This window comes from Mus musculus, chromosome 2, assembly GCF_000001635.26.
Source record: "Mus musculus strain C57BL/6J chromosome 2, GRCm38.p6 C57BL/6J".
Classification (NCBI taxonomy): Eukaryota; Metazoa; Chordata; class Mammalia; order Rodentia; family Muridae; genus Mus; species Mus musculus.
The window spans coordinates 27,570,833-27,642,249 of record NC_000068.7 but is presented as its reverse complement, the minus strand read 5'-3'; the positions used below and the strand labels follow the sequence as shown (position 1 = coordinate 27,642,249).

The 71,417-nt window shown below is 50.2% G+C and overlaps 2 long non-coding RNA genes across 4 annotated transcripts; both read right to left on the bottom strand.

Annotated features, from left to right (window-relative positions):
• Positions 1-57,596: 57,596 nt before the first annotated feature.
• On the bottom strand, positions 57,597-69,056 carry Gm52506. Of its 3 annotated transcripts, XR_003953780.1 has the most exons (3): positions 68,919-69,056; positions 60,799-60,858; positions 57,597-60,194 (listed from the first exon to the last, which is right to left on the bottom strand). It is a non-coding gene; the product is annotated as a predicted gene, 52506 (long non-coding RNA). The 3 variants fall into 3 exon arrangements; XR_003953778.1 differs by having other exon boundaries at positions 57,597-60,858; XR_003953779.1 differs by having other exon boundaries at positions 57,597-60,854.
• On the bottom strand, positions 63,353-64,596 carry Gm39776. Its single transcript, XR_866072.1, has 2 exons — positions 64,559-64,596; positions 63,353-63,520 (listed from the first exon to the last, which is right to left on the bottom strand). It is a non-coding gene; the product is annotated as a predicted gene, 39776 (long non-coding RNA).
• Positions 69,057-71,417: the final 2,361 nt, after the last annotated feature.

The window sequence follows — 71,417 nt, the reverse complement described above, 5'->3', positions numbered from 1 at the left end:
TAACCTGGAATCATGAAGGTCACCAAGCTTACCAAGTACCCAGGCCATACTCACGGAAGCAGTCACAGTTCATACCTGGGAAAATAGGAAGCAACCCCTTCACCCATTGTAGAGACACATCAGAATGTTAGATAGGAAAAGGGACCAAAGAAAGCCACTTTAAGCCAGGCAGTGAGTGGTACATGCCTTTAATCCCAGGATTCAGGAGGCAAAGGCAGGTGGCTCTCTTAGTTGGAAGCCAGCCTGGTCTGCAGAAAGAGTTCTAGGACAGCCAGGGCTACACAAAGAAATCCTGTCTCTGAAACACACACACACGCAGAGAGGCTAGAAATGAGTCAGTGGTTAAAAGCATTGGCTGCTCTTCCAGAGGACCAGGGTTCGAGTCCCATCATCTACGTGCCAGTCTGTAAGTACAGCTGCAGAGAATCTGATGCCCTCTTCCAGCTTTCACCTGGGACACAGACATATAGGCGAATGCTCTCACCTACAAAATAAAGAAATCATTTTTTAAGGAGAAAGGAGTGGGGGATTGTTAGACCTTTGTTCTCTGACAGGTCTGCTGGGCTGGGGGTGAGCTCTGGAGCTGCTCACCCCACTTCCTGGTCTGCTCCATTCCACAGGCCAACACCAAAAGGCCTTCTAGGTTCCAAACCCCTCCGAACCTAACACTGATGCCCCATGGCTGGCCAGGACAGTAGGCACACAGCTAGGGGGAAAGAGAAGTTTCGTCTCTGGGAGTCCGGCCAAAGCAAGTCTGCTGCTCTTGAGTTTCCTCCTGGGCCCAGACAGACCCATGTAACTGCTGCCTGCTCGCTCTGAGGACTCAGTCCCCCTGTGGAGAGGCAGGCCCCTTTGTACCTCCACCTGGCAGAGCGGGAGGGAACAGCTTGGGTCTTGCTCTGGGCAGGGGCAGGAGAGGTCTCTGCTTTATAAATCCCCTGGGGTAAGCTCCCCCATCCCTCTGCCTAAGCACAGCCTATCTCTGGCAGCCAGGGCCTTGATCCCAGGTGTGAGACTGTCACCAAGATAAAAGAGACATAATTAAATTCCAATCAGCTGAGTGATTTGTTATCATAATGTAATATTTCCCTCCAGCCCCTGACTCCCACAGATCAGTCTCCATCAGGCCTTCCAGGTGGGGGGTCCCTGCCTGTTACCCTGGGCCCAGCTGCTGGAGGAGCCCCTGGAGGGGGTGTCCACCCAGCCACACACATCCCTCCTCCAGTACCAGGCCCTGAAGGTGATAATGAAGTCATTTTTCTGAGGAATAGTCACCTGGCAGACAGCCTTATCTGGCTAATCGAGCTGGGAAGGCAGGCAGAAGGGAGGCTCAGAGAGGAGAGAAAGAAGGCCTGTCTTCCCGGGGGCATAGCGGGCAAGATAGGTGGGGTCAGATGGTGTGATCTGCCGCCAGCTTGCCCTGTGGCCACACGGGTTGACTTAGGCAGGATCTTCAGCAGGGGCCCTGGCCGACATAGCTGTGGGCAGCGATACTGCCTCAAGAAAAGAGCAAATAGAAACGGTGGTGAAATGCTGTCTTTGGGACTGTGATAACTTGCAGAACCACCATAGAAAGTCTTACAGGGGCGTGTGGCTCCTGACAGCATTCACTCATGGATCCTCTGAAGGACCTTTGAGGAGTGCTTGTCTGTTGGATTCATTTTCTTTTCCTTTTCCTTTTTATTTTTCTCTTTCTCTTTCTTTCTTTCTTTCTTTCTTTTTTTTTTTTTTTTTGGTTTTTTGTTTTGTTTTGTTTTTTCGAGACAGGGTTTCTCTGTATAGCCCTGGCTGTCCTGGAACTCACTTTGTAGACCAGGCGGGCCTCAAACTCAGAAATCTGCCTGTCTCTGCCTCCCAAGTGCTACGATTAAAGGCGTGTGCCACCACCACCCGGCCTCATTTTCTTTATATCTGTGTCTCACATACACAGAATTCTGGTGCCACTGGACACCCCAGGGTACAAACACAAGGGATTCTGTAGTTTCTTAACATGGAGACCCCTGCAGAGAGCTGGAGGCTGAGTTCCTTGTTGTTCACACACTCACTGGTCTAGCGCTTTGGTTTCCTCATGTCTGCCTGTTGGGGTCAGAGGTCATAGTACACTCTCTGCAACCCTAGGCCACTGGATCACCTCCCTGGGTCCTCAGTTTCTTCATCTATGAAATGACTGTCATCATCATAGGTTGTCTGAGGACAGAGGCCCTGGTGTGTCTGGTATAGAGCTGGCTTGTCGCAGCGCTCATTGATGGTGAACAGCATCAGTGAGAAGGAATGATCTGGAAGAGGCAGGGGTGGGAAGGGGCAGTTTGTTTATACCTTTCTGCCTCTGTGGCTTCCACATTTGCTAAAACGAGCCTGTTGACTTTCAGGGGTGGGAAGCACAGGCTGCGTGTGGCCAGCTTGGCAGACAGGAGGGGTGAGTGGGCAGCTACCAGGCAGTTGGCCCAGGCTCCCTTGTAGGCAAGTCTACTCAGGGCCTTGCACTCAACACATGGAGGGAGGAACTGATGGCAGAGGCCAGCAAACCCTGGGGCCCATCCCAGATTGGCATGTGCAGGGTGGCCAGTTTCACCTCAAGCTCCCCCTCTCAGAGTCAAACTGTTTCTACATGGAGGGGCACACTGATGAAGAATCCCCCAAATTCCAGGAAGGAAGGAGGTCCCAAGAAGTGTGGGAAGTTTCTGAACTTCCAGGGTCAAGATGAGGCTCAGACACATTGTATCAGCCAGAGGGGTCTCTCATAGTTAGGCGGCTTCTGTCTGGGCCAGGTCAGATCCCAGCACAGACCTCCAGCTGGTGCTGGTGCTGGGCTCTAGGGGCCAGGTCACTTCTGAAGAAAAAGAGAGAAAGATCCGTATTTGGAGTCATGATAGGACACAGAAGGACCTTTCCTTCGTCACCACCACCCCCTTTTTGAGACAGGGTCCCATGTGCCCCTAGGCTGGCCTGAAATTCACTATACAGCCAAGGACAACCTTGAATGAGTGCATCCTACTCCCTCCACCCCCAGAGGCTGGATGGCAAGCACACACTGCCATAGCTGGTTTGTTTGATTCTGGAAATGAACCCAGAGCTTCCTGCGTGTTTCTCACTGAGTTACATTCCCAGCCACAAATGTGACATTATTTAACACACACACAGCCCCAACCACATGCACTGGGGTGTATGTGTGTGTGTGGAATCTCAGTCTGGTAGGGCTTCCCCAAGAGTTCCTGAGGCCCAACCACTGGACAGGCAGCTGCCCAGAGGACTGGGCTATGACATACCCATTCTGGAACATATCTGAGAACCACTGAAGCTGTGAAATCAGATAGGGACACTCAATACAGATAGTGGGGCTTCTGGACCGTCTGTGGCCAGATCACCTCTCCAGGAGCTGCGTGCCTATGAAGGGCAGAAAACAACCCCCAGCAAGCCATACATACCAGAGCACCCAGAGCTGTGCCCCTAGACCCCATGCTGGTAAAAAGTCAATTCCAGCCCTGTGTAGAACACTGGAAGAAACCAGGCATGTTTGAGTCCCTCTACTGGTACATATAACCCCAGTGTGAGACCCAGATGTGGATGGGCCTCTGTACAAGCCTAGAGAAACTTGGGTCTCCAATAATAACAGCTAGGTTAGTGCTGTAGTGCAGCCCACATGGGCTACCTGCAATCTATTTCTCTTGGCTTACTGGGAGAGTTGGGAACCAGTTTCAGTGGGAGCATAACCCTGGTTGATTAGTCATGTCTGTCACAGGTACAGGAAAGGGCTTGACAGCCAGAGAACTATCTTCTGACTATCTCCCAACATTGTTCTCCCTACCTGCTGGTGTGGGCCCAAAGCATCTCTCCTTTCCCATTAGAAACACCTATGTCTCTCTCTGAAGCCTCTGTGACACAGGCTGTCACCCCTAAGCCAGCCATACATCTGTTGGCCTGCTTCTGTGTCTGGCTATCCATCTGTCCCTTCATCTGATGGCTTGGTCATTCAACAAGCCCAAGGAATGGTCTATTGGGTAAAGGTGTTAGAAGGTGACCAGTGACTTCCAGGCATATCCGCACTTGAGGATCTTCAGATCCTTGCTGTTGAGTATCCTTGGCTGTAAACATGATTCTAGAGCTGGTGGGATAGACTGAACCCACAGAATGTCCCAGATAACCAGATAGCTGGCTCTATGAGGACCCTGAGCTCTAGGTAGGAGCTTCAGTGGGAAGGGGTCTTCTTCCTTCCAGGGAGGGGCAGCAAGGAGACAGAGTATACACAGGAGGTACCTAGGAACGATATATGTGCAGAATGGCCCAGGAGATGATCTTGGTATAGAACCCTGACCTCCAATCAGCCTGGCCTAAGTCAAGTTCACCTCCCTTCTGCCACCCCAGGGCCACTGCTAAATATCTCTAGGCTTCATCGTCCTCATCTGAGAAATGGGGGGTCATCCTCACCTTGTGGAAGCAAGGAGGCACAGAGTGGGACACAGGCAGTAGGTAAGAAGGTTAGAGTCCCGGGCTGGAACAGTCTCATCATGGCAAAGACTAAAGCTGGTACATGGGCTGCTGCCAGCATTTCCCAAGAGTTGTCCTGCTAGCTCCTGCCTACAGATGAACGAGTCAGGAAAGGGCCCAAAGCCTCACAAGAGGGAAGGAACATTTTGGGGAGAGGGAAGAGGCAGCTCGCGCCAAGATGGTTATAACATCCTAGTTCACGCTGTGCAGAACTGGAAAGCACCCAGCCTCCCAACAATAATGTGTGGGGTGTGGGGAGCCAGTGGTCACAGAGACAGCTGCATGGACCCTGTGGGCACAGTGTTTGGCAGAATCTGCATCAGGGTGGGTGTTGGTAGGATGGATGGAGGGGGTGTACGCACACTAGAGAGGCCTCTGGTGACTTGGATCCACTCTGCTGCCCCTAAGACTTGCCGCCCTACTTACAGTCTAGGCAAGAAACTCCAGTATCTGGGGGTTGAGGACCAACTTCAGCCTGTCATTAATAAAAGTGTCATCCCCCTGCCTTCCCCTTGCTGTACCTCAGTCTTCTCCACTCCAAATTCAGTGGCCATAATTTCTCTTAGCCTGAGAATAGGAGCATGGCACCTGAGCATTCAGAAAGGATCAGCCACTGTTTCTCTGGATAGAACTTTCCAGAAGAAAGAGCTGCTGTGGACCCGGATAACTTCAGCACTGCACTCCCTCACCACATTCCTCCAGTGACATTCACTTGAGACTGAGCTCTGCAGGCACATTCCTCAGATAGGAACTGAGTCAGAACAGTGGATGAGAGGGAGGGGGGTCCACACTTCCCCAGCCCCAGAATGGTCAGAGCCCAGCATCACAGGACCTTGCTAGCTGTGTAGAGACTCCCCCAGCAGAGGCACAAGTCAGTGAGCAAAGACAGGAGCTAAAAGTGTAGACAGGGCTGGGACCTCAGGAGCCATGTGGCCAGGATGAAGAATAGCAGGGGTCTCTGTCCCAGCCTTGCCACTGGGGCCACTAGGGCAGCCTTGACCCTGGAGGAGCAGGCATGTGGGGGGAGGACAAGAGCTTTGGGCAGCCAATGGAGAGCCTCCAGAGTTGAAGGGTTCCATAGCTCCTAGGGAACCTAGGCAAGAGCTATGCATATGAAATTTAGAACTAGCTGGGCCTCAGCCCTTTTGTGGATCTTTCCTAGATCCTTCAAGGAATACCCAGATATGGCTAAGACCCAACATTTTACAAAGGCTTTTTGTTGTTGTTGTTTTGTTTTTTGGTTTTTGGTTTTTGTTTTTGTTTTGTTTTGTTTTTTGAGACAGGGTTTCTCTGTGTAGCCCTGGCTGTCCTGGAACTCACTTTGTAGACCAGGCTGGTCTCGAACTCAGAAATCCACCTGCCTCTGCCTCCCGAGTGCTGGGATTAAAGGCGTGTGCCACCATGCCCGGCTCTACAAAGGCTTTTCTTGTTATCATCTTATTTAACTCATAGCTGTCACTATTATTTCTATTGTTATATACAATTTATTTAATGTGTGTGCATGTGTGTACATGTGCAAGTGTGTGCGCGAGCATGCACGCATGTACATGCTATGGCATGCAAGTAGAGGTTAGAGGACAACCTGTGGGAGTCAGTTTTCTCTTCCCACTGTGTAGATGCAGGAGATGGAACTCAGGAGGTCAGGCTTGGCAGCAGACATCTTTACCTGCTGAGACATCTCTTCAAACCTATCACCACCATTTTATGAGTTAAGAATGGAGCCTCGGTGAATTCTCATACACAATGGCAGATTGAGAATACAAACAGTCCCAGGATGACCTGTATTCTCTTTCATTTAACCACTTTGCTCCTGCCTCCCAATAGGGAAGGGTCGTTGTCCTCTCTGTGTCCCTGTGCCTTGCTGTTCTGCACAGGGAGATCTCACACCCACCTACCCACGATCTCTGTGTCCTGCTATGGGTTGGTGGAGGCAGGGGGGGGAGGGGGGAGTCCTGGGAGGGGAAGGCACAGCAGCTGTGTCTCTCCCTCTCTCCTCTGGCCTGGTGGCTGGACCTGGGGCGGCTCCTCGGGAAGCCACAGGGGAGCTGAGCACGTACTAGCTATTTTCTCGGATGAGTTATAATTTTCCTTCATTTCCCCTTCAAAACACGCTAATTAAACGGACATTGTTGAAACAGCCGATTGAGATTCAAAAGCGAGTTCCTTTTCTAAAGCGCGTCCTTTTTCTAAAAAACATCCTCATTTCTGGGAGGCAATTGTATGCATTGTGTGAGCTGGGCAGGGACACACACGTGCACATACACGTGCACTTGTGTGCGTGCATACGCTCTCTCTCTCTCTCTCTCTCTCACACACACACACACACATACACATGGGAGCACATTTAAGCTTGATGCAGGTGCACTCAGGTTCACCCCACATCCTGGGCCTTTTTTATATTTGATTTAGTGTTGCCAGAATACATGTGCCCCTCCCCCTCTTTCAACACTTTGTAGCAGGATGGCCTCAAATTTGCAATCCTCCTGACTCATGGCCAGTGCTTCTAGAATGGTCTGCTTGTATTTCCCATCTTCCTTCTTTCCTCCCTTCCTCTCTCCCCTCCCCTCTCTTCCCTCCTCCTTTCTTTCCTATCTTACTCCCTTCCCACCCTGGCCCACCATCATCCCCATCTGTCTCTAAGAGTCCTGGCCTTGTATGTTGTAAGCCTAGGGAACAGACAGGCCTGCCCTCCACCCAGTGGTCTGTTTAGTCACTCCAATCATAGGCCTTCAACCCTCAAGTGCTGAAGACCTACTTGGTGGCATCTGTCCTTCCTTGGGACCGGACTGACGGATGGCCCAGGAATAACCAAGCTGACCTATCCTTTAGCTCATCAGCAGAATGAGCAAGAAGGCTGGTAGAGTTGAGTTGACTGCCAGGGGGCCATCGGAGGGTCTGTAATCTGGATCAGCCTTGGTCAGAAGCCCCTCCTATCAGAAGTCATCCAGCTGCGTTTCACACCTCTGGAGATGGGCATCTTATTTCCACTGAGGCAGTGGGTCGTGAAAGTTCTCATTTGACCCGAGCAGGGGCCTGGTGGTCCACAGGGCAGATCCTCAGCAAACCAAAGCAGAGCTGGGAGCACACATCTTAAGTACCTGCTGGATCCGTATGTGACTGATAGTCCACCACAGATAACTGCCCTGTTTCCCAACCCTGGATGCTCAGATGAGCCAGGCAGAACCCTGCCTTGGTGGTCCTGCCTAACCCGCCGAGTCAACAGCAAGGGATGCTACCCGGGGCCACTCCCATAGCTCCTTGTATCCTTGAGCCTGAGCCTGCCAGGGTGCTTTGCCCACACAATAGGTGCTTTGGTCAGGTGGGGAGATGGAGAGGCAGGGAAAGGAAAAGGAGATGAGAGACAGAGTGAGAGGGACCAGGGGACAGAGTCAGACATCAGAGTGAGAGGGGCCAGGGGACAGAGTCAGACATCGTCCTCCTTAGCAGCACTTAGCCCAACTGTTTAGAGATCAGAGGTGGCCAGGCTCAGGGGAAGCCATAAATCTCAATTAGCCATCAGCCCCACTTTGCAGGCCTCCTTGAGTCAACAGACAGAATTTCATTGGTTGGGCCCAGACTCCCAGAGGGCACACTGATAAAAAGCCACTTCTTCTAGTCATGAAACCCAGTTCCTCTGTGTCCCTCCCCCCTGCCACTACCTGGGGTCAGGTTTCTGAGAGAGTCAAGGGGCCTGTGTAGGAACAGCAAGGCACAACCTGGGAGGCCTTCTGAGCCCAGGAGAAGGTCAACAACATGCCTAAGGACCCTAAAGTCACTCTGTGGTCCCTTAGCCCATGACCTGACAGCTCTGAGAGAGGCTCTATGGGATCCCACTGTGCTGAGAGCCCCCTCCTTCTCCATGAGTGCTCTGGAGAGCCCCCCAAGAGCCCTGTTCTGCTGCCCAGAATACAAGAAAATGTAGCCAAGGTAGATTGAGCACAGGGCTACCTGGATTATGGGCCTGAGTTAGTGGAGCCATACTCCTCCACAAAGGCCTTCCCTGTGGAAGTAGAGGATGCTCGTCCTATCCCCTCCCCCCATGCAGTAAGCAGGAGCCACACACTGTACTTGGCCAAGTGTTCCTGCTTGTCCCTTGGTGACTCTGGGTCCAAGTAACCTTCGCCCTCCTTAACTTTGTGGTCTCCCCTGAAGTCCAACCAGTATAAAGAAAGCTCTTAGAAACTCCAGAGCAACTGGAGGCCTTCCCAGGGAGGGTGGGGACATCTGTGCTCTCTCCAGCCTCTGTGCCCACTGATAGATGACACTCTCAGTATCTCCACCCATCACTTTGGCCTCCCCCAGTAGTGACTGGCAGTACCTTTATATCCTCTGAGCCCTCTCTTCCATATGCTGAGACCTGGTAACTCCTTTTCAGAGGAGCCTTTCCTTGCTGCATTTCCCTTCAGCCACCTTATAGTCAGCTTCTTCTAAATGCCCTAGGCCTGTTCTGTCCTCTTCCTGCTAGCGTGCAAGTTTCGCCCAAGGCCCAGCCTTTTGGTCCAGCTGCTCCCAGTGCCCAATACAAGCATGGCTTACTAGTGATTAGGCTGGCAAAGGTGGGCACTTCATTCCAAGATTCCAATGGGCAGCTGTCTGGGATGCATTGTTGAAAATTATCTTGATATATACCCCAGTTCAGCAGAAAGCACACAGAACTGGAGACCAGCAGTGTGCTATTTCCACCTGTGGCCCCCACTCTGAAGCCATCATCTCCATATGCATAAAACCACAGCAGTGACAAATGGTTGAGAGCTGGCTTGACACAGGTGGGCTTGTCTTGTGCCTTTGCTCAGAGCCGTGTGTGGTAGTGTGCAGTCCAGGGAGACACAGCCCAAAGAGGTCTGCGTATGGCATACAAGAAATAACAGTATAAGCTCAGAACCTGAAACTTAAAAATCCCATGCTTGATTTCCCCTTCCTGCAGGTCAGGAGTCCATGAATGGCTTGGCTGGTCTTAGTTTTGTGTCTCCCATTACCCCCGGGGTGGCTGAAGGGTGGTTTCATCCTCAGCAGGAGACGCTCATCGGGAGGGAACCTTCCCATGCTCCGTAGTGGCGTAGAGAAGCCACTTCCTTAGGATTATAGAATTGATGGCTGTTGCTTCTTCGAAGTCCATGGGAAAGAGAAGGAGGGGAAGGAAGGGGTAGACAAGGAGGAAATTGTGGGGAAATGGGGGAAAGAAGGAAAGGGTGGGGGAGGGGGGAGAAGGAAGAGAGGAAGGATGGGGAAGGAGTGACGACAGCGTCTGCTGTTTTGAATCTGGTTTCTAGACTCTTTCCAAATGCTTTCCTGATTGGCAGTGGCAATGCACACCTTTAATCCTAGCACTCGGGACACTGAGACAGGCAGATCTCTGAGTTTGAGACTAACCTGGTCTACAGAGGCAGGACAGCCATGGCTACACAGAGAAACCCCGTCTCAAGAAAAGGAAAAAAAAAAAAAGTTTGCCTGATTGCAGGCCTACTTGTAATCTCCTTTGTGCTAATTTAAATTCAGTGGATTAGAAAGAAACTTTATCTGTTAATCAGAGATAAACCACCCTGGAAGAGAGGTCCTGTCCTGGAGGCCTTGCTTGCACAGCCCTGCTGTGGGAATGATGTCTATGAAATCTCTTTTCAATTCATTTATTTTATGACGAAGGTAGGGGCCCGAGAGTCACGTGTTGGTATCCCTGCTGACCTTCCAACCTGGAATCCCTTCCCAACTCACTCTTCCCAGTCCCAGAGAGTCTCTGGATTCCTTCCATACTTGACACCCTTTTCTGCCCCAGGGCCTTTGCACAAATTGTTCTTGCCTTTTGGAACACACCCTCAGCCTCACCTTGTCTTCTTTCAGGACTCAGCTTGAATGCCACTCTCCTGGTGATGACAGGCCTGTCAGACCAAGTGGGGGCTGTCCCCACCTGCTGCCATGGCTCCAGGCACCCCGCTCTTCACTTTATGTGCACGTATCCCTTTCTTCTCCCTGCTAGCTTTCACACCATGCCGTACAGTCTGTGTGATCTCTGTCTAGAGGAAATTTTCTATCCATCACCGCTGTAAAGTTCTGTGGATGCTACACAGAGGGCAAGGTTCCAAAGGCACACCCCACTCCATCCCCCAGATGTGGGAGTCTGTGAGAAGCCAGACAGGCCTCTCTAGACACGCAGGAGTGAGCGGATAGGACACAGGGCCTCTAAGAGCTAGCACGGAGCCAGTCTATGATGAGAGCACCATGCAGAGTGATTTAAGGAGCCATGGGGGGCAAAACAAGGGTGCCTTGGCATGAGCCGCAGCTGTGGGCAGAAGGCCCACAAGGAGGGGCCGCTGAGTCACACTGAAGCAAAGATGTCATCTTGTCACCTTGTGCTGGGAAGCAGCTCCCTCCCAACCTGAGCATCCAGGTGAGAGCCCAGCCCAACCAACACCCCTGAGGACACCTGATGAGACTCTGACTGAACCAGAGACTTCCAGAACTGAAGTGGTACAGTTGTTTTGTTTATTTTTGTTTTCTTTATAGAGATGCAGTCATACTCGGTGGCCTAAACTGGCCTGGAACTATCTAACTCAGGCTGGCTTCCAATTGACAGCAATCTCCTGCCTCAGCTTTTCAAATGGTAGGATTATAGGTATGAGCCACCACACCCCAGTGATGTGTTCTTTTAAGCCTCTGAATGTGTGGGAACTTGCAACCCAGCCACGCCCCCTCAACTCACCCTCACCCTGAGCTGGAATCCAATTCAGCTGAGTTAGAAATTTCCTCTTCACAAGTAAGGAGTTAAGCTCAGAGACATTGGTAAGCTGCCTATGGTCACACAGGCTGTAAGTGCATGTGCCACATCCTTAGCAACAACTGATTTACCCTACATGTAATGAATGTAACATAAAAACTAGGAGTAAATCAATTAAGTTTCTGTTTTTAAAACCACACCTTTAATCCCTGTAGAGGTAGGCAGATCCTATGACTTGGAGATTAGTCTGGACTACATACCTAGTTCAAGGCCAGCCAAAACTACACAGTGTGAGCCTAACTCAAAACAAACAACAAAGATAGAGGGTGTGGAGGTTTGAACAGGTTTGGCCCTCATAGATTCATGTGTGTAAATGCTTGGCCCGAAGGAAGTGGCACTATTAGGAGGTATGGTCTTATTAGAGGAAGTGTGTCACTGTGGAGGTGGGCTTTGGGGTCCCCTGGGATTAGGTTCCACCCAGTGTGGAAGATTGCCTCCTTCTGGCTGTCTTCAGCTCAAGATGTAGAACTCTCAGCTCCTTCTCCAGCACAATGTCTGCCTGCACGCTGCCATGCTTCCCACCACGGTGATAATGGACTGAACCTCTGAGACTGTAAGCCAGCCCCGATTAAATGTTTGCCTTTATTATAAGAGTGGCCTTGGTCATGGAATCGCTTCACAGCAATGAGGATGCTCAGTGGGTACAGTCTTTTCACCTACTGAGGTGAACTGAGTCCAGTCTCCGGGACCCACATGGTGAAGGAGAGAACCAACGTTCATAAGCAATCTTCTGACCTCCACACATTCACTGTGCCATATGTGCACACACACACAATAAATGCATGTATACGTAGGGGGGACCTATGGGACCTGTGCTCTCAGTCTAGGGCAGGGCAGGGTTGAGACTGTGGCTGGCCTAGCCCATTGGCCTCTTCCTGCCCCTCCAGTCCTAAGCAAACTGTGCTGACTCTGACCTCTCCTGGATTCCTGGATCCGAGGCTACACCAAGCTCGGGGTCGCACTGGATCACCAAGGTCTCAACTCCACATGGCCTCAGTACTAGAGGTGCTGTTCCCACCTGGATGCAGTGAAGAGCCTGGTGCCCCACACTGTAGGACCACCAGCCTCCCTTACTTCCTGTTCTTCTACCCATAGCCTCATTAGACCCTGGCCCAAAACTCTGTCCCTGTTGCTGTCTGAAGGACAGAGTCATCAAGAGGCTGGCTGCCATCTCTGCCCATTCTCCACCACCATTATTAGACCAGGACCAGCATGCCTCAAAGTTCCCTGAACCATTATTCACATTGTCTGAGGCTGACCTCTGGCTGTACATATGGTGCACTATAAGAACCAGCGTCATGGAATGGGTACAAGTGTTTACCACCAAGCCCGACCACCTGAGTTAAGTCCATCCCAGAGACCATGGGATGGAGGGAGAGAATTGACTCTTACAAGATGTCATGTGACCTTTGCACTCATGCCCATATATACAAGCATACACATACACAACATGAGACATCCCACAGCCTGCCTAGGGGGGCTGTACATCTCAGCTTCTGAGGAGGAGATGGGCCCCTGATATCTTCCTAGGGGCCATAGCACAGGGCAGGGAAGCCCCTGGCATTTGTCTAGCCTGATGTCAGTTGGAGAGCTTAAAAGCTATCTGCCCCAGAGGAATGGACACCAAGGGAGAGGAAGATCCTGGAACAAAGGAGGGAATGTCCTGTGAGACTGACAGGGTGGCTCACATCTGGGAAGAAACACATTACCAGGCCTCCACAAAGTGCCTGATGCCCAGGCTTGGTATACTCCTCCCTGGGCTGCAGGCTGTGGGCTAATGGTCTAGGCTCTCCACTTCTGGAAGGCTGCCTTCTCTTGGCCTCTAAAGTTCTACCAACAAAAACATGGGTGTTGGGTGCTGTTCTCTAAATATGGAAGGTAGGCACACCAGAGAATTGCTCCCTCTAGCCTGGAGCCTGAGGGATAATTCAAGCTGTTCTCTCTCTCTCTCTCTCATTTGTGTCTGTGTGTCTGTTTGTGTATGTATGTGTATGTAAATGTGTGTGTGTGTATGTGTCTCTCATGTGTTTGTGTGTGCCTATATGTCTGTGTCTGGTGTGTGTGTATGTATGTATGTATGTTCATGTATGTTCATGTATGTATGTGTGTGTTTGTATGTGTGTCATGTGTATGTCATCTGTGTGCATACATGTGTGTGTCTATCTCTCATGTGAATGTGTGTGTGCATTCTCATTCTCATGTGAATGTGTATGTGTTTATGTGCATTCATGCATGTGTGTGTATGTATTTTATATGTCTCTGTGTGTCTCTTATATGTGTCTGTATGTCTCATGTGTACATTTGGGTGTGTGCATGTGTATATGTGTGTGAATGTGTATTTCTCTTTCACATGTGTATATGTGTGTATGTGCATGTATGTGTCATGTATGTGTCTGTGTGTATGTGTGTCTCTGTGTATGTGTTTGTGTATCTGTATGTCTGTATCTGTGTGTGCTTCTGTGTGTATGTCTCTCTCTCTCTCTCGTGTATCTTTTTGTGTGTGTGTGCGTATGTGTGTATGTGTGTGTATATGTAGGCATGTGTACATGTTTGTGTATGGTGTATGTATATATATGTGTGCACATGTTTGTGTATGGTGTGTATGTATGTGTGTGTATGTGTTTCCCTTTTGTGTATATACATGCATGCATACATGTGTGTGCATGTGTATGTGTCTCTCTCTTGTATGTATGTATGTAGCTGTGTATGTGCTTGGGTACATGTGTGCATGCATGCATGTGTGTATATGAGTGTGTGTGAGAATGCATTCATGTGTATGTGTATATATGTGTGTCTCTTTCTTGTGGGTATATGCATGTGTGTGTAAGTGTGTAGGTGCATGGGTACATGTGTGTGTGCATGTATGCATGTGTGTATGTGAGAGTGCATGCATGCACATGTATGTGTTATCATTGAACTCCTCAGAGAGGATTCTTAGAGCACCTTCAGGTCCTCCTGCACACCTGGTTTCAAAAACCGCACTCTGAGAAATGGCTGCTCTTTCCAGTGAGGAGAAACTGCGGACCACAGCATCACAACCGCACCAACACCACCAGAGACGTGACCCCCTGTGTAAGGTGAGAGGATAGGTGATTTTCTAGATCAGGTAGGACATTTCCTCCCTCAGAGAGACCCAGTGGCTCCTACAAAATATCAGATCTAAGCTAAACTCATGGATTCACCACCCAACCTCCCTCCCTCTCAACCATCCATTCATCTGTGCATCCATCTACCCACCCAGCCAGTAAGCCATCTGTTGTCTATCCATCTAACCCACTAGCCACTCATATACTTCTTCATCTACCCATCCACGACCTCCCTCCCACCCTTTCATCCATCTACCCATCTGCTTACCATTAGCCACCCACCCATCCATCCATCCATCCATCCATCTACCTACCTATCCACCTGTTATCTGTCCATCTATCCATCCACATTTCCTTTCCTTCTTCCCACCCATCCTCCCATCTTCCATCCATCTATCCAGATATTACCTGTCCATCCATCCATTTAATTCTCTGTCATCCAATACCCCTTCAGGATTCACTCAGCACCTATCACATGTCTTAACCTTGACCAGTCTCACAAACTCATCCACTGGTTACTGCCCTTGAGGACAGACATGGAGACAAAGAAAAACAGCATGAATCGTGTGCAAGCACATCTGTTGGGGTGCCCTGGATATGCATTGCTATAGCATCATCTCATCTGGGGATTCTTGTTGGGCCTTACCAGCCTTCCCTGGGTCTAAGTTTTATATTTTTAGAGGAAATATGGGGTGATGACAGGGCCTCTTCTCAGGGTGGCTGCCAGGGCCCTCTTGGGCCTCTATCTGTTTCCCTTGCCTTTGTAGATCTACTGTGAGGCCTGGTACCTGCTTGTGAATGATTGCTGGGCCTCATGGTGACCTGGGACTACCAGGTCCCTGCACATGGACGAGTGGTGTTCTCATGAGAGGAGGCTTCCCACTCCACCTCCAGGACTCAGAGGCTTTGAAAGGCTCATCCAATCCTGCTCAACAAGACTGGTCCATTCCTGGACATGTTAGAGCTTCTGGTTCCTTGTCTTTCCAAGATAATCACTTAGAAAGCCTATGTGCTAGAGAAGCCTTAGCCAAGGCTGAGGGCCACAGCCTTGACCATCAGTCCTGGCACAGGAGAACACATTTCCCAGCACATACTGCTTAATATTTAACCTCCTGCAGAGCTTCCAACTGCTAATGACGTGACATTAACTCTGCACAAATAAGAGGGTTCAGAGGAGCCAACCCCAGTCCACAGGGCATAGGCCAAACACTACCTCCCTCTGGCCTTTGAATTCCTCAAGCCAGGGCTAGGAACAAGGGTCTTAGTTTACCATATCATGCTGTAGGGGTCTGAGGGGCTGCAGTAGAGGCCCTTAGGGGCTGTAGTGGAGGGCCTCAGGGGTTTCAGTGGAAGTCTCAGGGGGATATATTGGGGACCTCAGGAGATGCAGTGGGAGGGCCAAGGGATGCAATAGGCAGGAGGACTCAGGGGATTCAGTGGAGCGCCTTGGAGGCTGCAGTGGGAATCTCAGGAGATGCAGTAAGAGCCTCAGGGAGATGGAGTGGAAATCTCAGGGGGCTGTAGTGGAGGTATCAGAGGATGCACTGGGGGTTCTTCAGGGATACAGTGGAGGTCTCAGGAGCAACGTTCTCTCTGACTATTGTTTCTAGTCTCTCACAAAGCTGCCTCCACCTCTGCTGAAGTCATCCAGAAGTGGGCCATAACTAATTTTCCTGTCTTTTCTGTCCTCCAGTGTGCCCAGGGAATAAACCACAATTGTCTTTCTTAGGCTGGACAAGGATGAGGTGCCAGGGTAATACCTGGAAACGCATTTCTGGTATAGGAAAAGGCTGGAAACGGAAGTGCTCTTCCCAAAGTAGGCTTCTGCTACAGCAGAAATAACACATTGTCCCAGGAGTGGGGCAGGCCACCTGGGCCCTGTTGAGGGTTATCCCTGAAGCAGTAACTGCCCAGACAAAGAAAGCCAAGGGGTACAGACAAGGCTTGGGGTATCCTGAACCTCAAAGGAGCAGCACTAGACAGACTGCCCTCACCTCTAGAAGCTTTTCCCAGGTGTCTGTGGGTCTCCTGTTCCCAGCACTAACTGTTAACACTCCCTCTGTGGCTGTTGACTTCCTGAGGAAGACTTCAGACCTCACTGGATCCAGAACTCATTCCAAATCTTTGTCCAGCTCAGCAGCTAACTCATCCACTAGATAGCTCAAGGAGCAGAAAGATAGGGTAGAAGACCAAGAGCTCTTCAACTACCTCAGGCCCAGGGAGTCCCCTCTGAACCTGCAGCCTGGCCCAGTTTCTGTTTACATTTGCAAATGAAGGTAGTAGGGGGAACTGAATGTGTGAGAAGTAAGTTTGGGGCTGGAAACCAAGCCTAGTGGGTATTTATGTTTTCTGTCCTGTGTGTGGTGGCAATTCCCTGACAACAGGAGCTGCTCTCCTCTGTTCTCTTTAAGTAAGAGAACCACCTAGCTCACTGAGTCTGGGCAAACCATGCCCACTTGCCCCAAATCTGTCTAGAGAGGGCTCTACCCCCTGTAGCTGTCTCTAATGTTAACCCACATCTGGCCCATCTGGTCAGCTCTTGAAGTCTTTTTAGAGTCAAAGACCAACAGGGCTTGTTCTGAGGGGCTTAGACTCCAGAGCTGCTGCTGGGAACTAAAGCTCTAACCCCACACTTCCACAAAAAGAATTTCCAGAGTGAACAACCTGCCCCCCACCCCACCTCCACCTCCAGTCCACAGAGTTCCAGGAACCAAGTGTTCCTGCCACCTCCAGCCACTTTAATGGTTTGGGCCTGGGCGTGGCAGGGGGAGGCAGGTAAACATTTGGGGACAGTAAATAAATCAATAGGGCAGGTGAGGTAAGAGTCCCTTCACCTTTGGCCACCATTAGACAAGTCTCTCTCTCTCTCTCTCTCTCTCTCTCTCTCTCTCTCTCTCTCTCTCTCTCCTTGTCCTGTCCTCTGTCTGTTTGCTTAGATAGGGACAGATGGACAGCAGAGTAAACAGGGACCCAATGGGTAGCTAGCCAAGGGGACACAGGGAGGGGACAGCCTTAGCAGAAGTCAGGTTGAGCCCCAGATCAGAGTGGATCAAAAGCAAGCACAGAGCTGACTGAGCCCAGAGCCAAAGAGTTACACATAGCCCAAGGCTAGCCCCAGACACCACAGTCCCCAGAGCTCATCCCACAGACCTAACATGAGACAGAAAGACTCTACCATGTGGCACCTCATGGCACCAGTCAGAAGCACAGTCAGGGCCTGGCTTCTAGTCGTCTGTCCTCTATGTCCTCAGAATGAGTTCAGGGGGCCCATGATATGGAGTCCTAGAAAGTGGGATACTCTGCTGTCCTCTGTACCCTGCCCACTTATCTCAGCCACTCAGTTCAGGGCACAAGTTGTGTTTGTATGTTGGGTTCAGATCCACAGCCTATATTGGCTGTGAATTTTCTCTCTACCAAGCCTCCAGAATGTTCTGAGGAAGTGAGACCCAGGGCTGTCCCGCTGGTCATCGCAGTGCATGAATGTCAGAGTAGGGGACACAGGGCTCACAGACGACTCACCCAAAGGACATGGATACAGCTCGTGGTAGAGTGCAAGTCTGGCCATAAGGGTCCTGGCTTTCCCTAGCAGTGAGCAGCAGTTTACCCACAGCTCCCCATGGCCCACCTGCTCAAAATGGAACTCTGGCCAGTGTGAGCCACAGTGTGTAAGGTGGGAAGAGAGGGACAACCCAAGTCCACCGGCCTCTCAGACAGTGCTTACAACAGGATCAGCACCCCTGCAGCCCACCTGCCAACTCAGCGGGGCATATCCACTCATGGCCTCTTCTCTGCACTGTACCAGCCCCACTCCTTGCCTGGCAGGAGCTCTGCCTTCTAACCTTGGTTAAGAACCTGCCTGGGAACACATCCCGAATCCCCACCCTGCAGCACCCTAGTGGGGCTGTGGCCTCCACTCTCACCCCCATGATTTCTTGGGAAAGTGGGAACAACACACATCCTCTGATGCATGAATTCATGTGACAGTGGTAGTCAGGGCAGCTGATGCCTGGATTGATAGGTTGGCCTGAGGATGTTATGGAAAGCGAGGTAGCAGGTCCCACCGCTCAGAACCTGCTTTGTGGGTGAACTCCAACGAGGACTCACTGTCAAAAGGGTATGCGTTTGCTCTGCCAGCTCTACACTCAGCCAAGGCTGAACATCAGCTGAGGACCTGTGAAGGAAACATACCCCCAACAGGAGAAGACTCTCTTTTGATTGTAAAGAAAAATATAATAAATTAATTTGGGACTTTCACACCAAAAAAGTTAGTCCTCCTGGGGATCATGAACTCTCCCATTTTGGGCAAACTGCACAAAACCTGTGTTGTTCTCTCCTTTCTTTTTTTTCTTTTTTTAGGTTTTTGTTTTTTGTTTTTAGGATTTATTTACTCTATGTATATGAGCATACCATCACTCCTTTCAGACACACCATAAGAGGGCATCAGATTCCATTACAAATGGTTGTGAGCCACCATGTGGTTGCTGGGATTTGAACTCACGACCTCAGGAAAAGCCATGAGTGCTCTTAACCACTGAGCCATCTCTCCAGCCCGTTCTCTCCTTTCTTTAGTGACTGTTATAATTAGCAGTAATTGTAGACCTGACAAAACCTGGAATTGCATGTGCCACCTGTTTCTGGGCATGCCTGTAAGGGATCATCTTGATTGCGATAAGTGAGGTTGGAGGACCTGTCCACCATGGGTGGCACCACTCCCTGGCTGGGATTCGGGACTGTGTAAGTGGAGACAGGGAGCTGAGCAGCCACCTGCATTCATCTCTTTCTGCTTCCAGATTGCGGATGTGACATGACCAGCTGAATTCCTCAATATGATGAAAATGTATCCTAGAACTATGATTCAGGATAAGCACTCCCTCCCTTAAATTGTTTTTGTCAGAGTTTCCTCACAGCAATGGGCAAAGAAATTAAGACAGTGACCAATGACAGACATTGACTCTGAAAACAACCTGTCTTTCCCCCTCTGTCTTCAGCAGTCCTTAACTTTTCTTCCAGCTCCACATTTCAGTTCTGTTCCAATATGCTTTTTGTTTTTTGTTTTGAGACAAAGTCTAACTATGTGGCGCTGACGGCCTTGGGACACACTATTTAGACCAGTACTGCCTCCAGTTTACAGAGGTCTGCCTTTCCTCTACTTTCCTAGGGCTGGGACAAAGGAGTGCCTGGCCATGTCAGGCTTTAATGTGCTTAGTTTTTCAAGCTGCCAAGATGTATCCAGGTGTGTAACTTTGTATGCATGCATGTAACATTGCAGAAGAGTTTCCAACTGGAAAGTCTGGTGTAGTGCTGCATACCTCAAACCTAGCATCTAGGATACAAAGACAGGGCGTTTGTGAATTTGAGGCCAGTCTGATCTATATAATGATTCCCAGGCCAGACAGAACTGCCCTCTGGGACCCAGACTCAACAACAATTCTTACCTTGCCCCACCCCTCCCCCCAGCCTCCGTTGTGGTGTTGGGGACAGAGCACAGGGCCTCACGGTTGCTAAGCAAGCACCTTACCACTTCACTGCCCTCCAACTTACCCTTAAAATATTCTCTGGGAAAACACATAGCCCTTCAACAGACCTTGTGTCATCTGGAGGCTTTCTCCAGGGCCCCTGGGGGTCTAACACATGGGTTTGGGAGCACTGTAAGCTGCAGGGCTGTGGGAGGCAGACAGGTCTTCAGGGCTCCTGGCTTAGTCTCCTAAATGCTTAGCCTGGGGAAAGCCCTGCCAATCCCTGCCCCACATCCTTCTGCCCTACTGAATACCTGGAAAATTCGAGTAAGCCATTACTCTTGTTGGAGAGGAGAGGAGACATCACCCCCATACAGGGCATGACGCCTGCCATCTGGGGATCTAGGTGGGAAACCAGACCTTGGAATAATAATTAAAACAAACAAAAACAAAACAAACAAACAAAACCCTCACTCAGATAGGAAGAGAAAGCTGTGCAGGCACGTAGCCAGGTGAAACACCCAGTGTCTCTGCCTGCCAGGTTGCAGGACACACACACACACACACACACACACACACACACACACCACTGCCAGTCTCAGAAACAATCCCTACCCAGCAGCACAGAGCAATGTAGCAGGGTCATCAGTATTAATATTAGTTATTGCTATTGATTTCAGCTTTAGGAAATTGATTTTCAGTCCAGGCTCTTTTCTCGGGCCCTCTTCAGAAGACACATGGACACGGTCCCTCTAGATTCTAGAGTCTAGAAGCTGCCTGCATGCAGGCAGAGCCACCACACTCACCCCAAGGGAAGTGTGGACCAGAGCATCCCAGAAGGACAGACATTGCAGAACAAACCTCTCTAATCCAGGACAAGCCCCAGGAAAATCCCAGGTTCACCACAGTCCTCAGCAGCCTCCTTCTGTCCCCTGCCTGGGACAGACTGCTGGACCCTGAAGGACAGGCCTCATTCTGACTTTCAGACCTCCCGAACCTGGCCTTACCTCCTCTGAATGTTCCTGTGTTCCCACCTTCCTCCAAAGGCCTAGGTACAATACAGCTCAGCCCTGGTCTTTGAGCCTCCTCACTGACAGCTAAGTCAGTAAAGAGCTCACTAGCAATCACAAGAGCCTAAATTTGATCTTTAGAGCTCACACTTTTAAAAAGCCAAGCATGATGGTGAGTACTTATAATCCCAGGGGCAGGGAGACAGAAATAAGAGGATTCACAGAGCTCACTGGCCACTCAGACTAAGCCAATCTAAAAGCCTAGCCTGGTGACAGACCTTGTCTCAGAAAACAAGGTAGTGGTGGTGGTGGTGGTGGTGGGGTGCTGGCAAGATGGCTCAGTGGGTAAAACAAAGTACTTGCTGCAGAGCCTGATGGCCTGGGTTCATGACCTGGGTTCAATCCTGGAGGCCCGCATGGTGGAGGGAGATGAATAACTCCGACAGGTGGTCCTCAAGTGATGTAGCACACAAACACACGCAAGTGCACTAAAATTATATTTTTTTCAAAAGTGAACAGCATCTGAAAAGCAACACCCCAGGTTCTCCTCTGACTTCCTCACATATTTATACACACGAACAGACACATTACACACCCGTGAGCACACAGTCACCTCCCTATTCCAAACCCACCCTCCTGTCCAGCGTCAGCCTCAAAGTAACAGAAAAGAAGAAGAAGAAGAAGAAGAGGAGGAGGAGGAATAGGAAGAAGAGGAGGAAGAAAAGGAGAAAGAGGAGGAAGAAGAGGAAGAGGAAGAAGAGGAGGAAGAGAAAGAAGGAGGAAGAGGAGGAGGAGACGGAAAGGAGAAGAAGAAGAAAATCTCAGTTCAGCAGCTTCAGCCTTGCTCCTTCCGAGCATCCTGCTGCACGCCTGCTGCTCTGATACAGTAAGGAACCTGTGAATGTGCCCTGCCTCCTGCAGATAAGGGCAGTGGGTCTCCTGTTGTCTCCACTGCCCTAGGCCCACTGGAAGCTCCTATACATCTGACAAAGCAAAGGGTTCAGGAGCTGAGGGTACCAACAGGCTGTGAAATGGGTATTCCCAGAGTCACATCCTAGAGCCTCCCTTAAAAGTGGCGTCGGGCCAAATTACTTTAAATATTGTTTTAGCCAATTACCAGCCTACAAATTAATTGCTCACAGCATGCAGAAGGCAGAGTAAGGGGGTGGCTAGGAGACTGCAGAGAAGTAATTACACACAGCAGAAGAGGCGTGTTTTACTCTTAAATTATAATTAAAGTTAGAGAAAGTTCCTTCCACCCAATGCACAAACATAATCCCATCAACCTCCCTAAGTGCTGCATTCTCATTGCTGTGTTATCTGCCATGGAAGACTTGAAGCTGGAGCCCACAGCCTCATTGACTGTGACACAGCAGACATGGGAAGGACCCACAGGGTCCCTGATAGCAGTCCTCAACCCAGCTCTATGGCTATTAAACCCGAAGACCCAGCACCTTCGAGAAGAGACCGACAGAGAAGTGAAGAACAGTGGACCCCAAGACCCATAATCAGGGGTCCCTGGGATAAGAAGCTAGAGTGAGAGATGAAACATCCCAGTGCAACGCTGGGGCTTATGGAAGCTCCTTCCATCTCCCCGGCAGGAGACACTCTGGGCTGGGTGGGTCTGCAGGTGGTGTCCAGCCACACTCAGATGAAGAACACACATGTGTCCCCAGGGAGCTAGAATCTTCTACTTTAATCTCTCAGTTTATTTAAAAGTAAGGATGCCAGGGACCAGGGAAATGGCTCAGTGGTTAGAGCACTTGTTGCTTTTGCAGAGGACCAGGGTTCAGTTCCCAGTCACCTACATAGAGGCTCACATCCATCCATAACAGCAGGGAATCCAGTGCCCTCTTCCAACCCCCATAGGCACCAGGCACACACATGGTGTATATACATACATGCAGATAAAACATTCATGTACATAAAAAAAAACTAAAACGAAACATTTAGATTAATTAAGGAGTAGAGCAACTGAGGAAGATGCTAAGGGTCCACCCTGACTCAGACATACACTAACCAGTGATTCTAGGATCCCAGTCAGGGAGAGGCAAGAAGGGGTTACCTGCCCCTGCTCCTTTCCTCAGAGATGCCTTTTACTCTTTTCCCCAAAGAGGTGGATTCTACTATAGTCTGTGAGATGGAAGGCTAAGCGGGCATCAGCTTCAGACCCTCCAACTGGACCAGTGCACTGTTTACCACCCCTCACCCCAAAGCCCAGCAACTCAGCCAGCCTTCGCCCACCCAGGTCAGTAGACAGGACCCGTCCGAGGACCAGTCTCCTCCGTCAGCTGCCCACTTAGATGACATTGTGTCTAAGGAGAGATATACAGGGTTAGCACGTGCGTGCTTGCTTGGGCGTGACCCTCAGCCCATTGGGGTGAGGCAGACCCACACGGCCACTTATGACAGTGGTCTGAGAGCTTTAAGCAGATGCTTTCAGCTCCACATTTGCGTTCCTAGTGGTAGGAAAGTGTAGTTTGGAGTTCCCATATTCCAGATAAGGAAACACTAAGGGGTCTCTGTCTCCTCTAGCAGATTTAGGCCACAGCTGTTCTATCCTGTCTGCCTATTACTGGGCAATAGGAGACCGGACCTCTGGGAACATGCATTTCCAACATTATAAACAACACTAACCAGTTTTCCAAGGTGCCAAATTAGACTAGTGTGCTCAGCATCTGAGTAGTGAGGTTGCCTGTCCCCTCAGAATGCTGCATGCTACCAAAGTCTGAAGCCTTCCCATAGGAGTGGTGACATGCCACTGGGCTTCAAGTGGCAATGCCCTCCCAGCTCCCTCCTCAGAGCAAATAAGCCTATGGTTACTTTAAAATCTTATTTGTAAAGTCTCCAGGTGAGGTGTTTGTTCATTTCCTGCTGGTTACTTGTTATCAGTTTGCAGGTGGCCCTATACTGAGATGATCTTGGCAGATGTCCAGACAGCAAAGACACCTCTAAAACTTCGTCTCTCCTGACACCTCCCGTGCTAGGACAAGTATTCCGACAGAGTATTCAGATGGCTCAGCTGACAACTGTGACACAGATTCCCCACGGTCGGTCCTACCCATGATGCTGATGCATGGCCTTTCAAGGTTTTGCTCAGATGGTTGGTATCCAGGCCAGTGGCAATGCTGCCCTGCATTCCCTATCTGGGATCCTTTCCCAGCCTAGCGCCCCCCCCCCCCCCCCGGCCCAATCAACTCCCTGCCCACCTTGGGTTGGGAGCTTTGAGTTGCTCTGTGCGTCTCTGGCTTTGTTTACCTCTTTACCCACCAGTGATCATCCAGGTTGCAGGCTTTGAACTCACGTGAGAGTCACATACTTCTGGGCATGTCTTTAGGGTGCTTCTAGGGAGCTTTAATGAAAGAGGAAAATCCACCATGGATTTGAGTGACACCGTTCAATGGTCTGGAGTCCTGAAATGAATGAGGAGAAAGCCAGCCGAGCCCCAGCTACAATGTAACCAACTGCCTCCCACTGCTGCCTCTGTGACCTCCCACTATGGTGAACTGTACTCTCAAACCTTGAGCCAAAATAAACTGTTCCTTCTTAAGTTGCTTTTGTTGGGTATTCTGTCCCAGCAACAAGGAAAATAATACCACAGCTGACATCGCAGTTGGGCAAGCACACAGCAAGAGATACCATGGGCCATATGGTACTAAAGCTATTCGTTTCTACCCAGCAGTGCGCCGCCAGCCACTGGATGCCTTTGGATGAGGGTTCCTCCCAGGATGGCCACTTGGGCTGATGTTCAGTGGGGCTCTTGTGCTGTCCTCTGAAGTGCATGATCCCCTGCGGAGACGTGGTGCCTGGACCACAGAGCCAGGAGCCGTGAAGAATGAGATACAAATGCTCATTTCCTCCTTGGCTTCTGGGCTGAGGGCAGTACCTGTGGAGCACAGCAGTTCCTAATACTGTCCTAGGAAAGGTGGCCCAGATTTAAGCAGAGTTGCCATAGAATCATATAGCTGGGCCTCCTCCACATGGCTGTCCTTGCAAAGCCTGAAGCTGCTGGCCATGAAATGACTACTGACAGTGTCTTCACTACAGAGTTCTTTCTTTTTCTAGTTTCTTAAGGTGAGATGTTAGGTTACTGATGTGTGTGTGTGTGTGTGTGTGTGTGTGTGTGTGTCTGCTCGCGCACGCGTGTGTGCGTGTGCAGGTAGATGTGCCCATGCACCCACATGCAGAGGCCAGAGACAAACATAAGCTGTTCTGCTGTATTACTCTCCACCCCAATCCCTTAAGACAGGGTCTCTCACTGAACCTGGAGCCAGGCTGGTAGCCAGCAAGCCCCAGTGATCCTCTTGTCTCAACCCCCGACCCCATAGCACTCGGGTAACAGAGTTTGTCTTTTTACATGAGGACTGGAGATTTGAACTTAGATCTACATGGTAACACAACAAGCCTCCTTACCTACAGAGCCACCCCCTGCTCAGCTCCATTCTTCTTTCTTGGAGAAGAATGTGCATCTGAGCATTGCCTTTTCTGCATCCCTTAATGGCTGGGCTTCCTGTCATTGTTTCTACTCTCCTCAAAGCATTTTCTTATTTCCCACTGGCTGCTTGAGAGAGCATTTCATTTCTGCAGATCAGTGAATTTTCCAAATTCCCTACAGCTATTATCTTCTAAGACAGCCATAGATATGTATATCCCACTGTGATCAGAAAGCAGACTAGGTCAAGTCCAGTCTTTTTGAAAGTATTGAGACTTGGTCTACACTCTAACATCTATCTGTCCTGACACTGTTCCAAGTACTGGAAAGGAATGTGAATGTGTGCTGATGCAGCAATATGCTAGTTAGTTTGTTGACTTGATACAAGATCTGGGAAAAGAAGACCTCAAATGAGAAAATACACCCATCAGAATGGCCTTGGGAAAGTCTGTGGGGCATTTTCTTAATTAATGGTTGATGTAGGAGAGCCCATCCACTGTGTACCGTGCCACTCCTCAGGTGCAGGTGGTCCTGGGTGCCATAAGAAAGCAGGCTGAGCAAGCCAGTGAGCAGCATCCCTCCATGGCCTCTGAGCCAGCCAGTGAGCGGCATCCCTCCATGGCCTCTGAGCCAGCCAGTGAGCAGCATCCCTCCATGGCCTCTGAGCCAGCCAGTGAGCAGCATCCCTCCATGGCCTCTGAGCCAGCCAGTGAGCAGCATCCCTCCATGGCCTCTGAGCAAGCCAGTGAGCAGCGTCCCTCCATGGCCTCTGAGCCAGCCAGTGAGCGGCATCCCTCCATGGCCTCTGAGCCAGCCAGTGAGCAGCATCCCTCCATGGCCTCTGAGCCAGCCAGTGAGCGGCATCCCTCCATGGCCTCTGAGCCAGCCAGTGAGCAGCATCCCTCCATGGCCTCTGAGCCAGCCAGTGAGCAGCATCCCTCCATGGCCTCTGAGCAAGCCAGTGAGCAGCGTCCCTCCATGGCCTCTGAGCCAGCCAGTGAGCGGCATCCCTCCATGGCCTCTGAGCCAGCCAGTGAGCGGCATCCCTCCATGGCCTCTGAGCCAGCCAGTGAGCAGCATCCCTCCATGGCCTCTGATTCAGTTCCTATCCTGATTTGTCTACTGATGGACTGTGTTGGGAGAGAATAAGCCAAACAAGCCCTTTTAGTTTCTTCCTCAGGCTCTTGGTCAGCGTTCCATCCCAGCAAGAGAGAGCTAACTAGGGCAGACCTCGGCTGGATGGGATGGGTTGGGGGAATCATTATTTCCTCATCAGCTTTCTTTTTCTTTTTCTTTTTCTTTTCCTTTTCCTTTTCCTTTTCCTTTTCCTTTTTCTTTTTCTTTTTTTTTTTTTTTTTTTTTTTTTTTTGTTTGTTTTTTTGAGACAGGGTTTCTCTGTGCAGCCCTGACTGTCCTGGAACTCACTTTGTAGACCAGGCTGGCCTCAAACTCAGAAATCCACCTGCCTCTGCCTCCCGAGTGCTGGGATTAAAGGCGTGCGCCACCACGCCCAGCTCAGCTTTCTTTTTCAGTTGTGGCACTCGTCCCATTATTGAAAATTGACAGCTTAAATTTCCTCTCCTCTGGTTGAATTATCTCTTTCTTCTCTGTTTTTGCCTTATTATTTTAGGACTCCATTATCAGATGCATACATGTTTGTAATAATTATTCTTGGATCAAGCCTCTTATTATTCCATATTTCCCTCCTTGTCTATAATCATACCTTTTCTACTAAAGACTGTTTTAACTGATTTAATCCTGCCACACAGTCTCTCTGTTGACTGTTTGCATTAACTATCTTTTTGAAAACTATGTATTAATTTATTTCATTGCATGTCTGAGTGCCTGAGTGTATGGATGTGGATCGCAGGCATGCAAGAATCTGAGATCTGTCAGAGCCCCTGGAACTTGAATTACAGGTGGTTGTGGGTCATCAGCTGAGTGCTAGCAACCAAACCTAGCTCCTCGACTGGAACAGTGAGTCCTCTTAACCACTGACCCACCCACCCCTGCCTGAGAAATCTGCCCCACCCCCACCCCCCATTTTGTTGCCAAGCAGTCTTCAAACTTGTTAGGTATCCCAGGTTGGCCTGAAATATGTGATCCTCTTTCTCAGCCTCCCAAGTACTGGGGCTACAGGTGTGCAGCACCACACCGGACAGAAAGATCTTTTTTTTAATTCTGTTATCTTCAGCCAATTTGAGCCTATGGCTGTAAATGCGTCAGCCTTGTAGTCAGCGTAGAGTTACGTCACGTCGTCTCCATCAGTCTGCTAGTCTCTGCCTTTTAGTTGAAGGTTTAATCTATTTACATTAACATAATTATTCATTTAAAAAAGAACAAGCTTCTATCACATTTTCACCATGTGCTGTCTATAACGTGGGTCCCTCAGATCCTCCATGGCTGCACACTTTGCAGGAAGTAGGTATGTTTAGTGCACTGTTTGAGTTTCATTGTAATTTCTCTTATTTTATGTATTTTAGTTCTTTTCTTGTGGTGCTTAAGGGCTACATTTTACTTTTTTTCTGGTTTTCTTGAGACAGGGTTTCTCTGTGTAGCCCTGGCTGTCTTGGAACTCACTCTGTAGACCAGGCTGGCGTTGAACTCAGAAATCCACCTGCCTCTGCCTCCCAAGTGCTGGGATTAAAGGCGTGGGCCACCACTGCCCGGCTACCTTTTACATTTTGTAACAATCTAGTTGCAAGTAACACCCACCTAATTTAAGCAGTATTCACAGTCTCTGCTTCCGACCTCTACCTGCTCCTGCCTCCCAAATCACACCTTTAGAAGCTGGAAACCCAGCAATCTGGATTGTAACTTGAACTTTATGGAAATGTCTTTTAAATAAGACATGAGAGGGAGAGACAGACAGACAGATAGACATATGTGGGTGTCTGGAGACTGAAGGAGACTGCCTCTTTACTCTCTTATCCCCTGGGTCAGGTTTCACGTTGCCTGGAGCTTGATAGACCAGCAAGTCTCCTTTTCCCCCACAGAACTGAGTTTCTAGGCACACCCAACTTCTTAGTGGATTCTGGGAGTGAACACAACCTCTCTTACCTGCTGACCTAGCCAACCCCTGTATCTTTGCTTTTCTAAGAAATATACCAAGTTTTTCCATTTCGTTTTGCTTTGTATTTTGTTGTTGTTGCTTTGTTTGTTTGTTGTTTGAGACTGGGTCTTACTATGTAGTCTAAACTGGCCTAGCAGTGGCTAAGACCCATCACCACACCCGGCCTTACATTCTGCATTTTTGAAGTACAGCTTTTGTTAGATACCAAGGTCTTGTTGGGCGGGCTTTGCCTTCAGCCTTTGATGATGTCAGCCACCCTCAGCCACTCACGGTCTCTCCTGCTGTCGGTTGTCCTGAAGGTAGGTCCCTTGCATATGACTTACTACTTTTTTCATCATTTAAAAAAAAATTCTTTTTGAGCTGGAGAGATGGCTCAGTGGTTCCACAGGATCCAAGGCTGGTTCCTAGCAGCCAGATAGGGCAGCTCACAATGGCCTGTAACTCCAGTTCCAGGTCATCTGCCTTCTTCCGGTCAGAGTCCTCAAACACACACACACAGGAGCACACACACACAGGAGCACACACACACACTTACACACACAGGAACACACGCACACTTACATACACACACAGGAACACACTAATAAACTAATTTTTGATGCATTTTATACCGGGAGGTGGGCATATGCTGCTGCCCATCTAGAAACAGTTTATGGAGGATAATTCCCTCCTTCTACTGTGTAGACCCCAGGGATTTAACTCAGGCTGGAGGGCCTGACAGCTAGCACCTTTACCTGCTGAGCTATTTGCCAGACTCTCTCGCACCACTTTCAAGATTCTTGGCTTTTGAAACAGGATTTCTCTGTGTAGCCTTGGCTGTCCTGGAACTCAGTCTGTAAACAAGACTGGCCTCCAACTCAGAGAGATTCCTGTCTCAGCCTCTGGAGAGCTGGGATTAAAGACATATGCCACCACAGTCTGGCCACTTTCAAGTTTCTTTGCTGAGGGGGCTAAAGAGATAGCTCAGCAGTTAGGATGCTTACTGTCTTATCAGGGACCAGAGTTGAAATGCTCACTCCTGTACACACACACACACACACACACACACACACACACACCATAATGATTTTAAGTGTGTCCTTTGTCTTTAGCTTGCTGCATTTTGAGTGCAGTGTGTCTCACGTGGATCTGTTTCAGTTTAATCCCTCTTGGCCTTTCACAGTTGTCACCCTCTGGTGACAGCAGTAGCCCTCCCAATTCCTTTTTTTTTTTTTAAAGATTTATTTATTATTATACATAAGTACACTGTAGTTGACTTCAGACACACTAGAAGAGGGCATCAGATCTCATTACGGATGGTTGTGAGTCACCATGTGGTGGCTAGGATTTGAACTCAGGACCTTTAGGAAGAGCAGTCAGTGCTCTTACCCGCTGAGCCATCCTACCAGCCCCCGCCCTCCAATTCCTAGTCCTTATAATTGCACTTCTATCCAAACTCTAAATACACAAGCACTTGTACCCCCCATGGGACTCTCTTCCAACAGTTGTGGTGCCCATACGTGCAGGCAAAACATTCATACACATAAAATTAAAATAATAATAAAGAAACCATATTCTTGGAGCTGGAGAGATGGTATAGTAAAGAGCGCTTGCTGCTCTTGTAGAAAACATAGCACCCAAGAGACAGAGGTAGGGCAATCGGCTATCCTCGTCTAAGTAGCACATACAGGCCAGCCAGGGGTAAATAGTGAAAGCCTGTGTAAAAGAAAAGGTGTCTGCTTCCTGCCCCTCCTCTCACTGTGTCGTCCTCATCTCATCGAGATGGCCCTAGCTGGCCCATCACATTAATCCCTGGAATCCATCCCTCTCTACACATCCCATCCGCAGCAGCTATGCAGCTATGTCTGTGTGGCTCCTCCCTACTCTCCGCTCACTAAAATGTCCTCTAGCCCGCTATTAAACCTGTTCAGATCTTCATTTCAGTATTCACACTTATCAACTCTCAACTTTCTGCTTGTTGTAGACTCCAGGCGTCTCCTGGAATTCTCTGCTAAGTCACTGATTCCCCGGCATGGTTATTTGCAGGTCTGTGCAGCAACTCCCCTGGCTGCATGGCTGGTGGGTCTGTTTGCTGCTGTCTGCTGCTTCCCTTGGCCCTGACCCTCCCCTCAGCCTATCTTGCAATACTTTTTTGAGATCTGGTTATAGCTGGACTTGTTTCCTGGTGAGTCCCCTCAAGCATTCCAGCACAGAGGGTCATAAACTATGATTGTGTGTGTGTGTGTGTGTGTGTGCGTGCATTCTGTATTGTGTGACTTTGGTAAAACAGCAGCTTTCTTAGGCTGGCCTAGCTTCCAGTTCAAGGGGAATGTTCACTTTCCTTGTCAGGATTTTTCATGTTCTCTTTGGGCTGCCCCAATAGATCTAAACTCAGTTTTATCCTGTGTTGGTTACTCTCTTGTTGCTTCAACAAAATACCTGGCCAAAGCAAGTTAAGGAAGGAAGGTTTTGCCCTGGCTCACAGTTCAAGGGGGTCCAGTTGCAGAAACCCCATCAGGGTTCTGTCAAAGCCCATTAAGAAATGCTTTGAGCCGGGTGGTGGTGGCGCACGCCTTTAATCCCAGCACTTGGGAGGCAGAGGCAGGCAGGTTTTTGAGTTCGAGGCCAGCCTGGTCTACAAAGTGAGTTCCAGGACAGCCAGGGCTATACAGAGAAACCCTGTCTCGAAAAACCAAAAAGAAATGCTTTTGGGTGATTGGCTGATATTATTGGGAGACCTGCTCTTTTCTGAAGAGAAACAGAGCAGCAGTGGATTGGGGGGGGGGGGGGGAGGAGCAGGGAGTGAAGGAAGGGAGGCTGTATTGTACAGGAGAAGAATAAACTTCTATCATGTAGACCTAACATTCCAACTACCCAAAATAAAAGAGTTGATCCAGTTGTGCTGGCCACCACCTAGCAGGGGATCACCCTGCAGAGAGTCAGATCATCTAACACCATGCCAGAGAGGTGGGGAGAATAATTATCCTTCTGACAAGGTGATGTGCATTTCCTTGGAAGGTTCCCTGCTCTCTACAGTTGCTTCAGAACCGTCATGGACACAAGGTGTCATCAGTCAGAAAGCAGAGAACGCACAGGAAGTGAGGCCAAACTCTCTAACTTCCAGGCCCGCCCCAGTGACTTACTTCTTCCAGAGAGACTTCACCTCCTAAGATTCTATAACCTTTCCAAACAGCACCACCAACCAAGAACCAATGTCCAAACATACAACCGTGGGTGAGTGTTGGAATGGGGTGTGTGGGGGTGGGGGTGGGTGGGAGTAGGGAGTGGGGGGTCAGGGTGGGTGGTGTGGGAGGATAGGGAGACTGTGGGGGTGTGGAGGGGGATGTGGTGGAGGTAGGGGGTGGGAGTGGGGGTGAGGTGGAGGTAGAGGTTGAGGGTAGGAGTAGGAAGTGGGGGGGTCAGGGGATGGGGTGTGAAGGCTAACGAGAGTGGGAATATGGGGGTAGGGGTGGGGTAGAGGATTGTAAATGGGGTGGGAGTAAAAGTGGGGTCAGGGGGTAGAGGTGGGAATGAGGGTGGGGGATTGGAGTGGGAATTGGAGGATGTCAAATTCAAACCTTGACACAGCCCCATGAAGTTCACCCCAGGTGACATCTTGTTTGCTTGTTTGTTTACTTGTTTGAGACAGAATTATATAGTTTCAGCTGTCCTGGAACTCACAGATACCCACCTGTCTCTGCCTCCCAAGTGATAGAATTCACAGCTTGGGCCACCACATCCAACCTGGTGGCACCTTTTAGATCTCTTTATCTCTAGCTTGGATTGGTAACTTCACATCATGGGTCTGAAAGCTTCCCCATCACCACTGGAGAGCAATGGTCACTGACTGGTGTCATGTTGCATTTTATCTAGCATATCTTTTATTTTATATTTGACTAGTTATGTGGAGGGGGTATCGAGACAGGGTTTCTCTGTGTAGCCCTGGCTGTCCTGGAACTCACTCTGTAGACCAGGCTGGCCTCAAACTCAGAAATCCACCTGCCTCTGCCTCCCCAGTGCTGGGATTAAAGGTGTGCACCACCACTGCCCAGCAGACTAGTATTTTTAATATACATATAGGTTTTTTTTTTTTGAGACAGAGTTTCTCTGTGTCGCCCTGGCTGTCCTGGAACTTGCTCTGTAGACCTCAGAACTTAGAGCTTAAAGGTGTGTGTCACCACCAACTAACTTATTATTATTAAATAATAAAGTTTTTTTTTAAAGATTTGGTTTTTCTATATTTATGTGTTTGCCTGAATATGTGTGCCACATACATACCTGGCATACACAGAGGCCAAAAGAAGGCGTCCATCCTCTGATTGGAGACAGATTGATACAGACAGTTGTGAGCTGTCATGTGAGTACTGGGAAACAGACCCACATTCTCTGCAAGAGCAGCAAGGGCTCTTTCCGTTGACTTGTCTCTCCAGATCCGGCTTTATTCTTTGAGGCTAAATATATGGGTGTGTGTCTGTGCGCGGGTGTGTGCACACACGTTTGGTTCATTCAGAGTCCAGTGGAGGATGGTAGACACTGTGGAGTTAGAGCACAGGAGGCTGTGACCCAAACGGTGTGGGTGTTGGGGACCAGACTCTGATCCTCTGCAGGAGCAGCATGCACTTTCAACAGCTGAGCCATCTCCGAAGCCCCAGCCCACATATGTATACTCTAAATCAAGTCTAGGTCACACACCATCCCAAGGCAGCTGAGTGCAGTGTGTGTGGCTGTCGGGCTGTGTTGTTTAGGAAATGGCAACACAGAATCAAGTCTGTGCCTGTTCAGCACTCATGCACTTTTTTCAAATCCTTCTCATCGGTGGCTATGTGAGTCCTCACTCCACTGATGCGGGAGAATGGCTTCGTTCTTCTGCTTATTTCTGCAGGAAGATCTGTGGCTTTCACTGGATTCTCAGAGACCTATGATCAGAGCATGCATGCATGGTCTCATATCTGTCTGCGCCCTTTTCCCACTCTGCCTGGATGTCATGGGGTCCCCACTTCAAGTCCTGGTTACATTCTGCCAGCACAAGGCAAAGGTGGGAAGATGGAGGAAACAGGTCTCCCTAGGTCCTCTCTACCATGGGTGCTGTGATTCAGCTACGGCAAGTGGCCCTTATTCCTGGGGCACAGCAACACTCTAAGCCCCTTGCCTGTGACTCTCTTCACACTCATTCTCAGATCATCCTCTTAGGCACACACTGGAAAGACAAAGATGCCTCTCTTGACACCTCAGGGTGTCTCACCTGGGAAGTGAGTTTACATCAAAGGGGTTATTGGTGGCCATGCATCCCAGTCCTCAGCCTCCTGCCTGGGAATCTGGGAGCCTGACTGCAGGCCTGGAAAACCCCCTCCCCCGCATCCTCAGAGAGGTAGAAGAAGACTCTACTTCTGCCTGTGCCTCTGACTCCACTCCTCGGAGCATCCCCACCCCTGCCATTCTTTCCATCCCTAGTGCTGGGGCCTGACTCTCCTTGGAGCCCCCACCATGTTGTTACCCCTGAGTCTATCTGTCTGTCTGTGGCATTGAGAACTCTTCTTTTAAAAGCTCCTTAGTCTCCAGTGGTCCTACTCAGAGCCCTTCTCGAAGCCCCAGTGCCACAGCAAACCTTTCAGCTCTCTCCCTCTCCTTAAAATGTGTTTTTAACTTTATTGTGTGTCTTTGTCTATGTAAGCTCACGTGAATCCTGGAGCTGAAGTTCAAGGTAGCTGTAGATCAGCACATGGAGCTGGAAATTGAACTGTGCTCCTCTGGGAGAGCAAGAAGCTCTCTTAACCTCCGAGCCATCTCTCCAGCCTCCTAGATTTCTCCTTTTCCCACTTCATTTATCCCAGGATTCCAGTGGCTTGGGAAGGTCCCACATAAATTCGGGGGCAGCATTCCCTTTTTGGCTAATCCAGTCTGGAAATGCTCACAGACATGCCCAGATGTGTGTGTGCCCAATCTAGCTGAAGATGGAACTTAATCATCACCTCCCAGAAACTCCCATTTTGCTCATAAACTTAATATTATTGAAGATTATATCAAAATACAGAAAATACTACAAACAGATCCTCTTTTCCCAACAGCCTCCATCCAGAGCAGAGGTTCTCACCCAGCCTAACGCTGTGGTCCTGTAATATAGTTCCTCATGTTGTGGTGACCCCCAACCATAGAATTGTTTTTGTTGCTACTTCATAACTGTAATTTTGCTACTGCTGTGAATCGTAAAGTGAATATCTGATCTACAGGGTGAGGCCGAGACCCACAGGTTGAAAACCACTGATCCTGACAGTCATTCCTTCTATTCTCCAGGCTCATTTGTCCTAATGACCCATCAGTGTGGTCAGGAACTGAAGCCTGTATTGGATTCAGATAGCACTACTCTTTACAAGTGCCTTTTCCTGCCTTGACACAGTTCACTCCCCGATCCTGTGGGCTCCCCTTGGCCGTGAGGTTTCTCAGCCTGTCATTGATGAACTTGACCATTTTGAGGCAGATGTTCTGTAGAACATTCTCAGTTGGGCTTCAATTGGCATGTCTCTGGCCAACCCAGAGTGATGGGCTCTTAGGAAGAGGACCAAAGAGATGACACCTCCTTCTTGTCCCATCACATCAGGAGAGCACATCTCTGCAGCCCAGGGCCTTTCTAGGTCAATGCCTCCTCTCCTGCCCAGAGAAACCCAGGACCTGAGCATTTTGGAGCTACCAAATCAGTTCATGCCAAGCACACAGTGGGTACCTAACCCATTTTTCTCCACATAGTAGGACCTAGATAACCTCTCTGAAGAGGGCACTGTGGGAATCAGACCCTGCTGCTTTGCCTCATTCGGTGGCCACATTCCCCCGGGGAATTCCCTCTCTCTGCCCACTGACTCGTGGTTCTGCTCGCCCTGAGGGAACACATGGGAACCTGAGCCAATCCCCACCAATGACTTACCCAGCCAAAGGAGCCTTTACAGCCTCGCCAAGCACTCCGCTTCCAAACAGCACAGGAAAAGCCACAGATACTTAAACAGACGGTTAAACAGACAGTGTCCTTGTCCTAAAGCCAAGCATGTCCCAGAGCAGCAACAGGATAACCGGGAGGAGTCCCCATGAGGATCCAATATTGATGATGTCACTGAAGCCAGAGAGCTCGAACCAGACCACCAATGACTCATTGCCTCAATGAATATTTGCAAGTGAAGATGTGTGGACAGAGGGATCTACTGTGGGACACACTGTGACATAGCACAGGTTCCACGATGAGATGTTTTTCCGTGCTTTGTTTTTGTTTGTTTGTGTGTATGTGTGTGAATGTGTACACATATGTGCTTTATTTGGGGGGAGGGGAGAGTTGAAGGTCAAAGGGTAGATACGAGGGGACTGGGGGACATGATGTGAAATTCACAGAGTCGCTAAAAAGTTAAAAACAAAACAAAACTCAAGAAAAACAAACCCAGGCATGTCCATAGAGAGAGATGTTGCTGAGGCTCCAAGACTTCACAAGCATGAATGGCTACATGCACCCCCAGTATAGGAAGGGACACTTAATAGCTTTAGGTGATGGACAGTAGCCTGCCACATGAAGAGGCCCAGCACTACACACAGGCTCTATTTTCTGTCCATTTTTTTTAAAGGCAGCAGTTCTCAAACTGTGGGTCTGACCCCCGTGGAGGCGGCAGATGACTCTGTCACAGGAGTCTCATGTCAGATATTTATTTACAGTATGATTCATAACAGTAGCAAAACTACAGTTATGAACTAGCAACAAAAATAATTTTTATGGTTGGGGGGGTCTCCACAACATGAAGACCTATACTAAAGGGTCTCGGCGTTAGGAAGGCTGAGAACCAGTGTTTTAGGGAAGGAAGGGAGAGAAGACACTGCCCAGGGCCAAGGCTGGGAAAGGACAGTGTTCTTCCTGTTCTGGTCCCTCCAATTCCCCTCTACCCCCAGGCTGTCGCAAAGAAGAGAGCAGGAAGTGTCAGCATAGCTTGGACTATATACCTGAGGGTCAAAGCCACAGCAGACGGGCTTGCAAGTCCTGAAGGAGAGAGAATGGCCCAACACACACAGATCCAGAGAAGGCTGAACCCCTCCCCTGGGCTATCTCATCAGGCCTGGATGAGAGTGTGCTAGCCTGCCAAAATAGCTTTATTTAACCAGTTCTTCCTAAGCAGAAGCCAGTGTGGGATTATTCCTGCTTACTTTCTTAGAAATGGGCACAGCGGAAGTTCCTGTGGAGTTGAGTGCCCACCTTCTTCCAGCCCCAAGTTCAGGAGACCCTGGGGTGGATCGAGTGGGGAAACTAAGGGCTGGGAAGTTCCCTCGGCTTCTTCTGGCTTGGTGTTTCCACTTCCTGCCTTCTGGAAAGACTTGGGAGGCCCATCAAGCCTGGAATGATAGGCCAACATTGAGTTCTGTGATCAGCTAGAATAGAAGACCAAGGATGTGCCTCAGTTGGGAGAGTGCTCGCCCAACATGTAAAAAGCTCGGGTTTCACCTCCAGTACTGCATACACTGGGTGTAGTGATACAGGGCTAGAATCCCAGCACTCTAGATGTGGAGGTAAGAGAACCAGAAGTCCCAGGCCATTCCCAGCTATACTGTGATAAGCCAGCCTGAAATCCCTGAGACCCTGCCTCAAAGAGAAGAAAGAAGGGAAGGGAAGGGAAGGGAAGGGAAGGGAAGGGAAGGGAAGGGAAGGGAAGGGAAGGGAAGGGAAGGGAAGGGAAGGGAAGGGAAGGGAAGGGAAGGGAAGGGAAGGGAAGGGAAGGGAAGGGTATAGAAAGAATAAAAGGGAAGAAAAGGGGAGGGGAGGGGAGAATGGAGAGGAGAGGAGAAGAGAGGAGAAGAGAGGAGAAGAGAGGAGAGGAGAGGAGAGGAGAGGAGAGGAGAGGAGAGGGGAGGGGAGGGGAGGGGAGGGGAGGGGAGGGGAGGGGAGGGGAGGGGAGGGGAGGGGAGGGGAGGAGAGGAGAGGAGAGGAGAGGAGAGGAGAGGAGAGGAGAGGAGAGGAGAGGAGAGGAGAGGAGAGGAGAGAAACACTCCCTGCTGCCATCTCTCATGGGTGTGAAAATTCAGAAGAAATGTTCTAAGGAAAAGGAACATTGGTGCCAACTCCAGTTCCCAGTCAGAGCTCTGGGGGGACCCCCAGGCCCTGAGTATGTTCTAGACATCTTACAGCCTCTGGGCAAAGCCACAGCCAGGAAGTGTGCAGCCAAGTTGGCCGAAGGTGCTGGAAAGTGACTCAGCCCCAGTGCCTGATCCCTCTCCTGTGGCTACTTGGGCATTTGATCTTGCCTCTGTCCTGCCTCCCTGGTCCTGCCTTACCTGCCTATCCAACGACCACAATAACCTCATTACTCAAAGTCTAAAAGTGAAACCAGCCTCGAGGTTGGGATACATTAAACTATTCAAAAGGTCACGAGGATCCTTTGCGCTTGACAGCTTAAACCCAATTACTACACACCCCAACCCCTCCATCACAGAGACCTGGTGCTTCAGAGGACAAATAAACTGGAAGCCATCTCTGTTGGCACCACAAAGATGCCCCCAGACCTTCTGGCACTTATTCTCACATCTATTGAATTCCCAGGGAGAGCCAAAGCCAGCTAGAAAGCGCACAGCCTTCTTGAGCCAGGCCAAGATGGCTACCCAGCTTTTATACTTGGTCACTGGTCCCTCTACACATCTATGAAAACTTCATGGGAGGCTTCCAGAGCTTCAGACAAGTGCATTGCGTGTGTGTGTGTGTGTGTGTGTGTGTGTGAGAGAGAGAGAGAGAGAGAGAGAGAGAGAGAGAGAGAGAGAGAGAGAGAGCTTACATTTTATTCATTTCTATGCTGTGTAAAATACCCTGTCAAAAGCAACTTAAGGGAGAAAGAGCTTGCTTTGGCGCACAATTCCCGGTTACAGTCCATCACAGCAGGGAAGTCACAGCCTCAGGAGCGTGAGAGAACTGGTCACATTACATTTAGAATGGTCAAGAGCAGCAAACCATGATTAAATCCTGTATTCTCTAATGAATATCGCTGCCCACAGGAGGCAGGTCTTCCAAACTCAGTTCATTTAATTAAAATAATCCCCAACAGCAGCAACAGGTCAACCTGGTCTGTAAAAATCCCTCGCTGAGACTCAGGTCCCAGCTGATCTAGAGTGTGTCAAGTTGACAAAACTCTCTTGGGGCAAGAGTACTTGCAGCGCCCTAGTCAAGTCTGGGTTCTAGATCTTGCTCCGTGACGGAGCTTTAGTCAAGTGCTTGAAGGGGGCTTTCAGAAAGCAGGCAGGGGCAGCATGATGCTGGGGAGACCTGGGCTGTCAGCCAGGATGTGCAGATAAAGGAAAGAACAGTGCTTGCACTGTTTCCTTGGGGAACTTAGGCAGCCCCTGACTCCAGCCCAAGCCTATGCACAAAAGAGGGTGGGGGAGCAATGAGAAGAGGGCCCCAGAGAGGAAAGTTACAACTCAGGAGTGGGGAGCCAAGGCTGCCAGTGAGCACCCCACCCATGGCACTGCCATAGGAACGGAAACAAACAGGCCTGCAAAGGCCATGAACAGGCCCTGTGTAATCCCCAGACACTGGAAAGATGGGCGTCCGTCCTGGCCACAGCACAGTCACAGTGCCCGGCATGACTATGACCACAGACCTGCTAAGTAAGGCCCAGAGGCACAACAGAGGGCCAAATGCCGGATCTCAAGCCTGTGCCTACAGAAGGGAAAGCCCCTCTAAGGATGGAGCTGGGGGATTCTGAGCCACACCACCTGAGCTGGACCTTGTAGGGAAGGCAGAGTGGACTGAGCAGGAAGGAAACAGGAGCATGGGAGCGGGGTAGGCACAGAGCTAAGCATTACAGGGCTCATGGCCTTGGTAACCGTGGTTCACCTGCAGCAAGTGTGCCAGGTCAGAGGGATGGGGAGGAAGAAGAGGGGTGGGGAGGATGCCTGTGAAGCAGGGAGCCCCACATCGTCTAGGGGAGTGGGGAGCTGAGAAGGTCTGCCCAGCACCTGTTCTCTGATGCTATAAGGTCATGGGGAGGGGGGACTAAAAGAGGCACAGTTGGGGGTAGGTGACCCAAGGAAGCTGAGAAGGGCAGGGTGAGTACATGGGCTCTGGGAAGGAACCCATCCCAGAGCATCCTCCAGGTAGCCAGCACCTTGCCCTGTGGCCCCTAAGCACTTTCAGGGCAAGCCAGACCTGAGAAGCCTCTGAACAGCCCTTGCCTTGGACGGTTCCTCATGCCCCACGGATGGAGGCTCCTTCGTTCTACAGTTTCCTCCAGGCTCCACAAGAAACTCACTTCCTAGTTGGCCTCTACTCAGGGCTTTGTGTCCTAAGAAGGCACCTGGACAGCTGTAGAGAGAGGCCTGGGTCAGGTGGCAGCAAGAGAGCCTCTGAGCAGTGCAGGAGTGAAGATTCTTGTGGGAGGAGTGGTATGTGTGAGCCAGTACTGTCTCATTGGCCTCACCCCATGCTACCCCCATCCCCTTCCCGTGCAAGCTCCTGTCCTTCCCAGGCTGCCAGGAGCCCAGACTCTTCCCTTGGGGAAACAGAGGCAGACCCTGTCCTCTCAGGTGCATTTCGCATGTCTATCTCTCTCTCCCTCCCTCCTGTGGACAGAGAGACAGTTATTGGTTCCTCTATCCACAAATAACCATAGTGACAGTTGTCAGTGGTGTCCTAGTACACACATGTGACAGTCACCCTGGGAGCCTCTGTTTCCATTCTCATGGTACGAGAAAGACACCATATGTATAAGTTCACCAAGTTTGTGGCTGATCTATGTCCATACTATGCTGCACCAGATCAGCAGCCCCATCATTGGTGGGAGGATGTGGGCAAGAGAAGTCTGTCCCCAAAGACCTTCATGCCAGAATTATACCATAAGGTCAAATTAGACTTTTTTTGTTGAGGCAGGGTCTCCTGAAATCCAGGCTAATCTCAAATTTGCTATGTATGTAACCAGGGGTGACTTGAATTTAGTCTCCTGTTTCCACCTCCCAGAGCTGGGATTACAGAAATGTTCCACCATCCGGTTTTATGTGGACCTGGACATCAAACCCCAGATGTGGGCTAAGCACTCTACCTCCTACCACATTCCCAGCTTCTACCATGAAGAATGAGCATTGAAGGCTCCAAGATGGGGGCTCAGGCTGGACAGGCAGGGTAGGGAGGCCAGAGAGAGCTGGCCTCTGCTGAAGGTTGGTGTGAGGCCAGTGAATGCAGATAGAGCCCTGGCAGGATCATATAAAACCGGAGACTGCAGAAGCCCAGCTATAGCTAAGGAAGCAAAAGAAGGGTCTTAGGTGTCCAGAGCTTTCCTAGCCTCTAGGGTACCTGAGAGCTGTAGCTGTCCTATAAGGAGCCACAGGGCCATGGGATGAAGGGAAGACATACTGATGCTGTCTCTGGGTAAAGAAAGGGCAGATGATATGGGAGCCAAGGCCAGCTTGGCCAGATGAAAGACTCAGAACATCAGAGCTGACAGTACTAGAGAGAAAGGGGGCAAGAAACACTGCTTTTCTTTGCGGGCCTGAGCCCCTGGATGGGAAGAGAAGAGCCTCTCGTCCCTAAGGAAGACCATGGCCTGCATCCATATGACATAAGGGGGCCACAGGCTGAGGGCTACAAGCAGGGCACACCAGGGTAGAGTCCACGATTCTACTGCCAGGGTGGGCTACGGTGTTATTGGTGTGTAGGCATGGATTAGAGTCAAAAGCCCCAGACTGAAAGAGCCCTGAATCTCCTCAGGTCATTTACAGCACCCACCTCCTCCAGCATTTGGAGAGCACAGGCTATTCTTGAGTGTGCTCTGTCCATTACATGTAGCCCTGGTGAGGGGTTCCAGGGGTTTAACCCACTGGCTTTTTCTATATTTTGTCTGTCTTGATGATTCTGGAGCCTCCCTAAGGCTTCCTGAGTGGGGTGGAGATGGCCTCCCTGTTCCCAAGTTTGGCCACAGACCAGTCTGATGTCTAGACCTTGCATCCAAATTGGAACTGAGCAGGAGGAGGTTAGAACATTAGCACCCACCAACTGTTTTGCATTCCTGTCAGAGGACCAAGTTTAGCCTGTGGAGTGACTGAGGCAGTGGGGTGAGAAGCCAAGGGAGGCTCTTAGATAGGCTAAGCCCTGTTCTCAAGAGGGGCACCTAAGCACCTCCCATAGCCATAGGTGTGAAGATGTAGAACCCAGTCACCACCCCAATCCCAAACGACTTTGGGGAAGGGGTCGGACCACTCTCCCCTAACTGCACAACTTGTGAGTTCACACTCTCTCAGAAGGGGACAGAGACTTAAAAGAGACTCCATAACCTGGAAGCAAGACTGGGTAGGAACCAGGGGTCTATAATGAAAGCAAGATCCTCCCCTTCCCACAGGCTGAGGCAGAGAGAGGCCCACTGAGCCCCCTTGACCCACTGAAGTGTCATTGGGTTGTGGGACTCTGGCACTGGTTCCATGGCCTCTGAGCAGGCATCCTGGGGGCGATGGATATTCAGGGTTTCATAGTCCCCAGCAAAGCCACAAGGACAGTTTCAATCTGCTCAAAGATTCAGGTCCAATCCCCTAAGAGCACCCAAAGCACACGCCTGGGCTCCAAGGCTTCAGGGACCTTAGTGTCATCTGCCTCCAATCTGCCACAGCCTCTAGCCCTCACTCTGTCACTGTGGTGCCCCATAGCGTCCTTCTCAGAATGGCAGGTCCTCAGCGGCCCCTCACACGGATACTTCAGGCAACACTTTTAGCAGACGCCTCAGCTGCTTTTTACCCTGCCCCTGCCAGCCTGGGTTCTGATGCAGCATCAAAGACTTCTCTCAATAGGAAGAATCTCTCTTTGGTCGCATTTCCCTTATTATCCTGGGTATCAGGCTACTCAGAGTCGATGTGCATGTTTCCCTACTGGACCTTGATCTCTGGGGCTGGCTTTGCTTTTCCATCTCCCTTCTGGGTTCCTGGCATACCCCAAGCTCAGAGGACTGGGGTGGCCCCACCCTTTGCTTACTTCATGTCCTGGGTCAAAGGAGGCTGAGGCCATGAGCTAGGCAGATGACAGGCTGGGGAGAGCAGGGAGTGGGGGGAGGAAAAGGCTGGGGACACTCACCATTAGCCTTGACACTGAGGGCATTGCAGATTCAAGAACAATACCTATAACCGCTGAAACCGGGGTGGGGGGCTGCTTGGCAGAGGGTGAGGCCCAGGAAGAAGCCAGAAGCAAGGCAAAGACCACTGACCCAAAACACCAGCCAAAGGGAACTCCTGGCAGCACCCTGACTCTACTGAGTGACTGGCCTTCCCAGCAAATGTGGAGCCCTGACCTGGACCGAAGTGCCAGGATGGCATGGCCAGGATATGACAGTATCCTCTGTGGTACTCTGTCTACTACCAACTCAAGAGGCTGCAGGGCAGAACTGGCATATGTCTCTGGCACAGTCCATACCTCACATGAACTCTAAACTCTGACACTGTAATGATGACTAGCCAGCGATCCCCTTCATAGCCCAACCCCACGAACAACTCCCAGGCTAGTCCCCAGGCTCTGGCCCTTTAATGCTTCATCTTACAAGGGACCTGGTGTGAGGAGCCAAGAGCCACTGGGATGGCAAGAGCTGGCCAGCTGGCCTTTGTCCAAGCCCCACTGTCTTTTTCTGAGGTGTGCCCAGCTGGCCCTTTAAGAGGCCGGGGGCACTATTGGCAAATGCACAGCTGGCCCAGTACTGGGCCGGGCACGTTCCTGCTCCTCATGGAAGGCCTAGCTGGAGAGGAGACAAAATGTTCTTGCACAGCTTGGTAAACAAGCCTGAAGTGTTTTGAAAGCTTCTGCCTATACAAAGGACTGGGCTGGAAATGCAAGAGTTGCAAAAGGAGCCACTGGGCTGCAGGGGGGGGCTGTGCTGCCGTGGAACTGCCCTGAGTGTGCGTGTGTGTGCATGCCAGCCAGCTATGGCCTCTGCCTGGGTTGGGGAAGGCTGGGTACACACCTGTGTACAGTGGTGGGCTCTGCCTGTGTGGATCGAAGGGTGTGGGCACACCTGTGTGTAATTGTGCCATCTGCCCGTGTAAGAGAATGTGCGTACGTGTGTGTATGTCAGCTGGCAAAGAGGTACGCATACACTTACCCTTGTGCACATACATAGAGCCGGTGAAAGCCTATGGCTGTATGTGAGTGCAGGCGTGGTCAAGAACATGCAAACACGAGTGTATACACATGAGTACAGCTCCACAGAGCTCTCCCTGTAACCTAGCTGTCTAAGTCAAGATCACTATTGCTGTGACGAAACACCGTAACCAAAGCAACCTGCGGGATAAAAGGTTTATTCAGTTTATCCATCCACATACTTTTTTTACCACTAAAGGATGTCAGGACAGGAACTCAAGCAGGACAGGAACCTGGAGGCAGGAGCTGATGCAGAGGCCATGGAGGGGTGCTGCTTGCTGGCTTGCTCTTTGAGGCTTGCTCAGCCTGCTTTCTTATAGAAACCAGGACCACCAGTCCAAAGATGGCACTGCCCACAGTGGCTGGGTCCTCATAAATCAATCACCAGTTAAGAAAATCCCTTACATCCAGATCTTATGAAGGCATTTTCTCAATTGAGGTTCCCTCCTTTCAGATGACTCTAGCTTGGGTCAGGATGACATAAGACTAATCAAGACACCAGCTCTACAGAACACAGGCTAAGGTTGTCCCTGGCCCAGGCTCCAGGGCCCCTAGCCTAGGATAGGAAGGATGCCAGGAACCTTGCTCCCCTGACAGCTAATTAGAGTCAGGAGCACAGTGACCTGGTGACTGAAGACAAGGAGTCTGAAGAGCCATGAAGCCAAGGAAGCCAGGTGAGCAGCCCTCAGGGGCAAGCACTTGTCACAGGGCCAGACTCAGCTCATCTGGGACCAATCTCAGTTGTAATGATGGTGCCAAGAGCTTTGGCACCCCACTGGGGACTTGCCCTGTGCTAGCATATACCAGAGGCTGGCCTTAGCTACAAAGATCCGCCCCACACCAGCTCAGCCACCTGGACCACGTCAACCCCAGAGCATGCCCTCCAAGGCTGCCTTGCAAGATGAAATGGACGGACAGCAGTGTGCGGTTGGATTAGAGCCAGGCAAAGTGCCTGGCCCTAGGAACCAACCCTCATGGCCCATCTCAGTATCTGTGACAAGAGCTGTCCTCAGCTCACCCTCTGCCTATACCCATCTGGCAAGGAAGGCAAGGTTTTCTCTGTGTCATCCTACATGGAGCCTGCAGTCACTACTCCAGGTCCTCTATGCAACGACTTGACTTAAGGATGTGGCTAGGTACTGGGGACATCAAAGCAGGGCAGCCTCTGACCTAGGACAGGCAAAAAGCAGGGCCTCCTAGTGTGCTAGGCAGGAGGAGAGTAGAAGGAGCACAAGGAGGCATAGAACCAATCTAGTGTGTAAAGACAGGGACAGTTCTACAGAGTGGAGGTGTTGGAAAGGTCTTAAAGAATTGCTGCTGCCATCAAAGTAAGACTAGAACGGAACTGAGTCCACAGCAGTTACTCAGACAATGCTTGTCCAGTAGGTGGCTGAACCCTATGAGACAGCACCCTAAAACAGAGGGGACAGAAAAGTGTCAGAGCCCTGCCAGTCTGGTGCCAACCTGACCTGAGCTCAGCCCCACCTGGCCCTGGCAGAGAGAAGGTTGGTAGGTGGGTAAGTTGATGCTCACAGTGGCCTATGCCTCCTCATGCAGCACAGATGTTTCTCAGAGCCAAGGGTGGACTCTGTCCTTAGAGTGGCTGGAGAGAGCCTGGTGGCTGGAACAGCCTGGTCCCTGGCCCCCTGCCCAGTCCATTGGGGGTGGCCTTGGGAGGTACATCCACCTCCTGGCTACTGCAGGAGACAGCATAGCCAGGAGAACCATTTGGGAAATGCGTATCAGTAGAACTTGCAGCAGAGCCAGCCAATGCCAGGGCAGCCAGGATGTCCACCCCTTCAGTTCCTACAGTGAAGGTAGGGGTGGGGTCTCCTGGCAGAGTTGATCCTTTGGCTATCTGTAAACCAAAGACACTCAAAACACTTAGGCTAGTGAATCCTCTCCCAAAGTATCCCAAGGGAGAGAGCAAGGTCGGGATCCAGCAGCACCCTCCCCACTAGCAAAGCATGATAAGGCAGCCATTAGGGAGTAGGGATGACATGTCTTGAGTTGCCCCCAAAATTCTCAGCCAGGCGGTCACATGGTGAGGACTCGCCTTGATGCCCTATGCTGGCCCTGGTCCTGTAAAGCCTGCTTAAGCCTGATTCCTCTCCCAGGAAAGCAGAGAAGCCCCAAGACCAGTGGGAGGAAGGGACGGGCACAGGAGGCTACTGTGGCAACTGTGGCTAGGTCCATGTATCCTTCCATGGTCTGGGTGCTCAGCAGCTCTGCTGAGACCCCTGTAAATGCACCACCATGCAGAGGAGGTCAGATGGAAGAGCTCAGGGTCACGTGGCCAGAGGAAGAAGGCTGTTGTCAAAAGGCTGAAGATAGACTAGGCTGCCAAGCCCTCTAGGTCCTAGGAGGATGGGAGGACAGGGACAGGAGGAGTCCAGCCTGGAGGGCAGAGTCAAGGCAAGTGGGTGGAGCCAGATGTGGATAACAGAGAGACCGCTTCCCTCCCAGGGGGCCAGAGTTGTGAGAGTCAGTGGAGCTGGCATAGGACAGGAGGAGGGAGAGAGAAGGCAGCTGGGCCTGCTCCCAGCTCCTGCCTCAAGTCCAGGCCCTTGAATACAAGGGTAGAGAGTGGGGGTGGGCAGAAGTATGGCTTAGTCTGTCAGCAAAGCAGGGAAAACCATGTCCTATCCCTGCTTTCCAAAGGTCCACATAGGAGGGATCCTCTGCCTCCCAAAACCAGAAAGACAGGTATGTCCCACACCAGATTAGGCTAGGGTCTCCCAGAGACCCCAGGGACACAGCAACAGTAAATGCCTGTTAAGGAAATGGACCATTTCATGTGGTCAAGAAGATGGGATCTCTGTCCTGGGTGGAGACCTAATATTCTGGATTGATCTGGCTAAGGGACCACCCTAGGAAGTCAGTCTCCCCTTAAGCTGTGTTACAGAGCTAGGCAGAATAATTATCCCTTAAATGAGAGGCTGTACTTTGCCTTCTCCGAGTCCCACCCTGGAGCATGGTGGCTTGCAGGCTCACAGCCATGCACCTTTGTAAGGCTACCCACTTTTCTGAATCTCTCAGAAAAACCTGTTATTTCCTTTTAAAATTTCTTTGTTGGAAGCATGACTCATCTTTAGGTGTCCCCACTCTTTCCCTAAAGTTCCCCCCTCCCTGCCACATGGAGTTCTCTTTGAGTCCATTCTTGAATTCCTTTATTAAAGAAACTAAAAACCCCAAGAGGAGACCCCAATTTCCATAATAACCCTAGAGACGCCCCTGTCCCCTGTTACATACTGGACCTGTAAGGTAGGAGGGACCCAGACACCAGGACCTGTTGCAGTGCAACAGGTCCCCACGGCCACCTCCCCACGGCCTCTGCACGGGGAGCAATGGGAAGGAGAAAAGAGGAAGGCCACAAAGGGGGGGTGCCAGAGAGGTGGCAGTGAGCAGAGCAGAAGTGCCCAGGGATTCCCAGGCCACAAAAGCATAAAGCCTAGAGAGGGGGCCCAGGTGTGGAGGAGACTAGAGTGGTCCAAAAGAGACCAGCACCCTAGGGCCAGGGCCACACCCTGAGCCTGAGCACCATGATCTGTGGGTTAAGCAAGCTCCCAGCCCACCTCACAAGGCCACCATAACAGCATACATGGGTACTCAGCCTAAAGAAACCCCATGTTTCTCCAACTAACCAGCATCCCTTCTAAGATCCAGGGATGCTGAGGGGTAGCCGTGACCCTGCTCCCCTAGTTTGCAGGCATAGGCTGGCCACCCCAAGGAAGGCTACATGAGGTCCTATCCCTAGTTTGCAGGCATAGGCTGGCCACCCCAAGGAAAACTACATGAGGTCCTACCCACAGCAGAGTCCTGGCTTATCTACCCTTCCAGAAAGATCTGCACTGAACAGTCTTCAGGGGCAGTGGGCACTAGCCAAGTTGAGAGGTTCCTCAGTAAAGTTAGGTAGAACCTAACTCCCAGTATTTTCCACAGGATCCTCTGAGGGTCAGTAAGTACCCTATGAATCTATCACTCAAGATCTCTGGAAGGTTCCTGAATTCCCATCATCTAGAAGCGGAAGTTCTGAGGTTACCTTCATTATTCACCCTTCACAGAGGCCATCATTCACACTGCCACCCATCCCAACATGGCTCCCAAAATTGAAATCACTCCTCCTCCTCCTCCTCCTCCTCTTCCTCCTCCTCTTCCTCTTCTTCCTCCTCCTCCTCCTCCTCTTCCTCTTCCTCCTCCTCCTCCTCTTCCTCCTCCTCCTTTTCCTCTTCCTCTTCCTCTTCTTCCTCTTCCTCCTCCTCCCTCCTCCTTCTCCCTCCCCCCCCCCTCCTCTTCCTCCTCCTCTTCTTCCTTCTGGCCCACCTTCCCAAGATCCCAGCTATATAAACAGCTCACCCTCCTCTCTGTCCCTCCGCATCCCATATGTCAGAAGGCCCAGGTGATTTGTCTCTGGCCTTATGCCTCTATTTAAATGAAGCTTTGAGGCAGCTCTTGCAGCCACAGGTGTGACATTTCAGAGCCTAGACACATGCACACCGTTGAGAGGGGACTGAGCTAAACTTGGCCCTGAATTCATTCCCTAGCTCAGTGTTCCAATTTCCTTTCTGTTGGTGTCACAAATACTTCGACCAAAAGCAGCTTAGGGGAAGAAAGTGTTTATTTAAATGTACAGGTTATGCCAGTCATTGAGGGAAGCAGGGTAGGTTCCTGAAGCAGAAACCATGAAGGAAAGCTGCTAACTGGGTCCCTCATGGACCCTTGTTCAGCTAGCTTTCTTATAGAGGCTCACCTACCTAGGGATAGTGCTGCCCACAGCGGGCCAGGCCCTCCTGAATCGATACAGTCAAGACAATTCCCCCCGCAAACATACCCAAAGGCATCTCCTTCACTTGAGCCGCCTTTCCCAGGTACATCTGGGCTGTGTCAAATTGACAGTCCTCCCTCCCTTCTCAATAGTACATGGGTGACCATGGGCTTGGGTAGGAGCCAGTGATCTAGAATGAAGGCCAGACCCTCCCCTTCCCAAAGGCTGAGGTTGAGAAAGGGCCACCAACACCCTAAAGTGTCCCTGGGTTATCTGACTCTGGGGCAAAGAGGGGCCTGGGAGTGGATACGGCCTACAGCCAGGCAGACAGTCATACAGGCTAACTGGCGTCTGACAGACCAGGCCCCACACAGCAGGATGACACCCCAAGTGCCCCTCAAATCCAAACTGACCCTACTCTGGTAAGCACTGGGCAGCCTGGAGCCACACACTGGGGAAACAGCTCCCAGTGTGCTGGGGAAGCCAGCCAGGGGGACAGACACGCTCCAGGAGTTTGGGAGATTAAAGCCAGCCACATAAACATGACCAGGAAGTGTCTCCACTGCAGTTCTCCCGGCAGACAGCGTCCCCACAGGAATTGCCCAATGGCTCTGTTGCAATGATTTTAAATTCCGGCGCCAGCGCTGCAGATACATGGCTGTCAGATTCAGGCCTCCCAGTCCCCTGCCACCTCGGCTGCCCCAGCTGCAAGCCGGAGCGCCTTGGGCTTAGGGGACAGGATGATTGTGGAACAGGAGCTGACAGAAGGAAGATTTATACTTGGGATTTACTCCAATCTGGGATCTGTCATTCCAGAAGAGTACCAAAGTACCAGAGTGTCCCTGGCCAAGGAAGGCAGAGGGCCCCAAACCTGTGCCCACCTAGAAGACTGTGGGGCCTCGCTATTGTTTGCTCTCAGGCTCCTGTGGGCAGTTGGACTCCTCAGTTCCTTTACGTAGAGGCTGGTCCTAGGGCAGGAGAGTCTGAACCTCCCCTTACATGCCAACCTAGTATAATGACCTTCCTCTGCTCCAGGCCAAATTGGCTGTCCTGGTCTCTCTCCTTGCTTTCTCCTCCCCCAGAAGAAGGCAAAAACAGCCCCAGCCACTCCCTGACATTGCTACCTCTCCCGACTGAGAGTCTTCTGTGATTTTTCTCCCCTCACACACTTCTTGTGGGACACAAATGACCAGAGGCCTTAGCACATCTGTGTCTTAGATCCTGCCTAGAAATGGGTCCTATTATTTCACAGGTGAGAAAACCTGGGTGAGATACAGAGATCCAGCCAGGACCACAGCCTAAGCCTCAGATGTGTTATTGGTCACGTCCATCCTCCTTGGTCTGGACAAGAGCCAGACTATTCCCCCATATCCCCCACTGTCCTCCAGGGTACCATCTCTTATGGCAGACCTGCTCTGACCTTCCCAGCCTAATCGCCCAGCTCCAGCAGTCATGGATCAGGCCAAGCCCCAGGGCCTTAAGTGTAGCCACAGCAGCTTGGACCTCCCCAACCTCTTCAGAACAGGAAAGCCTGGGAAATCTGGGACTGTAAACGCGTCAGGAACCATAGTCTACAGGGTGGCCTTCCCACACCAGTCCTCCGGCTGGGGTCTGCCACTCCTAAGAGACCCTGTTGGACCATTTTCTGTTGAGTCTCTCATCTTGGGATCCCTTGACCCCATGCCTCAGAATACCAACTCAGAAAACTTCAAGTTGGCCAAGCTGCCTGGCCCAGATGGGATGGGGCAGCCCAGTCTGGATGGCCAGGCTCTTCTCAAACCTGTGCCTTGTCTGTGAACATCAGTGATGATTTCGGCCTTCTCCAAGGGCAGCTAACCCCAGCTATGGACAGGATCACAACTACCTCCAGCTCAAGGTCTGTCTTGGCCCACCTCTCAGAGCCAGCCCTGTAGGACTTCACCAGCCCCAGCCTTCCTTTGGCCCTCAGGGATTTGTGAACCTCTTGCCATGGTGCTGGTGGGATAATGCTGGCCTGGGCGCCACATTCACCTTCCTGCCATGGGGCCTTGATTGGAAACAGAAGCCTTTACAAGGTTCGGAGGTAAAGACTGTTCAGCCACAGTCAAACTCAAGGCTCTTGGCCGAGTCAGTGCCTCCCCATTGGCTACCAAAGCAGGTTCAAAGTTTCACTACTGGAACCCATCGGGGTGGAATGTGAGCCTTCTCCCATGGAACCTGCTTTTCTTAATGGGTAATCACAGACACTCAGGTTTATATGTTAAAGGAGGGTTAGGAGCATTTAATAGCTCATAAAATTTTATTATCCCAGCTAAAACCAGTGATAACTGGCCTGTGCAGTGGTTGTCCCCTCCCCCAAAGCCCCACCCCATTTATTGAAGAGCGAACATTTTCTCTGCAGAGGACGGGGGAAAAAGAGGATACATCTTCCAGAAGGGGTGTCCTGGCCCTGCCCCCTGGCAGGCTCCCTTTCCACTCCCAAGCAGACATGCAGCACTGCCTGTGCCACAACCTTGGACCCAGCTCCCTCCAAGCTACATCATGGGATCCACTAGAATCTAGTAAATGCCATATATGTCAAGATGGGCCCATATAAATATAGCGCCTACTGTGTACCACATTGGAGCCACAAGGAATGAGGACGCATGCCAGCCTGGGTATTTTTAATTTAATGTTTTATTAGCATACATTAATTATACATAATACTGAGTTTCAGCCAGATGTGATGGCACATGCCTCTAACCCCAGCACTCAGGAATCAGAGGCAGGTGGACTTCTGTAAGCTGGAGGCCAGTCAGCACAGGGAATTCTGGAACAACCAGGGCTACATAATAAGATGTTGTCTCAAATAATAGCCATCAAAAAGAGGGGCAGTAATATAGCATTTCATTTTTTAAAAAATACACTTATGGGGCAGGAGAAGATGGCTCAGCAGTTAGGAGCACTGTCTGCTTTCCCAGAGGACCCAGGTTCAATACCCACATGGCAGCTCACAACTGCCTGTCTATAACTCCTGTTCTAGGAGATCTGACACCCTCACACAGACATGCATGCACTCAAATCACCAATGCACATAAAATAAAAATAAATAATTTTAAGGGTTTGTGCTGCCTATATAGTTTTTAAATTTTATTTTTCTGTGTCTGGGCATTTTGCCCGCGTATATACACGTGTGCCACACGTGTGCCTGGTGCCAGGGAGTCAGGAGAGGGCTGGAACTGGGATTAAGAATAGCTGTGAATCACTGTGCATGCCGGAAGCTGAACTTGAGTCCTCTGCAAAGGCACTCAGTGCTCTTACCCACCGAGCCACGGTGCCTGCCAGCTCTGTAACTTCTTCATACTTACACATAACGTGGTTTTGTTTGTACTAAAAACAAAACCAAAACTGAGCTGTGTGTAGTGGCTCACACCTTTGATCCCAGCACTGGAGAGGCAGAGCCAAGCAGGTCTCTGTGAGTTCAGTCTTAGCCTGGGCATATACCACCACACGTGGCTTAAACTCAGTCTTCAAGGAGCTGGTATACCAGGCTCGAGTTCTGGACCCAGCAAATGGCCCATCAAAAGACTTCTAAGATTTGTTTTTATTTTATGTGCATTGGTGTTTCGACTACATATATGTCTGTGTGAGGGTATCAACCCCCCTGGAGTTGGAGTTATAGACAGACAGTTGTGAGCTGCCATGTGGGTGCTGGGAATTGAACCTGGCTTTGTGCATGCCAGGAGCACTCTGCCAAGCGAGCCATGCACCTGCCCCAGGTTTAACTTCCTTTCACAGTGTTGAAAATGCACTAGAACTTGACAGAGGTGGTGGCCACACCACCCTGTGCACCTACTATGCGCTACTGAATCTCATTGAACCACACACTTGGACACAGGTCATTTTGCGTGGCACAGAATGTACATTCGGACAAACATGATCCAGGAGACGCACCCAGCAGAGCCTGGCCCTTGTACACTTCGTGATGGCCAGGCATGACTGGATTTGAACTTGAGGCTCCAGAGTAAGTGGGTATCGCATATATGTGTGTTGTAGGGTGGCACCTTGGTACTCCAGGCAGTGGCTGGTGGATCCTCCCTCCAAGGCTATGGGTTAAATTCAGTCAAATTGGAGCTCATTCATTTGTAGGAGGGCAAGTTCTAAACAGCTACAGTCAGCTTGAAGTTCAAGCTCTGGGGCACGCTGGCTATGGGTATCACAGTGACTTTTCCAGGTAGTCCAACCCATGGCCTGGGGAGAGAGGGGATGTAGAGCGTCAGGAACATACTTCCCTCCAGTCACTGCCCTGCCTTTCTTAGACACGCCTGGATTTCATCCCCACCTAGAGAGGGGGAACTTGGGGCATATTGCTACCTTCCCAAAGGGGAGGTCTACACAGCCAGCAGCCACCACAGAGGCCACTGCCACATATGAGTTTGGTCCCCAGCTTTCTTTCTCAGTATTTCTCGTGCCCACTCCCAAGTTCCTGCTGACCAGCCATGTGCTGGCCTAAGCTTTTGTCCATGGGGGAAAACATTAAAAAAAAAAAAAAAAGCTGCAAAACCTTCATCTCTTGCTCCATACCTGCACAGTGAGGCTACCTGTCAGCAGCAGCCTCAGGCACCAGGGAGCAAAGCAAGGGGCAAGCCAGTCAGTCAGACAGTGACAGTAGGACACTGACCCTGAGACAGATGGGCAAGCAGGCCTGGGGGTTCTGAGCTCAGAGGAGCTGCATCAAGCTGGGCTCCTGGGCCTGCATCTCAGGCTTCCACCAGGTTTTTGGGCCCTGCAGAGGTAAGAATTCACACTTGTCTGGAGAGAAGCATGCCTCCCTGGAGTCTGAGGTTCGGACACACCATAGTGCAGACACCCTGAATGTGTGGAAGCTGTCACCCTGTTGCATCACGAGCAGAGCCCAGGGTCTGCTGGATGCCTCCTCCCATCCCCCCAAGGAAAGGTTTAGGGAGGTTTCTGTTCTGTATTTTACTGGATCTGTTTCTTGGTCCTTGGCAACACTGAGATGCCTGTGTGTAGCAAGGAGCCAGCATTCCTGGGGACATGGACAAGAGTCTGTTTGATGAAGGTCAGGTGCTGGATAGAGGCTACTTCAGTGCAGCAGGGCCATGGGAGCCGCACTCCAGCTCCTGCTCAAAATGTAAGACAGGAGTTGGTTTCATGTCATTTCAGAAGTCAATGAGCAGAGTCAGGTTAACTCTTTTTTTAAGATTTATTTTATATATGTGAGTACACTGTTGCTGTCATCAGACATACCAGAAGAGGGCATCAGAAACCATTACAGATGGTTGTGAGCCACCATGTGGTTGCTGGGAATTGAACTCAGAACCTCTGGAAGAGCAGTCAGTGCTCTTAACCGATGAGCCATCCCTCAAGCCCAGGCTAGCTCTTTTAAACTATTCTTTACTCAAAGAGCTAATATCTGAGAAGACAGCGAGATGGCTGAGCAAGTAAAAGAATCTGTGTCCAAGCTTGACCACCTGAGTTCAGTGCTTGGAACTCACACAGCAGGAGAGAACCAACTTCCACAAGTTGACTTCTTTGTTTGTTTGTTTTGTTTTGTTTTTCGAGACAAGGTTTCTCTGTGTAGCCCTGGCTGTCCTGGAACTCACTCTGTAGACCAGGCTGGCCTCAAACTCAGAGATCCGCCTGCCTCTGCCTCCCAAGTGCTGAGATTAAAGGTGTGTGCCACCACCGTCCGGCCACAAGTTGACTTCTGATCTCTACACAGACACACAGCGACAGATACAGCCCCACACAATCAATTAATCAAGAAAAAGTTTTAAAAAACAAAACTTGTCTTCCATCTTATCTTCAGTCAGCAGGCAAAGGGGATATGGGACCAGTCTGTCACTTCAGCGCTCACCCTAGACCCGTGGTCAGCCACATTTCTAAGGCCCTCCCTCTGATGGCTTTACCTCTCTCGTCCCCTGCAGTCCTTCCTTATCTTGTGGTTGTCTAGGCTCAGGGACAGCTGCTGCTTACTTTGTTGTTTTTATTGCCTGCTTGGTTGGTTGTTGGTTGCTTTGCCTTATTGTTTAATTTAAGGCAGGGTCAGTCCCACTACGTAGCTCAGGCTGGTCTTCAACTCACCCATGTAGACCTGGCTGGCTTCAAACTTACAGAGCTGGCTCGCCTCTGCCTTCCCAGTGCTAGGATTAAGGACCTGTGCTGATGCCAACCCTGTGCTGATATTCCTCCAGGGTATGTGGACTGAAAGCATTAACTCAGGATGAACTAACCATTAACCCGCATGTATACACTAAACTGAGAATCAACTCCCTCATCCGAAACAGGACTTAAGTGTGCTTTTAGGATGCAGAATATGAAAGTGAACCTCTCCACACCTCTGCCCCGGCTGAGTGGTGCTGCCCATGTGGAAACTCAAGAAACTGCAGTAGTTTGTCCCCATCTACATGGAGCAAAGGTCCCTTGCTGTCCTCCTCAATGCCACCAACTGCCCACAGCAGGATCCCCAGACCTCTTTCCTCAAAGTCCTTAGTAGCATTTAAGTGCTGAATTCTTTGATTTTTTTTTTCTGTCTCTTTTTGTCTCTTCTCACCAGAGCTCTGTTCTAGGCCCCAACTTCTTGCTGCCTGCTGGGTCCCTGTGCCACAAGTGTCTGTATGGTGACCAGATGTTGCATTGTAAACACACTTAGGCTCAGACCTGAGTGAGTCTCAATCCTGCTCTTGAGTTGCCCATACCCCGCAGGCTAACCCAAGTCCCCCACATCCCCTCCAGCCCTCACTACTCACCCATTAGAAAGCAAGGCCTAGGATGGCCCTGGACCCTCTTGGGACGGGTTCCTGTGTTGCACAAGAGCCTTGTAGGCTCCAGAATAATCCAATTTCAGAAGAGAAGAAGGAGGAAGAAGAGGGAGGAGGGAGAGAGGAGGTGACCAAAGGCTCCGCAGAGGAAGCTTCCCTCAAGACAGCCATTTCGTACTTATTTCTCCATTTTATGTTCTAAAAGATCCCCAAAACAAAGAGGTCTATTATTTTCTGCCTTGTAGATATTACAGTTATAGCATGCTATAGCTAGATGACACAGGAGGTATGGAATGCAATCAGATGTGTGGAGAGCTCTGCGAGGCAGGCTCCTTCCTTCTCCTAGCAGCTGGGCGTTGGTCGTGGTCTCCTGCCATGCTGTTCTGACCACAGGACCACCAGCACGGCTCTCCTCTGCCCCTATCTCTTAGCCCCAACATGATGGCAGGCTCTTGCGCTCACCCAACCCTCTTCCATCATGCTTAGGCACCATGCGACTTTTCATTTCCAAGTCTGGTTACCACAGATGCAGAGTGAAAAATGATCCAATAAACCCAGTAAATCCAAGCATCTCAGAGCGAAACACAATAACCTCAGCTGAGGCAGACAGTTTCAGCCAGATAGATTAGGCCAGCGTCGGTGGCCCTGGGTGACTAGGAAAGGACACTGGAAGGGTCACCCTGTTGGGGAGAGAGAGAGGGTCAGTCACTGAACGAGCCATGTTGGGGTTGAAGTAAGTGCTGGGGACTGGGCTGCGGCCACCCCTCCAATCCTGGCAAGGGCTGAGATGGGCTGTGAAGCTGTTCTGCCTTTTGTTCCAGGGTCTTGGGGGTCTGTGAAACTGTGGAACCATGAGGCCTGGCACAGGGTGTAGATAGATAGATAGATAGATAGATAGATAGATAGATAGATAGATGATAGATAGATGATAATAGATAATAGAAGATAGATAGATAGATAGATGTAGAAGATAGATGATAATAGATAATAGATAGATAATAGAAGATAGATAGATAGATGATAATAGATAGTAGAAGATAGATAGATAGATAGATAGATAGATAGATAGATAGATAGTAGAAGATAGATAGATAGATAATAGATAGATGATAATAGATAGATAATAGAAGATAGATAGATAGTAGAAGATAGATAGATGATGATAGATAATAGATAGATAATAGAAGATAGATAGATAGATAGATAGAGATAGATGATAATAAATAATAGAAGATAGATAGATAGATAGATAGATAGATAGATAGATAGATAGATAGATGAAGATAGATAGAGGATAATAGATAATAGAAGATAGATAGATAATAGATAGATAGATAGATAGATAGATAGATAGATAGATAGATAGATAGATGATAATAGATTATAGAAGATAGATGATAATAGATAATAGAAGATAGATAGATGATAAATAGATAGATAGATAGATAGATAGATAGATAGATAGATAGATAGATAGATACTTAGATACTTACAGGTTGTAGTCATGCTGAACTAGCTAGTTCAACAATAGAACTGTTGTTCTGTCTACCAATAGAAAGTCCAAGAGTCCAGCAGTTGTTCAGTTCCTGAGGCTGGATGTCTCACCTGGTCTTCAGCATACATCTGAATCCTGAAGTAGGCTCTAATACCAGTGAAGGAATGGCTTTACCAACCAGAGTAAGCAGGCAAAGAGCAAAAGCTTTCCTCCTCCATGTCCTTCTATAGGCTGCAGCAGCAAGGGTTGCCCAGATTAAAGGTGGATCTTCCTATCTCAAAAGATCTGAATTAAAGGTGTGTCTTCCCACTTCAGATGATTTAATTAAAAAAATATCCCTCACAGATGTATTCAGCCTCTTGGGATTTAGCTAATTCCAAATGTAGTCAAGTTGACAACCAAGAACAGCCATCACACCGGGATTTCGGAGAGACCCTACCCAGCCCACAGAACCTGTGTAGGCATCCACCTTACATTCATTTTAACTTCACTTTGCTTTTTTAAAGGATCATATTCAAATAACTCAAATATCATCTCTTGATTGTACACCCTTTTGGATCTGGGACATCTTGGCTGGCTGAGCCAGGGGTCTTCCACAGATATGCTCCCAGCCCTGCCCATTCCCCCATCTTCCACGCACATGGCTAGCCATAAGCTTTACAGTATGGCCTGCCAGGTCTCAAACAGGTGGTCTCCCTTGAGGCTCTGTGTATTCTCTAGAGTGTGAGTTATTACCTATCAGCAAGAAATACCATATGGTACTACCCTAAGTGGCTTCACTCCAGGGGGACATTTGGGGAATCAGAAAAGGCAGTTCTGCCTGTGTTTGCTGATGACTGACAGCCCCGTAGACAGTGGCACCCAGCTCCACCCAAGTTTCAGGTGACGGGTGAGATGCTCTGGCTATCTGAGCTAGAATTCCACCAAAAAACCCTGGGTTTCTTTTTTTTTTAACATTTATGTTTTGTCTTTTAAGGGAGCGTGTGTGTGTGTGTGTGTGTGTGTGTGTGTGTGTGTGTGTGTGTGCGCGTGCGCGCGCGCCCGTGCGTGCGTGCGTGTTATGAATATGTGCACATGAGTGCACTATTCTTGGAAACCACAAGAGGGAGTATGACCTCGTGGAGCAAAACTTATAGGCAGTTATGAACCACCCACCACCCAGTCAGATCTTGGGACAGAATTCAGAGCCTCTACAAGAGCAGCAAGTACATTTAATCACAGAGGCGTCTTTCCAGCACTACATATCCTGCAAGCTTCAGACTCATCCATTAGGAAATTGCAGAGAATCAATGGCCTGGACACACTCAGAGGGTCCTGGGCTCCTGTAGGAGGCAGGCCAGGCATTCGCATGCTGAGACCCATATGAGTTTATCACCAGAGAACCCCCCTTTTAATTCCTCCTTTCTGTTACAGTCAAGATGCTGTACTGATTTTCTCCAGAGTCTTGTGAGCTTCAAGGATGTTCTATGGTTTCCATTCAAGACACTGAGGGAGCACTCACCTGGAAGTGAGACCCTCAGCTCAACCAGAAAGCCCCCCAAATAATCACAAGGTCACAATATTCCAGGACCACGCTATATCCAGAATGTGCCTATACCTGACCCAGCTGACCTGGGTGAGCTGGGTTATGTGTCATGGTCAAAAGCCTCTAACAGGACATGACCAAGCCTGATTGAGTTGGTTGTAGAGATGGGGTCATGGTTTCCTCATCAGGACAGCAAGAACATTCTCTTGGAGAGTCCAGGGCTCCATGCTCTGTGAGGAAGATATTGCAATTAAAGGCAGCCAATCTAACTTAAGTGATAGGATGGCACCTTGAAGACTTCGTCTACTTTAGAGTCACAGCAAGGCAAGGGAGCCATGAAAAAATGGAGAGCTACTCAAACAAACAAACAAACAAAAGCAATCCACTTCACACGTGACCACAGCGGGCCTCCAGTGGCAAGAGAACGGGGATGTTGGTGACATACCTGCCTCCCTTTCCTAAGGATTCCAGCACAGCTGTGGTAGGCCCTGGGACCCTGCCCCTGGAGATGCTGGTCTTCATCAGCCTTCTCCTTTGAATTTCACGAGAAAGAAAGCTGGGGCAGGAGAGATGGCCCAGCAGTTAAGCGCACTGGCTGTTCTTAACCAAAAGACTCAGGTTCAATTTCTAGCACCCACATGGGAGCTCACAACTCTTTTTAACTCCAGTTCCAGAGAATCTGATGCCCTCACACAGACATATATGCAAGCAGAATAACAATGTACATAAATGCTGATTGGCTCTGCAGTTCCAATTCCAGTCTAAGCTCTGTGTCCCCCACCACCATCCTCCATGGGTTTAATCCTGGTGTTGGTTTATTTACAGTGTAGTAGAAATCACGGGGAGACATGGAGGAGGGCAGTGCATGCCTAACAGAGTCCTGCCTTCCAGCTAGAGTAGAAAGCCAACCCCTACAGGCTGCTTTCCCAAGCCAGAGAAAACTGGAAGTGGTCCAGGTTAGTTAGTAAGGACCCCATGTTGCACATTGGCAGCCAAACCTTTGGAAGGAGTCCCTACCCCAAGGACCCTACCCTGGGCTTTAGGACCAGTAGCCAATGCAGGCCTAGCAAAGGGCAAAGAGACAGAAGGACAGCTGGCATGAGGTCCCGTTCTGGCTTATGGCAGTATCTCAGCCAGTGATCACCTGATTATGATCTGTGCCCATTGCACAAGTAAGTAGTCCTGTGGCATTGTCCCAGGCAGAAGTTGTCCCTTTCCATGTACAGTTGAGAGTTTGTAAACATACACTCCAGATAAGCACACTCTCTGGGTCCACCCCTATCGCCTCTGATGCCAGCACCTCACCCCCTGAGCACTGTCTACCTAAACTCTGTTTCAGAGCTGTGGTCCTGAGTATGACCACAGCCACTTCCAATTCAGCGCCAAGAAGCTAAGGGACTACATTCCCCTCTTGCTGAGGATGTAGAGACATTTGCATTTTCGCTATTTTTGTTGAGATAGATCTTAATAAAAAGTTTCCCAGACCAGAGCCAGCATCATGGCTTCCACATCCCTTGCAGATGGGCCAAGTGTGACATGCGGACCAGCACAAAAACTTCTAAGGGGTGAGGATCAGAAATCCAGGATTGCCAACTCATTCTTTACCCTGGGCCATCTCATCCAGCTCCTGCCCTTGGCAGATGGGAGGGAAGGTCAGCACAGGGCTCAGCATCAGCCAATATCCCGGGACCACGGGCCTTTTATAAACCGAAATGATGAGTGACAGAGGTCTGGAGCCTTAAGAATCCCTGAGGGTAGCTATTACCCCCAGCCCCCCCAGCTAGCGTAGCTCCTCACCCACCCATCCCATGCAGAACAACTAGAGCCTAGCATCCTAGCCCTTCCAGCCAGCCAGAGTGATGGGCAATGGCTGGTGCTCCTGGCCAGCCAGCAGCTGAACTAAGTCTGAACTCTTACAGGGCAAGGGTGAAGCGCAGGGAGACATCCTGCCAGCCATTTCTCAGCCAATGGTCTCAGCTGGTGCCTCCCTTTTGTTCCCAAGGGAGAGGATGTGTGGACTCAGAAGGTGGCCGAGTAGGGGAACAGCCAGCTTGCTGCCACAGCATCTCCACTGCCCGCCGGCAAGGAGATCACTCAGGCCCTGATACGATCACCTCAGGACAGGCGGAAATTGGAGTGTCCCGGGTGCTTGATCGAGGCAGCTAGCGAGCTGAGGCCGCGGGGACATTAGAGGCTGGTGTAATGGCCTCATTCTGCTCCCCTTGCAGCTCCGTGACCTTGGGTAACTCTGAGACTGTGTGCTGCTGTAATGAAAAATCAGGAGTCAGGGAAATGGCCCTGGTGGAAGAGGGTAGGGCTGGCTGCTGAGGGTGCAGGGAGCCCTGCATCCCCCTCTCTATCAACACTGGCTGCAGACCATTTGCCCTACCACAAGCCTCTTGCAGCAGGGCCTGGCAACCCCCGAAGAGACACTCCCCTCTCCAAACTGTAATGAGAGGAGGTGGAAGACCTCATAGAGGGCATCAGAGGAAAGGAGACCTGGAGGAAAGAAGACTCACAGAAAGAACAAAAGGATACCCTGCCCAGAGCTGTGTTGAGCACACAGTGGGTGGCTGCATCCCTGGAGAACAGGCCAGCTTGGGGACCCCTTCATGGGCCTCAGTTTCCCATCCTTGGCCTCCCCCAGCAGGAACCAAGGACATCAATGGAACAAGTACTTTATGATGTTCCTCCTCAGAGTGGGCTGTTATTTGGCCCATTTGCAGAGGTCCAAGAAGGCCTCTTCCTGGCCCTGGCCAGCCCTTTCTTAAGGCTCTTTCTACAAGCAGCCTTGAATACCACCTCCCAACCTCCAAGTTTGCAAGCACCTTGTCAAGATTTTGCCCAGTCCTGTGTGATGGTGCATACCTGTGACGGTCACCTGCCAAGGTCTGGGGTAGCTAGGGGTGGGCTCAAATCCTGGGCTGTCTTGAGAAAAGAACAAGAAAGAAAAAAGGAAGGAAGGGAGGAAGGGAGGGAGGGAGGGAGGGAGGGAGGGAGGGAGGGAGGGAGGGAGGGAGGGAGGGAGGGAGGGAGACAAGTGATCCTATGCTCTTGCATATGTTCCACTCTAACCAAGCGAAGACTCTTCTGAAGTTTCCCTTTTCTTTTCTCTTCCCCTTATCACCTACTAACCAATCACATCAGACATGAGGTCAAGCTCCCACCATCCACCTGTCCCTCTCTGCCCCACCCCAAACTGCCAGGCACAATCAAATCATACCACCAGACAGGCATGGGGCAAGGCTTCCTCATGCCTCATGCCCCCCCCCCCCGAGTGTGACAGTATCAATGGTAAACCTTGGTAACATGAAACCTTGGGATGGGAGGATGAGCTTTGGGGACCCCTGTAGACCTACCTCCACACACTCCCTGGAGATCCCCCACCCCAGTAGAGATGTTCTCCTGAGTGACTGATCCTCCCTTCCTCCAAGAAATCACCTCTAATGGCTGGCCACTGCTTTGTCCTTGGCTCCCTCCCCCCTGCCTCTCTTGGAGCTCAAGAAGAGAGTCATCTTCACCACATGCTGGGACGGTCATCATGCCAACCTTTCATATCAGATCACATAGGCACAGAGACATGTATAACTTTCCTAAAGGCACACAGCTACCAGTAAACAGGGCTCAAATGCAAACTAGAATCTAGATGTTACAGAGTTCAGATCATACATCCTTGGTTTCCTAAGACTCCCTTCGGAGAGCTATGAAAAGTCCCCTTCTTCCTCTGGGGATACTGAGACAGGGGTGGGGGGATGTCTTAGGACCTCCCTTACTACACTACTCTTTGCGTCTCCCATCCATGCGAAGACCTCAAACAGCTTGATATAGTTCCCACTTCCATATGAAGGCTAGGCTAGTTCAACCTCCACCTCCAGGAAGGCAACCTGAGCCACAGTCTTTGCTTCCCTCTAGTCTGTCACTCTCCAGCACATGGCACTCACTGCAGACTGATTGCAGTTTAGAATGCCCTGCTAGATCCCTTCTGGAGCCACAGCAAGACCACCCTCCTACCCACATCAGAGAAGCGACCTGGTGCACACAGTTTAATGGGGCCTGGAGGAGAGGAACTGGGGAGATGAGACATCAGCATGAGTTACTGGCTCTGCTCTCCGAGTGCACTCTGTCAGTCTGCCACTCCGCTCCTATTTACAGATTAGAAGAGCAGGACTCTCCTAGGTACCATTAGTTTGACAAGGTCACTTTTTGTTTTTGTTTTGTTTTTTGTTTGTTTTTTGTTTTTTTGAGACAGGGTTTCTCTGTGTAGCCCTGGCTGTCCTAGAACTCACTCTGTAGACCAGGCTGGCTTCAAACTCAGAAATCCATCTGTCTCTGACTCCCAAGTGCTGGGATTAAAGGCACGTGCCACCACGGCCCGGGCAAGGTCACTTTTGAGCACAGGCAATGCAGAATGTAAATACAGGTCTTGACTACCCTACCTTGGCTTCAGTATATAGAGAGTGGGTGCTTAGCAAACAGCCCAAAGGCTTTAGATTGTTCCTACTGCCCAGAGACCATGTCCTCTACCAACCTATCCTCATAGGAACCTTCCCACTCACTACTACAGATTGAAGTAGCTTGAAGCCCACTGGGTTTTTTAATAGGCCCACACTAGTGAGTATCTCGGGCATAGTTGATAAAATGGGTCTTAGATGTTGGCATTTCTCTCCACTAAGTCTTCACTAAGTGAATCGGCTCTGAATGTTGGCATCATTGGGCTGTGCTGGGTCCCAAATGAATCAGCCTGCATGCTTCTTGCCATTGGGAACCCACATCCACCACAGAGGCAACTAACACCTTTACAGGATGAGGCGTTACACCCTCCCTGGGGAGACCTGAAGCACATTAGGGCTGAGGTCTTCAGGAGACAAAGGAAGCTTTTGTGTTGGTTAGGGCAAGCAGTCCCTAGGCACTAGCTACCACCTATTCCCAACCCAACCTACCAAGCAGCTCGTGGGTAAGAAGCCAAAGAGGGCTGGGCAAGGGGGAATGGGTCTGAGGTAGCAGTTCCTCCACTGGGAACAGATCCTTTCCAGTCCAGGCCAGGCCCAGAGGACAGGGACAGGAACCTTGTCTCTGGTCCACTTCCTGCTTTCTGTGTGCCCAGGTGAGGAGTGGACCCAAAGGCCGACTCTGTTAATGGCCAGCTCTCAAGTCATGTCATCTCTCTGAGTCTTAGCATCTCGTCTCTGCAATACCTGCCTGGAGTGGAAACTTAAAGGTTTCTTTTGTAAAGTCCGTTAGTTGTGTCATATGGTGTTTTGTTGGGACAGACACATGAAGGAGTATTTTTCTGAATCAGACGTAGATGAGAAAATGTTTTGCTAAGGCAGACATGTGAAGGAACATTTCACTGCAGGGGACACCGGTGAAAGGACACATGATGTTAAGAAGGACCCAACAGACAGTAGACAACCCTAGATGGTATTGGTACACCTTGTCAGTTTTTAATGGTCATAGTTTGTTACAACTTCACAGAAAAATGTACCCAAAAAATTCTGGTGGTGTTCTGGTGGCTTCTTGCAGACTCGGGCTGATTGGCAGAGTGATATCAGCTGATACAGACTCACGTGGTGCTCTGCTGAGGCAAAACCTGTGCAAGGACACGTGATGTTTGGAGGAGTATAAATAGGACTCAACAGACAGTGACAGTGATGGGGCTTGCATACCCAGCTTTGCAACTTTTTTTTTTTTAATGGTTTTTGGTTTTTCGAGACAGGGTTTCTCTGTGTAGCCCTGGCTGTCCTGGAACTCACTTTGTAGACCAGTCTGGCCTCGAACTCAGAAATCTGCCTGCCTCTGCCTCCCAAGTGCTGGGATTAAAGGCATGCACCACCACCACCACCCTGCTACTTTGCAACTTTTTGTTGGTCTCGAGTCTTTGCTGCGCATCACTTTGTTGAGAGAGGCACAGCAGAGAACTTCTCCTGGTGTCCCTGCTGGTTCTGGTCACTCCTGATGACTCAAGCTGATTTGGCTGAGGCCTGGCTGTTTCTGATGATACGTGTTTGCTATCCTGATACCACTGAACTGAACTGCTGGTATGTATAGCCTGACAATGCAGATTGGATTTGCTCCAAAGAATACTTTCTAAACAGGTCCAATTCCCCCATAGCTAATAACTTTTCCTTTCCACTACCTCTGGTAGGTGGTGGGCTAGAAGGGAGGTTAAAACATTTAAAAACCATTATTAAAAATAGGTTTTGAAAAAAATCAAAGCCTACACCTGCCTGTGTTAAAGGGCATGCCATGACTTTTGGAGGAGAGACAGGCAGAGCAATAGGCTCAGAGCCAACCAGCAAACCCCGAAGTAGAACTGTTGCTGGCCAACATGTGCCAGCAACGATGCACGTTTAGGACCTCAACCTTCACCAGCTATCTGCTTCTTCGCCCCAAGTCCCAGCTTAACACCTCTGGGCACTGAACATAGAGCACTCTTCCTAAACATGTGTGTGTTAGAGGGTTTTGTGTATGGTATATGTATGTAGTGCATGCATGTGAGTGCATGTGCACACATGTAGAGACCAAAACAGGACACCAGATCTCATAGTTAGGGTTTCCATTCCTGTGAAGAGACACCATGACCAAGGCAACTCCTATAAAGAACAACATTTCATTGGGGCTGGCTTACAGGTTCAGAGGTTCAGTCCATTATCATCAAAGCAGGAAGCATGGCAGCATCCAGGCAGGCATGGTGCTGGAGAAGGAGCTGAGAGTTCTACATCTTTATCCAGCTGCAGCCAAGAGATACTGTCTTATGGCTAGCTAGAAGAGTCTCAAAGCCCACCCTCAAAGTGACACACTTCCTCCAACAAGGCCACACCTGCTAGTAGTGCCACTCCCAGGGTCAAGCATATTCAAACCACCACACCAGGTATCATCCCCTGTTGCTTGCTGCCTTATTGCCTTGAGTCAGGGTCTCTCATTGAACTGGAAGTTCGCCTCCTCTGTCAGACTGATTGGCTACCAGGCTCTCAGGATCTTCTTGTCTCCTCCTCTTCCTCCTCAGTACTGGGGTTATTAGCATGCATGCACAACCATGTCCAGCTTTTTATGTGGCTGCCAGGGATTCAGATGTAGATCCTTATGCCTACAGAGCAAGCACTTTTTTCCATTGAACCATTTTCCCAACCCCATTAGAACTTTTCAGGGCTTTTTTTTGGTTGGTTGGTTTGGTTTGGTTTGGTTGGTTTTTTTTTTTTTTTTTTTTTTTTTTTTTTTGGTTTTGGGGGTTGTTTTGTTTGACAGAATCTCCTGTAGCCCAGGCTAGACTCAAATTCAATATGTATTCAAAGCTGACTTGAATCCCTCCCACCTCCATCTCTTAGGAGCTGGTATGTGCTACCATGCCTGGCTAGCATTCTAGAACTTTCCAGCTTTCTTTCTGTCTCCCAACCTGAGTTTCAATGTCTCCCTTGGTCCTGGAGGCCTGCTAAGAACCACTTTCAGCAGGTTGTTATCATTCAACCATCAGGGCCTCAAAGGCCTTGCTCGAGGTCAGTCCCAAGCAGCATCCAGCACAGCACACTGTAAGCAGCCTCCATGGGCTGTGGCCTAGCTGGCCACACATTGGCTATGTAGTTGGGTTGGCTTGTGCCAGAAAGGAGGAGAGTCCAGATCACAGGATAGACCTGGAACCCTCCAACAAATAGCACAGCTTGGCTCAGACACAGTGGGCTGGGCAGGGACCCCGAGCTTGTATGTCAGAGGGTCTGGACCGAACAGCATTGGCAGTGGCTGCAAATCTGGGAGCTGAGGCCGGGAGGATCTTTGCCCTGCTTACAGACAGCATGTGCCAAGTTCTCCCTGCCAGAGTATTTCCCAAGCAGGTCTAAGAGCAGATTGGCACCATCCAGGCTTCACGCAAGGGAAGTGGAGGGTCAGCTTTCTCAGGCTTTGCTCTTAACCCCTGCAGAGCATTTCAGCCCCAGGAGTAGAAATGGAAAGACTCGTGGATAACATTATGAAGAAACTGAGACTCAGTTTCCAAATCCAGCGGGTATTCTAGTTCTGGCAAAAAAGGAGAGCCAGCAGATTGTCACCACACACAGCCCTGAGAAATCTGAAGTCAGGCATGTCTACTCTCAGGTCCTTGTCCAGTATGGGACCTAGTATCTCCAGAGTCCCTGCCAGGGCCTCATGAGCCCCCATCCCCTGGCTGAGTGCAGTTGGTGACAAGGCCTTTTGTTGAGTTCCCATTGTTGTCATTCTGGGTGCATGAATGTCATGTCTGGTGAGATCCTGGCAGCAGTAATGGCAGCTGACTATGGGCCTATATGTATATGGAGTATTCAGCTCATGTGTGAATGCGTATGTGCGTGCGTGTGCGTGTGTATACTGTGTACAGGTGTGCTCCATGCTCTCTGGCCTGCTGAAAACAGTCCTAGGACTGTTGGGAACTTGGACTCACCAAGGCAGTGGGGACAGATCACAAGTCTTCTTCCTTGGAGTCAGTGGTGGCCATCATCTGAGGCTCACTATAGTGTAGACACACACACATACTCACACATACATGCACTCACACCTGTATACAATATACACACGCACACACACATACACACATACTGCAGGCCAGGGTATCACCACCCCTTGAATCTTGTACCCACCTTGTTCTTACTATGTAAAGCACTTTATCCCATCAGGCTCTTGGTAAAAATTTGAAGATATAACCCTAATCTGAGTGCACAGCTGCTGGGCATTCCTATCTATTCAAGAAGCTAAGACAAGAGGCTTGCTTGAGCCCAGGAGTTGGATACCAACCTAGACAGAGACCCCAAGGAGGAGGGAAGGGAGGGAGGGAGGAAGGGAGGGAGGAAGGGAGGGAGGGAGGGAGGAAGGGAGGGAGGAAGGGAGGGAGGAAGGGAGGGAGGGAGGGAGGGAGAACATAAGCTAGCATTTATGTGGAGCACCTGCCTGCAGAAGCTGGAGCCTGATCTACATCATGCCCAGCACTGCAGAAACAAGCAGATCTAAGTGTGACCCTTATATGAACCTTATGACAAAGATCCTCAGATCTGTGCACGGCCAGCACATCATTCAGAGGGGGACAGAGCTTCCATCACCTGTACCCCAAGACCATATCCTCCTCAAAACTCACCCCCTTACAGGCCACTCTCTGAGGAACCAACCCCAGTCTGTAGAGAGAATTTTGGTTTCTTTAAAAATCCAGTTATCTTATGTGATTATGTTTACATTTTAATCCCAGGCGTGGGATACGGGGCTGCTTTAGATCATCCGCAGCCGCTGACTGTGATTCGTCTTGTGCTTTAGGAGGGGTGTGATTTTTGCCGGTTGCAGATTGTTATGTTTGGAATTCTGGGGACTCCTGAGAGGGTATAAATGTGAGAGAGCCCCAGAAAGATCTGTTGTGGCTGCTGCTGGTTCCTGCTGTTGCATTTGCAGCTTTTGCTGCAAATTGCTGGATTGCTGGATTGCTGGATTGCTGGATTGCTGGATTGCTGGATTGCTGGATTGCTGGTTGGAAATATCCTGACTACAAAGATTGGATTTGCCCCAAGGAACTCAACTCCATAATCATCAAGAAATAGTCTAAAGAGATCTCTGCCCCTTTCCCCTCTAACCTTCTTTCTCTCCTACCCAGTATTGAGGGGTTAGAAGGGATTAGTGTGGAATATGGGTGGAGAAGGGTGGGGGAAAAAAGAACCCAATAAAGTAGCACAAAAAAGCACACCTGCCCCAGCCCCATGTGGAGCCGACCATAGGAAGCGAACACATCTGATCATCCTCAACTTCCATGCTGGACTCTCAGCCTGAAGTGCATCCCAAATCGGAAAATTCCAGAGACCCTCAGTCAGCCCTGTGGTGGCTCCCACTGCCAGCTTCGTCCAGCAAATTTTCTTCATAGTGGGCAGCATCACACACCTCTCTAAACAAATGCCAGCTCCTAGCGTGCCTGTTTTCTTTCCCCTCTGGTTCTCTGGTGACACTACATCAAGGAAAGAGTACCACCGAGTTACACGTGGCCTTGGGATACCTCCCAGGGACTGAAAAGAGAGAGCCATTGTCCCGCTTTGACCCGAGGACAGTGTTGAGGAGGTGTCCTAAAGTCATCTGAGTGTCTACCTGTCACCAGCTCCACTGTGTGTTACTAAGCTGACAACTCCATGTTGAACTCAGACAAGGAGATTGAACTTTCTACTTCTTCCATGGGCTCCAAGGTAGTGATAGAACTTGGCAAACTCACAAGCAGAGAACACAGATTCTAACATAAGGGTCATGTCACACAGCAAATCAAGCTAGGAGTGGATGGAGCTGGGGGAGGCCAGACCCTGAGGATGGATACCAGAGCTGGGAGCCCAGAGAGTCAGAGAGTGAGCTGGTAGGGCTAGTGAACATCTGGAGAGACTTCAGGGAGTGCTGAATGCAAAGGCTGTAGTGTAGGAATGAGTTAACATGGTCTGACAGATCGAGCCCCAGAGGGGAGCTATTACCAGAGGGTTACCCAGGATGGTGTCTCAGGACTAGAGAGTGATGGGGCCAGCTAAAGACGGGACAGATGAGAGTCAACAAAAGATGATCATCCAGGCGACCTCTGGCCTCCCAACCTGCTCTCCTCTCTGCTCTAGCCATACAGCTTCCCGTTGATCGCCTCCCATAACTGGTGCTCAGGACCATTCCTTGCACTTTGCTTTGATGCTTCACCCTGATCGACATTCCAGGTGAAGCCGGAGTCGGACCCTGGTGGTGCAGGACAGGGGGCTTTCCCCAACTCAGGCTATGTAGTTCCTTTGCCAGTGGCCCATTCATTAGCAGGAAGAGGGTGGGCTCCTCTGACCAAGCTTTCAGACCCCTTGTCTACCTAGGCACATACCTTCCCATGCGCACACATTAATATCACTGGTGGAACATCCGTCACACTCCTAGTGCGTCACACAGGTATTCCTAAACCTTTCCTCCTTGGCCCTCAGAGGCCCGCCAGCCATTTATACCCATCACTCAGGGGAAAATAATGTCATTTCTGTTAGACTCACCCTCTCCACAGAAGTGCTGTAACCATGCAGAGATGACATTGCGGGCAGCTCAGCTTGTGTGAGTGATGTAATCTCGGGGCGTTGCCTAGCAACCCCAACAACGTTTGGGAGACTCTGATTCTTGAGTGGGGTAAAGTCACATTTACACAGCTCAGTTAATCAGCTTCCTGGCAACTCTGCCAAGATGATCTCATTTTATTCATGATTATTTTATGTGAAACGCGCTTTTAGCTCTAAGAGAACACAAAGATTTAATTCAACACCCGCTATTGCTCTATGTTTCCAGGGTGTCGTTAACACGGCGTCCATGCAGATAACCATGGCAACACATGGGTAATTAGTGTATATGACGGAGGTATTAATACAGAGCCGGCAGGCTCCCAATCAGCCCGATTACCACGTGTCATTACTGCAGTAATTACCTGCACTAACACGCAAATTGAACTAAATGGTCAATTGAAGTAAAGTGAATGGCTTTTTATTCTAGTCCCTAAATAATGTGTCTGCTTGGCTGAGTAGCTCAAGGTAAATAAGACTCTTAAATTGATGGCCTCGCCACCACCCCTTCCTGGGTGGGAGATCTAGACTCTGAGGGTCCCCAAGGGTCCTCACAGTTTTGGCAGGAGGTGATGTGCCCCTCCCCACCTCCACTGTCCATGAAGAGCGCTGGTCCTCATTAACCTACACTATCCTGCAGGGGTATCTCAGCCACCCCCAGGGGAGGGCATGGAACTTTCCAGAATGAGGGTGGAGGGCAAAAGCCAATGGCCTTGCTCCCGGGGATGTTTCCTTGCTCCCCTCGGGTAGGTGGGGCAGAAGTGAATCTCTGGCTTCCTGTTACAGGATGTTGGGGGGGGGGGGAAGGGTCAAAGGTCAGCCTGCCTTTATTAACAGAGCGTTTCTGAAATTCCATAAACTTAGAAGATCTTCAAACAGGAAGTCACACTGGGCCTCTCAGAGAAGCACGCACATTCCAAGTCTGAACGCTGATCCCTTCAGAGGAGACAGCGGAGAGGGGGTGGGGATGTCAGCCTGGGCCCTGGTGGGGAGACAATGAAGTCAACCTTGTCCTTCTTGAGATGCAGAGGCAGTGTCTGAACATGGCAGTTTAATGCAAAGCATGGAACCCTGTGGTCTCCTTCAATGGGCCTGTCCCTGAGACCACCTTCAGGGATGGCCTCTAGGCCTGGGTTGAAGGACACCTTGAAGGCAAAGAAAGGTACAGGGCTCTGCGGGACCCTGCCTAAGCCGAACAGGGAGGATGGGGGCCGGCGTGGAGCAGAAGACGTAAGAGGAATGAGGTCTCCGTCAGGGGAGAATAGCAAGTAGGGTGCTCACAAGTCTAAGATTAGAAATCCGACCACAGACTCCAGCCCAGCCTTGTTGCTCCCCAGGGTTGCAGTGTGGCTGTCCTGTAGGGGAAGGTGCCATTTCCCTACAAAACATAGTAAGACCCTCAACTCTCAGGGTGAAGATCCATCTGCCAGAATTGAGGTGACAGAAGACAGAAAGTGAAAGTCACTCCATTGCCAAGGGGGTCTGCTGCCAATGTACAATCCTCATGGCCCCAGTACAAGTCATGCTACACTCACAGGTTAGTGACACCCTAAGGATTACAAGGGTACTGACATCAGTGCCATCCTTCCCACAAGCCATGAACAGAACACCTCCTAAGAGTGGTAGGGGACAGCAGTCTACAGGCTCCAAGTTAAGGAGCAGTTGTGGCTGGACCTAGGACACTCTTACCATCATGGGGCCTGTGACCAGAGAGATATACAGCACAGGCTTATGAAAGAAGAGAACAGAAAACCAGGAGCTCTGGTTCTGCCTGTGATATCTGGGAACAGGCAGTCTGAGTGGGTAGCCATGTAGAAGCAAACAAAGACTGAACACTTCTGAGCAAGAGGCCTTCTGCCCATGGGACAACAGGCTGCTCTGTACCAGGACCAGGAAACTGTAGAACACAGTAGCTGCTCGTGCTGGATGAGGGGCCCATCCTTGGTCCTCTTGGTCCCTACCTGGTGGCACTGTTTTGGCAGATTTGAAGCTTCAGGGAATGGGACCTCTCTGGAGAAAGTGGGTCACTAGGGTGTCGTGTCTCTGGCCCCTCCCTGTCTCTCTGCTTTCTGGCTGTGGTAAGTTAAACAGCTCTGCTCCACATGTTCCCACTACCACAATGCCCTGCCCAACAGCATGGAACCAAGTGACTATGGACCAAACCCCCTCCAAACTGTCAGTCCAAATAAACGCTCCTTCCTTGGGTTATTTCTATCAGGAGTCTAGGTCACATGACTTGAAAGCCAATTAAGAACAGTCAGGAAACACCAAACTAGCCCGGGCAGGACAAATAAAGCAGGGGAGGCAGCTCTAACGCCTCCAGATCAGAAACAGCAGGAAGGATTGTACAACTGGAGCAGAAATGCCAGGAACTGAGAGGCACTCACTCGGCAAGGCAACTACCATAAAAGCAAGAAGACTGAGTTTGGATCCCAGAATCCA